Source organism: Lygodium microphyllum, chromosome 25 (genome assembly GCF_053477565.2).
Source record: "Lygodium microphyllum isolate KBCC chromosome 25, Lygodium_microphyllum_v1.1.10, whole genome shotgun sequence".
NCBI lineage: Eukaryota > Viridiplantae > Streptophyta > Polypodiopsida > Schizaeales > Lygodiaceae > Lygodium > Lygodium microphyllum.
In genome coordinates this window covers 134,388,246-134,460,334 of record NC_141159.1, presented here as the reverse complement: position 1 = coordinate 134,460,334, position 72,089 = coordinate 134,388,246, and the positions used below count along the sequence as shown (strand labels likewise).

The 72,089-nt window shown below is 39.9% G+C and overlaps 1 protein-coding gene across 1 annotated transcript; it reads right to left on the bottom strand.

Moving 5' to 3' along the window:
- Positions 1-26,889: 26,889 nt before the first annotated feature.
- On the bottom strand, positions 26,890-28,498 carry LOC148014774 (multiprotein-bridging factor 1c-like). Its single transcript, XM_087666692.1, has one exon. The coding sequence runs from the start codon at positions 28,331-28,333 to the stop codon at positions 27,875-27,877; it is 459 nt and encodes a 152-aa protein (XP_087522818.1). The 5' UTR covers positions 28,334-28,498; the 3' UTR covers positions 26,890-27,874.
- Between the last annotated feature and the right edge of the window lie 43,591 nt (positions 28,499-72,089).

Here is a 72,089-nt window from a genome sequence, read left to right as displayed (position 1 = left end):
TTGGATATCCATCGTGGCATTGTGCTAGCTCTCCATTGATGCCTTCGCCTATAAGGCTTGGGCTTCTTTCATGGTCTTCTACGATATTTTTGAGTCCAAACCCTATCCTTGGCCTTGTCTCCTAATCTTTTTGTCTCAAGTATGGCCTCACTCACTGGTTCTCTCCATTCAACCTGCGCTTGTATCAACTCTTTCAACAACTCCTTGCTCTCATTACTAGGCTTGCTTGGTATGTCAGAATGTTCCTTCCCCTTCCTTCGAGGTTTGGTGAGGTCACCCTTGCTAAACGTTGTGATTATCCTCACACCTGGTAGCGTTAGGTGTATCCTCTGTGCTATATAGTCGGCTTCACACTTCGTTGCCTTTTTGAAGGGCCTTCCTAGGAGGATTTCCTTTCCACAATTCTTGCTATTTGGAGGAACATAGAACAGGACTGGCAAGCTTTCTGTTTCAATAGTTACAAGGATTCTGCACTTCCCTAGAAGTGCTTGTGGGTGTTCCCCGTAAGAGTTAAGAGTTGCATCAGTCGGTTTGAGCTCTGGTTGACCTAGTAGAGTCCATGCTTCGTAAGTCAAGATATTGAAATCTGCTCCTTCATCAATGAGAGCATCAACACTATGCTCTCTTTCTGCGGTGAGTTTGACCCTAAGATAAGCAGGTGGTACTATGTCTTCATCTTCTGGGTCCTGGCTTGTAAATTTAAGCCTTCGGACAGATGCCCTTGAGTTCTCGACTGCACGACCAAATGGACAGGGTGGTCCGATTTTGACCGATTCGATTCTGACTGGTCCGAGTCTGGGACTCGAACGGCCTGGTCCGATTGTGAGTGGTCCGATTATGGACTCGTTCGAGTGTCCGAGTCGGACGGGTTAGCCCGAGTGTCCGATTCTCAAAATCGGACGGGTTGGTCCGAGTGCCACGTGGCACGTCCGATCGGGCTGGTCCGATTCTGGGAATTGGACGGTCTGACTCCCGAACTCGGGTGGTCCGATTCTGGGAATCGGACCACAGCGAGTTGGTCCGAGTGCGTCGGCGGCGGATGCGATTCCCGCGCGTTTGTCCCCTCCTCACTGCCTGGTGCACAAAATCACCACAGACTTTCTAAATCTGATCAGGGCACTTGTTGGAAAACATCAGACTCACCTGGAGCAGCACGAATCACCGGCGCCTAGAAATCGGAGCAGCGCTTCCTCGCCCTATGAACCACAAGTTCTCTTTCTCTCTCTCTCTCACACAAGGCAAACCAAGGAACTGAGGTCTGTCCTGGCCTCCCAGGCCTCTTAAGGTCCTTTCCCAGCACTGCAGAACCTCACAGCTAGTTCCCTGTCCCTGCCTCACCCAGAACTTGAATCTGGTCCCCTGTTTCCCTGTTTTGGCCTGTTATGCAGCAACAGACATGGCCGGTCGTAGCCTAGGCCCTTTTTCCCATTGTCCTTCTATCTTCCTTTCTTCCTTTCCACCGCCCGTCTACCTTTACAAATTGCACGGGTGAGCCCGGCGCTCTTTTACAAGATTTCAGGGTGCGCCTTTTTATTTTAAAATGCGTCTTTCCCCTTTTGCCTTTGCCTTGGACTTTTAAGGTTGCCCTTGCGCTTTTGGCCTTTTCTCCTTTTCTTTCTTTAGTCGGGCTACCTTTTTTCCGCCTTTGCCCTGCGTCTTTTCCACTTCTTTTTTATTTCTTCATGTTGGGGTTAACACTCAACATCTGTTTATCCAACATAGTAGCATTGGATCTATCCAAAATATAAAATTTCTACATATAAAGGAGTGTTTCCATTAGTAAATCCATCATTGGGTAATCTTTCGATTATCCTAGTCAAAGTTCTATGGATAATATCATCCGTAGCAATTGGTGCGCAGATCGGTCGCAGTATGCTCACGTAGTGAATCCCGGAAGGTCCCCAAGAACAATGAACTCTACCTTTTTGCACAAAAAACAATGTAAAATCATGAACGACAAGAAGCAAGAGACCAATTGGGTTCAATCTCCCCCCATGCCTTGTGTGAGCGCTTCACAAAGCATGTATTTTATGTATATTTCCATCTTCATGCTCAATAATAGCCCAATTTACAAAAATATGACAAGCTTTTAGCTTTTGAGTTTGCCTTTTACAAAAATAGGAAATAAAGCTAATGGACGGTGCCCATAGAGTCTGGCACGCCCAATCTCAATGTCCAAATAGAAATAACATATCCATGCGCATAGGCGCATACAAAATAATAATAAATAATCGATGCCTCAATAGACATAACAAAATATAGGCGTTGCGCCTATCAAAATATAATCCATAAGTCAAATACTCGCTAGACTCCAATGCTTTCCTCCGCCACCCATTGCTGCTATCTCTACACATCAACTGAAGCATTCACAATCGTTAGTAAAATAATACAATTAAACCGACAAAAGTGAATACCTAGCAGTCTTCAGCTACATAAATAAATCAACTGGTTAGAAATAAATCCTAACCTTAATTTATTACGAGTGCGCACTCTAAACTCATAAACGTTTATTAATTTAATATGCATTTTGCGGAATCACCCGCTATGGAATCACCCATGTACACACTAAATTAATAAAACGCCCAAAAAGGACAGGCGTCCCCATCAACTTCTCGCACAAAGAATCCTCTTTGTGTATGAGCCCCGGTCATCTAAGTTTACGGAATCCACCGTAAAACCTCACGGAGTCCACCATGGAATATGCCTCCTGGCATCATACCCCCGGGGTGGGATAGCAATTGACCTCAATTACTATTAGCTCAATGTGGAGCTAACAGAGTGAGGAAAGCATTTAAGTCTCTAGCGTGCATCCATTGTGCTTCCTCTACAGGATGGTTCTTAAATTTTACTAGATATCTAGAATACCTTCGGCCAGTTCTAGTGGTCATGTAGTCAGTGTCTATGATAGCTTCTGGTTCAAGTATTTCAGTCTCTTCCTCTAATAAAGGTGGGTTTTCATAAACAGGGTGGATAGGTAATTGGCCTCTAAATGGTCTCAATAAACTAATGTGAAATGTATTGTGAATTTTCCAATGAGATGGTAATTCTAATTTGAATGCATTATGATTAATCTTATGAATGATTCTAAATGGTCCATAGAATCTAGGAACTAATTTGACAACTGGATGTCTATCTACACTTTGCAGTCTACGTTTTTCTATTCTCAGCCAAACATAATCATCAACTTTGAAATTCATGGCTTGTCTTTTCTTGTTAGCTTGTTTGGTATATGATTGTTGGGCTTTAGCAATCATATCCTTAACCTCATCAAAAATACTATTATGCATACTAGCAATATCATCAGCACTCTGAATTCTATTAGACAAAGATGCAACAGGTGTAGATAATCTATATCCATAAATGACTTCAAAAGGTGCTTTCTTTGTAGATGTGTGCGGTGTATTGTTGTATGCAAACTGTAATAAATGCAAATGAGTGTCCCATGTCTGAGGTTTAAAAATAGTATATACACGTAAAAGATCTAGAATGGTGCTGTTTGTAGCTTCTGTTTGTCCATTTGTTTCTGGATGAAATTGATGCCAGGAGGCATATTCCACGGTGGATTCCGTGCCACGGTGGATTCCGTGAGGTTTTACGGTGGATTCCGTAAACTTTGATGACCGGGGCTCATACACAAAGTGGATTCTTTGTGCGAGAAGTTGATGGGGACGCCTGTCCTTTTCGGGCGTTTCATTAATTTAGTGTGTACATGGGTGATTCCATAGCGGGTGATTCCGCAAAATGCATATTAAATTAATAAACGTTTATGAGTTTAGAGTGCGCACTCGTAATAAATTAAGGTTAGGATTTATTTCTAACCAGTTGATTTATTTATGTAGCTGAAGACTGCTAGGTATTCACTTTTGTCGGTTTAATTGTATTATTTTACTAACGACTGTGAATGCTTCAGTTGATGTGTAGAGATAGCAGCAGTGGCGGAGGAAAGCATTGGAGTCTAGCGAGTATTCGACCTTTGGACTATATTTTGATAGGCGCCACGCCTATATTTTGTTATGTCTATTGAGACATTGATTATTGATTATTATTTTGTATGCGCTTATGCGCCCGGATATGTTATTTCTAATTGGACATTGAGATTGGGCGTGCCAGACTCTATGGGCACCGTCCATTAGCTTTATTTTTCTATTTTTGTAGAAAGCAAACTCAAAAGCTAAAAAGCTTGTCATATTTTTGTAATTGGGCTATTATTGAGCATGAAGATTGGAAATATACATTAAATACATGCTTTGTGAAGTGCTCACACAAGGCATGGGGAAGATTGAACCCAATTTGTCTCTTGCCTCTTGTCGTGCATGCTTTTATATTGTTTTTTGTGCAAAAAGGTAGAGTTCATTGTTCTTGGGGACCTTCAGGGATTCACTACGTGAGCATACAGCGACCGATCTGCGCACCAGTGGTATCAGAGCGGAGCAGAGATCAAGAGCTTCCAATCGCTATCAATCTCGGGCGAAGGCGGAGCTCCAGGAACAAACGGGCTCTACAGTCAATCTCATCGCGAACCGTCGATACAGGCAGACTTCTGGCGATCAAGAACCCCTGTTTCCACTGTCAGATCGCGAAGGACCAGGCTCTGCAGGCGGAGGACCACGCATACATCTCCTTCATCAAGTCGTTGAAAACAGTGAGAAAAAATTCTTAATCTTCTTAACCAAAAGCTTAATCTTAAGCTTCTAAGCCTTAAAGAAGCTTAAGAAGCTTCATAATTCAAAATCGTGGCCTCAGGAGATCTTTCCAAAAATTCCGCGTGATCAAACACGCCCCCCCCCACGAAAATTCACGCCGCCTGCTAAGTCCTCCATTAAGCTATTAAAGCTTAAGCTTAATCACTAAAGCTTAAGGCTTTCTGCAAGTTACACAGGGCAGACAAGTTCAGTAACTCCAGGTCTCGCACTTCTGAAGTCAAGTTCAGCAAGTCAATTGACATCAAGTTCTGTAAGTTCTGCAAGTCGGCCTAAGTTCAGCAAGTCAACAACTCTGCAAGTCTGCTAAGTCTGCAACTCTGCAAGTCAGACTAAATCAGAACTGACTAATGCTTAAAACTCATAGAAGACTTGTTCGTATGCAAAAACTCTGAACTGGAAAGTTGTTCGCAGCAAGTTGTTCTACCTATCTACAAGTTCGTTGAAGTACTTTCAGCAAACGGATACAGAAATATTACAGATTTTCTGAAAATATACAAAGAAATACCCAAAAATACATAGCCTTGTAACCCCGAATTTGAGCTACGCTCATCCCGCTAACCTGATTTTGAGTGAGAAAGGTTTGTTGAGTTTTACAGGATGACTACCCCACATATGGATGATCCTATGGCTGAAGACGACTTACCTGAGCCTACCATGGAACAAAAGCTGGATCTAATCATGCTACAATTGGAAGAAGAGCGAAGGGCTAGGTAAGCATTGCAAGCGCAATTGACAAAACTACAAAGAGCGTCCACCGACAAAGAAGAACCTCAAGCTGAAGATTTGATTCGACGTACCATCGACGCCACTCTTGAAGCACAAACCATTCGCAAGGAATCCAAGATAAGTAAACGAAGTTTCAAGTTTCGCACTTTCAATGGTATACGAGAAGAAAAGACTATTTTATCATTCATTAGCCAGTTTGATGACTATTTCCATGAGGAAACTTATCCCGAAAAAGATAAAATCAAGTGTGTTACTAATCATCTGATAGACAGAGCATCACTTTGGTGGACTGTAGTCCGCAAGAGCATAGAATGTCCTGCTACTTGGGAAGATTTCAAGAAGAAGTTCATGCAAAATTTCCTTCCACCGCAATTTCATGAGAAGGCTATCAAGCAATGGGATTTACTTCAACAACGGGATCGTGAGCCTATTCCACAGTATACAGAGCGTTTTTGGAATGCACTCCTACAGCTACGCATGCTTGAAGACGTACCAGAGACGACACATAAGCGGAAGTATATGTCTGGACTTCTTGGACATTACTACGCTGAAGTGAACATGTTCAAGCCTGCTACCCTTGAAGACGCCATCTCCTTAGCTCACGACACTGAAGATAAGTTACGCGGAAGAGATAGACGACCACAGCAATTCCAAGCCAACGGTAATTATGGATCTAAACAATTCAATTCCAATTTTAGAAGGTTTAATCCAGGTCGTTTCTCATCACCATCTTTCCGCAAGAATTGGCCTAAACCACCTGCATTACCATCCACTATCAATCCAAATCCTAAACCTATTCCACAAGCAAATCCAAATGTACCCAGACTTCCAGCCATTGCAAATAATGTAACAAAAGCCAAGCCAATAGTATGCTACAAGTGTCACCAGCCAGGGCATCTCGCAGCAAATTGTCATTCAAAGAAGCCACCAACACATATCAACTACCTTGGAGCTATGGACGAAGACAAGCATGAGGATATGCCGGATTTCACTGAAGAAGAGGATGATACTACTACTACTCCCGACACTTTACCAGGTATGCCTACTTCACATTCATTATTGACTATGAAATGTATGGTGCATGGAAAAGAAAGAACTATATTGCATGATGATGGTAGTACCCATGACTTTATTTCAGCAAAATTGGTAAAGGAATTGAAATTGCATACTGTACCTACGCATTATCGCATAAAATCTGCATTTTTAGGCACTAGGTACAATGGCACACAAGAAGTACAAGATTTAGAAATTCAAATTGGTCCATATATTGAAAGAAGAAATTTCTTAGTTGTCCCATTACAGTCAAGCGACATTATTCTAGGAATGCCATGGAGACACCAGCATAATCCAAAGATAGATTATTCCACACACACAATGAATATTAATTTTCAAGGAAAATCTATTACATTATATGGTATGCATGCATCTCATATTTTTCCACTGCTTTCGCATACTCAAGCAAAACGTGCACTACGCAAGAATACTAAATCATATCTCATTTGGGTGAATGAATTGCACGCAAAGGAAAATCATATGCACCCTAGGCATAAGGAATTTCTTGCATATTTTAAGGACTGTTTTGCAGAAGACCTACCACCAGGTTTACCTCCTTCACGTCCAGAAGACCATAAGATTGATCTAATACCTGGCACACAACCACCTTGCAAAGCACCATATAGGCACAATCAAATAGAGCAAAAAGAAATCCAGAATCAAGTTGAAGAATTACTAAATAGAGGCTTAATTCGACCTAGCAGTTCTCCATTCGGTGCACCTGTGCTCTTAGTCAAGAAAAAGAATAATACTTATCGGATGTGTATTGACTACCGAGCACTAAACAAGATCACTGTAAAGAATAGGTATCCTATACCTAGAGTTGATGACCTTATGGACAAACTGCAAGGATCTTCTATGTTTAGTAAAATTGACCTTAAGTCTGGATATCATCAGGTGAGGCTAGATAGATCCGACATATTTAAGACTGCATTCAGGACACAGTTTGGCCATTACGAATTTTTAGTCATGCCATTCGGATTAACTAATGCACCTGCTACTTTCAGTAGAATGATGAATCGTATTTTTCTAAAATATCAATATTGTGTGATTATTTTCTTTGATGATATTTTAGTGTTCAGTCAAAGTGAAAAAGAGCATTATGAGCATTTATCATTAGTTTTTCAATTACTGAAAGAAAATCAATTGTTTGCAAATCCTGACAAGAGTGAATTCTTTAAGACAGAAATAGAATATCTAGGTCATATTGTATCAAAAGAAGGAATTAAAGTTGATCCTAAGAAAATTGATGCAATATTGCATTGGCCTGTTCCTAAAAATGTACATGAATTACGCTCATTCCTTGGTCTTGCTAGTTTCTATAGGAAGTTTGTACGTAATTTTTCATTACTTGCTTTACCATTAACAAAACTTCTTAAGAAAGGAATTGTTTATCAATGGACTGAAACTCAGCAGAAATCCTTTGATTTACTTAAACGTGCATTAACCAATGCCCCTGTTCTACAATTGCCTGACTTTAATAGACCATTCTTTCTAGTTGTGACCGATGCTAGCAGATCAGGAATAGGAGCCGTATTAATGCAAGACAACCATCCAATAGCATATTCTAGTTCAAAGCTGAAACCCTCTGAGCTCAAATATTCCACTTATGACAAAGAACTATTAGCAGTTGTACAAGCATTAAAACAATGGAAGCATTATTTAATGGGTTCAGAATTCATGATAAAGACCGACCAACAAAGCATTAGACATCTACTTAGCCAACCCCAAATTTCTGACCGTCATATCAAATGGGCTTCCTTCATTCAAAGCTTTCATCCTATCATTCAATACCAACCTGGAAAAGAAAATGTAGTTGCTGATGCATTGAGTAGAAGACCTGCAATTCATAATATTTCCATCATATCTTTTGATTCTTTGATTGCTATGAAAGACACATATCACCAGGATATTACTTTTCATTCTGATTGGAATAAATTAGTTCAAAATAATTTCATTCCTGTTGATTCATTGTCATATAATGATGGATTTATGTTTTTTGAAAAGAGACTGTGTGTTACTATTCCATTCCGATCTTTTGTTTTGAATGAAATTCATTGTCCCCCATATCAAGGTCATAGAGGTATCATATCTACATTACGCATGTTAACTGAAGATTTTTATTGGCCGCATATGGATGCAGATGTATCTAATTTCGTTTCTGAATGTTTGATTTGTCAAAGAATAAAGAGACATCATGGTAAACAGTATGGATTATTAATGCCTTTGTCTATTCCATCTAAACCTTGGGAACATATATCTATGGATTTCATTACTGGTTTACCAAATACTAAATCTAACCATGACATGATTTGGACAATTGTAGATAGATTTAGTAAGCAAGCATATTTCATTGCATGTAAGAAAACTTTAACAGCATCACAAGCAGCACAGTTATTTTTGAAAACTGTTTTTACTAACCATGGATTGCCAAAAGTGATTATTTCAGATCGTGATTCTAGATTTTGTAATAATTTTTGGATTACACTGTTTGCAAATCTAGGCACAAAGATTGATTTCTCATCTGCATTTCATCCAGAAACAAATGGACAAACAGAAGCCACAAATAGTACCATTTTAGATCTTTTATGTGCATATACTATCTCTAAACCTCAGACATGGGATACTCATTTGCATTTATTACAGTTTGCATATAACAATACACCGCACACATCTACAAAGAAAGCACCTTTTGAAGTCATTTATGGATATAGATTATCTACACCTGTTGCATCTTTGTCTAATAGAATTCAGAGTACTGATGATATTGCTACTATGCATAATAGTATTTTTGATGAGGTTAAGGATATGATTGCTAAAGCCCAACAATCATATACCAAACAAGCCAACAAGAAAAGACAAGCCATGAATTTCAAAATTGATGATTATGTTTGTCTTAGAATAGAAAAACGTAGACTCCAAAGTGTAGATAGACATCCAGTTGTCAAATTAGCTCCTAGATTCTATGGACCATTTAGAATTATTCATAAGATTAATGATAATGCTTTCAAGTTAGAACTGCCATCTCATTGGAAAATTCATAATACATTTCATATTAGTTTATTGAGACCATTTAGAGGCCAATTACCTATCCACCCTGTTTATGAAAACCCACCTTTACTAGAAGAAGAGACTGAAATACTTGAACCAGAAGCCTAGACACTGACTACATGACCACTAGAACTGGCCGAAGGTATTCTAGATATCTAGTAAAATTTAAGAACCATCCTGTAGAGGAAGCACAATGGATGCACGCTAGAGACTTAAATGCTTTCCCCACTCTGTTAGCTCCACATTGAGCTAATAGCAATTGAGGTCAATTGCTATCCCACCCCGGGGGTATGATGCCAGGAGGCATATTCCACAGTGGATTCCGTGCCACGGTGGATTCCGTGAGGTTTTACGGTGGATTCCGTAAACTTTGATGACCGGGGCTCATACACAAAGTGGATTCTTTGTGCGAGAAGTTGATGGGGACGCCTGTCCTTTTCGGGCGTTTCATTAATTTAGTGTGTACATGGGTGATTCCATAGCGGGTGATTCCGCAAAATGCATATTAAATTAATAAACGTTTATGAGTTTAGAGTGCGGACTCGTAATAAATTAAGGTTAGGATTTATTTCTAACCAGTTGATTTATTTATGTAGCTGAAGACTGCTAGGTATTCACTTTTGTCGGTTTAATTGTATTATTTTACTAACGACTGTGAATGCTTCAGTTGATGTGTAGAGATAGCAGCAGTGGCGGAGGAAAGCATTGGAGTCTAGCGAGTATTCGACCTTTAGACTATATTTTGATAGGCGCCACGCCTATATTTTGTTATGTCTATTGAGACATTGATTATTGATTATTATTTTGTATGCGCTTATGCGCCCGGATATGTTATATGAGATTGGGCATGCCAGACTCTATGGGCACCGTCCATTAGCTTTATTTTTCTATTTTTGTAGAAAGCAAACTCAAAAGCTAAAAAGCTTGTCATATTTTTGTAATTGGGCTATTATTGAGCATGAAGATTGGAAATATACATTAAATACATGCTTTGTGAAGCGCTCACACAAGGCATGGGGGAGATTGAACCCAATTTGTCTCTTGCCTCTTGTCGTGCATGCTTTTACATTGTTTTTTGTGCAAAAAGGTAGAGTTCATTGTTCTTGGGGACCTTCAGGGATTCACTACGCGAGCATACATCGACCGATCTGCGCACCAAAAATGCAGATGAGAAATCAATCTTTGTGCCTAGATTCGCAAACAGTGTAATCCAAAAATTGTTACAAAATCTAGAGTCACTATCTGAAATGATAACTTTTGGCAATCCATGGTTAGTAAAAACAGTTTTAAAAAATAACTGTACTGCTTGTGATGCTGTTAAAGTTTTCTTACATGGAATGAAATATGCTTGCTTACTAAATCTATCTACAACAGTCCAAATCATATCATGGTTAGATTTAGTATTTGGCAAACCAGTAATGAAATCCATAGAAATTTGTTCCCAAGGTTTAGATGGAATAGACAAAGGCATTAGTAATCCATACTGTTTACCATGATGTCTCTTTATTCTTTGACAAATCAAACATTCAGAAACAAAATTAGATACATCTGCATCCATATGCGGCCAATAAAAATCTTCAGTTAACATACGTAATGTAGATATGATACCTCTATGACCTTGATATGGGGGACAATGAATTTCATTCAAAACAAAAGATCGGAATGGAATAGTAACACACAGTCTCTTTTCATAAAACATAAATCCATCATTATATGATAATGAATCAACAGAAATGAAATTATTTTGAACTAATTTATTCCAATCAGAATGAAAAGTAATATCCTGGTGATATGTATCTTTCATAGCAATGAAAGAATCAAAAGATATGAGAGAAATATTATGAATTGCAGGTCTTCTACTCAATGCATCAGCAACTACATTTTCTTTTCCAGGTTGGTATTGAATGATAGGATGAAAACTTTGAATGAAGGAAGCCCATTTGATATGACGGTCAGAAATTTGGGGTTGGCTAAGTAAATATCTAATGCTTTGCTGATCAGTCTTTATCATGAATTCTGAACCCATTAAGTAGTGTTTCCACTGTCTTAATGCTTGTACTACTGCTAATAGTTCTTTGTCATAAGTGGAATATTTTAGCTCAGAGGGTTTCAGCTTAGTACTAGAATATGCTATTGGATGATTGTCTTGCATTAGTACGGCTCCTATTCCTGATCCGCTAGCATCGGTCACAACTAGAAAGAATGGTCTATTAAAGTCAGGCAATTGTAAAACAGGGGCATTGGTTAATGCACGTTTCAGTAAGTCAAAGGATTTCTGCTGATTTTCAGTCCATTGATAAACAATGCCTTTCTTAAGAAGTTTTGTTAATGGTAAAGCAATTAATGAAAAATTGCGTACAAACTTCCTATAGAAACTAGCAAGACCAATGAATGAACGTAACTCATGCACGTTTTTAGGAACAGGTCAATGCAATATTGCATCAATTTTCTTAGGATCAACTTTAATTCCTTCAGATGATACAATATGACCTAAATATTCTATTTCTGTCTTAAAGAATTCACTCTTTTCAAGATTTGCAAACAATTGATTTTCTTTCAATAATTGAAAAACTAATGACAAATGCTCATAATGTTCTTTCTCATTTTGACTAAACACCAAAATATCATCAAAGAAAACAATCACGCAGTACTGATATTTCAAAAAGATACGGTTCATCATTCTATTGAAGGTGGCAGGTGCATTAGTCAATCCGAATGGCATGACTAAGAATTCGTAATGGCCAAACTGTGTTCTGAATGCAGTCTTAAATATGTCAGATTTATCTAGCCTCACCTGATGATATCCAGACTTAAGGTCAATTTTACTAAATATAGAAAATCCTTGCAGTTTATCCATAAGGTCATCAACTCTAGGTATAGGATACCTATTCTTTACAGTGATCTTATTTAAAGCTCGGTAGTCAATACACATACGATAGGTATTATTCTTTTTCTTGACTAAAAGTACAGGTGCACCGAATGGAGAACTGCTAGGTCAAATTAAACCTCTATTTAGTAATTCTTCAACTTGACTCTGGATTTCTTTTTGCTCTATTTGATTGTGCCTATATGGTGCTTTACAAGGTGGTTGTGTTCCAGGTATCAAATCAATCTTATGGTCTTCTGGACGTGAAGGAGGTAAACCTGGTGGTAGGTCTTCTGCAAAACAGTCCTTAAAATATGCAAGAAATTTCTTATGCCTAGAGTACATATGATTTTCCTTTGCTTGCAATTCATTCACCCAAATGAGATATGATTTAGTACTCTTGCGTAATGCACGTTTTGCTTGAGTATGCGAAAGTAGTGGAAAAATATTAGATGCATGCATACCATATAATGTAATAGATTTTCCTTGAAAATTAATATTCATTGTGTGTGTGGAATAATCTATATTTGGATTATGCTGGTGTCGCCAAGGCATTCCTAAAATAATGTCACTTGACTGTAATGGAACAACTAAGAAATTTCTTCTTTCAGTGTATGAACCAATTTGAATCTCTAAATCTTGAACTTCTTGTGTGCCATTATACCTAGTGCCTAAAAGTGTAGCTTTTATGCGATAATGCGTAGGTACAGTCTGTAATTTTAATTCCTTTACCAATTTTGCTGAAATAAAGTCGTGAGTACTACCATCATCATGCAAGATAGTTCTTTCCTTTCCATGCACCAAACATTTCATAGTCAATAATGAATATGGAGTAGGCATACCTGGTAAAGTATCGGAAGTAGTAGTAGTATCATCCTCATCTTCAATGAAATCGGGCATATCCTCATGCTCGTCTTCGTCCATGGCTCCAAGATAGTTGATATGTGCTGGTGGCTTCTTTGAATGATAATTTGTTGCGAGATGCCCAGGCTGGTAACACTTATAGCATACTATTGGCTTGGCTTTGGTTACATTATTTGCAATGGCTGGAAGTCTGGGTACATTTGGATTTGCTTGTGGAATAGGCTTAGGATTTGGATTGACATTGGATGGTAATGCAGGTGGTTTAGCCCAATTCTTGCGGAAAGATGGTGAAGAGAAACGACCTGGATTAAATCTTCTAAAATTGGAATTGAATTGTTTAGATCCATAATTACCATTGGCTTGGAATTGCTGTGGTTGTCTGTCTCTACCGCGTAACTTATCTTCAGTGTCGTGAGCTAGTGAGATAGCGTCTTCAAGGGTAGCAAGCTTGAACATGTTTACTTTAGCGTAGTAATGTCCAAGAAGTCCAGACATATACTTTCGCTTATGTGTCGTCTCTGGTACGTCTTCAAGCATGCGTAGCTGTAGGAGTGCATTCCAAAAACGCTCTATATACTGTGGAATAGGCTCACGATCCCGTTGTTGAAGTAAATCCCATTGCTTGATAGCCTTCTCATGAAATTGCGGTGGAAGGAAATTCTGCATGAACTTCTTCTTGAAATCTTCCCAAGTAGCAGGGCATTCTATGCTCTTGCGTACTACAGTCCACCAAAGTGATGCTCTGTCTACCAAATGATTAGTAACACACTTGATTTTATCTTTTTCTGGATAGGTTTCCTCATGGAAATAGTCATCAAACTGACTAATGAATGATAAAACAGTCTTTCCTTCTCGTATGCCATTGAAAGTGCGAAATTTGAAACTTCGTTTACTTATCTTTGATTCCTTGCGAATGGTTTGAGCTTCAAGAGTGGCGTCGATGGTACGTCGAATCAAATCTTCAGCTTGAGGTTCTTCTTTGTCGGTAGACGCTCTTTGTAATTTTGCCAATTGCGCTTGCAATGCTTGCCTAGCCCTTCGTTCTTCTTCCAATTGCAGCATGATTAGATCCAGCTTTTGTTCCATGGTAGGCTCAGGTAGGTCGTCTTCAGCCATAGGATCATCCATATGTGGGGTCGTCATCCTGTAAAACTCAATAAACCTTTCTCACTCAAAATCAGGTTAGCGGGATGAGCGTAGCTTAAATTCGGGATTACAAGGCTATGTGTTTTTGGGTATTTCTTTCTCAATTTTCAGAAAATCTGCAATATTTCGTTCTTCGTATGCTGAAAATACTTCAGCGGACTTGTGGATGGGTAGAATACTTTGCCACGAACAACTTTGCAGTTCAGAGTTTCTGCGCAGGAATAGCCCTTCTAGGAGTTTTGAGCACTAGTCAGTTCTGACTCCAGTTGACTAGTCTGACTTGCAGAGTTGTAGACTTAACCGACTTGTAGAGTTACAGACTTGCAGAACTTAGGCCGACTTGATGAACTTGCAAGACTTGATTCCAGTCGACTTGCAAGACTTGACTTCGGAGGTGCAGGACCTGAAGTTTATGAACTTGCTTGCCTTGTCCAACTTGATGAAAGCTTAGTGATTTAAGCTTAATAGCTTAAGCTTAATGGGAAAAATTAATCGTGAAAAAACGATGCAGGTGATGAAGACGTGGGCAGCCGTTTTATGCCGTCGCGAAAATCTCGGGCATCCTCAGATACCTCGATGTCAAGTTTTGAAGCAATTAAGCTTCTTCTAAGCTTAAGTCAAGCTTAAACTTAAGAGAGATAAGAGATATGAAATTTTTTTTCTCACAGTATGTCCACGACTTGATGAAGGAGATGAATGCATGGTCCTCCACCTGTACAGCCTGGTCCTTCGCGATCTGAGAGTAGGAACAGGGGTTCTTGATCGCCAGAAGTCTGCCCGTATCGACGGTTCGCGACGAGATTGACTGTAGAACCCGATCATTCCAGGAGCTCCGCCTTCGCCCAAGATGGGCAGCGATTGGAAGCTCTTGATCTCAGCTCTGCTCTGATACCACTGGTGCGCAGATCGGTCGCAGTATGCTCACGTAGTGAATCCCGGAAGGTCCCCAAGAACAATGAACTCTACCTTTTTGCACAAAAAACAATGTAAAAGCATGAATGACAAGAAGCAAGAGACCAATTGGGTTCAATCTCCCCCCATGCCTTGTGTGAGCGCTTCACAAAGCATGTATTTTATGTATATTTCTATCTTCATGCTCAATAATAGCCCAATTTACAAAAATATGACAAGCTTTTAGCTTTTGAGTTTGCCTTTTACAAAAATAGGAAATAAAGCTAATGGACGGTGCCCATAGAGTCTGGCATGCCCAATCTCAATGTCCAAATAGAAATAACATATCCGTGCGCATAGACGCATACAAAATAATAATAAATAATCGATGCCTCAATAGACATAACAAAATATAGGCGTGGCGCCTATCAAAATATAATCCATAAGTCGAATACTCGCTAGACTCCAATGCTTTCCTCCGCCACCCACTGCTGCTATCTCTACACATCAACTGAAGCATTCACAATCGTTAGTAAAATAATACAATTAAACCGACAAAAGTGAATACCTAGCAGTCTTCAGCTACATAAATAAATCAACTGGTTAGAAATAAATCCTAACCTTAATTTATTACGAGTGCGCACTCTAAACTCGTAAACGTTTATTAATTTAATATGCATTTTGCGGAATCACCCGCTATGGAATCACCCATGTACACACTAAATTAATAAAACGCCCAAAAAGGACAGGCGTCCCCATCAACTTCTCGCACAAAGAATCCTCTTTGTGTATGAGCCCCGGTCATCTAAGTTTACGGAATCCACCGTAAAACCTCACGGAGTCCACCGTGGAATATGCCTCCTGGCATCAGCAATAGTTCGCAATGCTTCTTGAAGTCTCATTTGATAAGAAGAGGCACGATAATATTCGAACACTGTTTGGGCCATCTATTAATAAAATTTAAAAAACATAAAAATTAGTAATATTGATTAAATTTTTAAAAAGAAAAAAATAACTTTACAATATTGAAATTAGAAGACCAATTTAAAAGAGAAAAAGAGTTTGTAATGCATATTGTATAAAAGAACTTTATACATGATAATTTGTCAAAACTTACTTTTGTATAAATGCAAACAAAATTTTATAGAAAATAAGTCAAATATGGTTTTATTCAAGGAATATAATATTTCAAAAGAGCATGAGAGATTAAGACATTTCATTTTTTGTTTTAAAAAAAAGTTAAACTTACTTTTCTTTGAAGACCTTAATACTTAAAAAGAACAGGAGACAATAAAATAGTTCATTTCTTGAAAATATCTGATAAAAAAAGAATAAATAAACTTTGATAATATTGCACCAAAAATATTATGCAAATATAATATGAGAAAAAAAAACATTACACTTATGAAGTAGAAATAATTTAAACACTATATTCTCATATAGTACAACAAACATATGTTTAACTCTACATAAAATCATGAATATCTATCCATACATGAGAGATATGATTAAAACATTAAAATATTAAATCAAAGAAAATAAGTCAAACTTTCTTTTCATCGATGAAGAACTTAATACTAAAAACGAGCATAAGAAAGTACAACACTACATTTTATAGATATGTGAACAAAGAAGAAAAAATACTTTGATTGTATTGAAATAAAAATATTATGCAAATATAATACGAGAGAACAAAGATTACACTTTTGAAAAAATAGAGGTTACAATACTTTCTGTAAAAAAATTTTATATATAATATTGATGGTACCATTTACCATGTCCTCTTTCTCATCAATCAAGACTTTCAATCTGTCCGGAGACTTTACTCTTGAGAAAGCAACATAGAGTTGACCATGAGTAAAGATTGGGGTTTTTAGATATATCCCCAAACATGATAACGTTTGGCCTTGAGATTTGTTGATTGTCATTGCAAACGCCAAACGGACTGGGAATTGCAAGCGTTTCATTGAGAAAGGAAGTTCCAGTATAGTTGGGATGAAAGTTATCCTCGAGAAAAAAACTATGTCACCAATATTGGTCCCTGTAATTATCTCTGCATCAGTGACCTTGTTATTGAAAGCGTTGCATACCAGCCTGGTACCATTGCATAAAGCTTTATAAGGATTCAAGTTCCTGAGCAATAATATTGAAGCATTTACTTTGAGCAGCAAGATATGAGGAGGGATAAACCGAGGTGAAGGGAATTTAGATATTCCACAGAATAGAGGAATGAGTTCTCCTCAGTTCTATCCATAGAATCAGCACTGTAGTATTGTTTAACCTCTCCCGGCATCAACTACAATGCATGATTGTTTATCATTTCCACATCATTGTTTCGAGGTGTAAGAATGGCACATTCACTAAAGAACATTTTGTAATCAATTACACAATTCATTTCACGATAGAAAAAATTAATCAAGTCTTGCATCGATCCTCCCTTTAACAACAATGCAGGTGGAATTTGCAATATATTATTAGTATGTATCAAATATTTTCCATCTCCAATGTCTTGCAACCATGCAACAAACTGATCCTGATCCGATGCAACCCACATATTCTGTGTAAGTTTCAAAACATTGAAATATTGCCACAAATTGGAACAACATATAGCAGCACCGACAATATCTTCATGCATACCTTTTGGTACAATAGGTAATATTTGCCTAAAATCTCCACCTAGTAGAATAACTTTACCACCAAATGGCATATCACACTGCATTATATCCTTTAAAGTTCTGTCCAGTGCCTCAAAGGTATTACGATGCAACATAGGAGCTTCATCCCACAAAATAAGACTTGCCTCTTTTAACAGTGCTACAAGGTGACTTTGAACATGTATATTGCATGTAGAATTATTATATGCTTGCAATGGAATTTTGAACTTTGAATGGGTAGTACGACCATGTGGCAAAAGCAATGCAGCAATACCAGAGGATGTTGTAGCTATGGCAATGCAACCTTGACTGCGAAGCTTTGCAAGCAAACATTTGTATAGGAATGTTTTTCCAGAACTGCCTGGGCCATCTAAGAAAAATGGTTTACCCAAACCACTATCAATAGCATTCATTATTGCCATAAAACAATTTCTTTGTCCATCACTCAACATAGCTTGCATTGTTAAGAAGGTATTCTCTTGTTCTATCTTATCATATAGTTGTTCATCAAGGATCAAAGGATTTGTGTACTCTTGCATTGTCACCTCAGGCAATCCATGATACTCTGCCAAATTGCGTCCATGTTGATCTAAAAGTTTTTGAATATGCATCAACGCATGATTATTGGTCTCATCTTGCATATCAATATTTCGCCTATTTTGCAAGGAGAGTCGATGTTTTATATCCTCTATCAGCGGAACTAAGAACTCTTCCCATAGAGCCCCAGGTCGCGCAGGCAAACAAAATACTAAGATGGACGCAAACAAATTTCTTAATTGAGCACTAGTTTGCATCAATGCAGCTTCACGCAAATACATTTGCTATTCATCATATGTTTCCAACATTTCTTTTGCAATGCAAGCCTCCTTAAAAGTTGAATATACCACATTATCAACCGTACGCAATGCCTCAAAGGATGTGCACCCCTTGCATACAGTGAGTAGTAGGCGCAAATAGTATTTTTCTCCACATGTAGGTGAAACAAAGTATATTCAACCACATGTGTTTCCTTGCTTTCTCTTTGTCCACTTTTTTTTTTTGTGCATTCCAAACCCAAAACATTGGAAAGTCTTGATAGAGAACTGTGTTAGCGTCAGGGTGCAAACAATTGCATGTAAACCATTCTGTGAGAGTTGTTTTTTGAGCATTTTCATTTTGCACCGCATCACAAATGTTATCAGAGTCACGAAAGGAAACATTATTCTCTCTAGGTAAATGTATTTGTAATCGTTGAATATCGGGTTTCTCATCATGAAGTTTGAATTCAAATATTTGCCAACATGCCTCAGAAGCTGAAATATATCGTGCATCTAAGTACCTCTCAATCTCACCAATATTTTGTGCATCAATATTTTCTGTGTCAATATCATTGGATCTGAAACCACACTTACTTGTAAATCGAATGGTTGCTCGATCATGGCCCTTATATACATATTTATACAAATATTTGACAGCTGCAATTGTCGAGCAAACCTCAACATTTATGTGAGCACTATACTTGGAACTCAAATAAGGATTGCAAGGCACTATCCATCGGTTATCCAAGAGGTTACCATTAGCATTATGAGTCCTTCCATCCTCTCGATGTCTATATAAAGATTAACCAGTTTTATCAACTGTAGTTGTATGTATAAACTTTTTGGGATAATCCTTTATACACTTTCCGTCCACCATGCAAGCACTTTTTGGATTGAACTCACCACACGGACCATGTATGTTACATTTAGTAATAATTCGATACAAATCCGAAAACCTTTCCTTATCAGGTAGCTCAGTGCACACCAGTCTATCATAATGACGTACTTCTAGTGGCTTAAAGCATGGTTCTAATATCAAGAGCGTATGTGAATGAGGCAAGCCTCTCTTTTGGAATTCTATGACGGTCACATATCCAGCAACTTTACCAAACAAATCCTTTTTCACTATCGATTGAATCATGTCCTTGTGTTTCAAATGAAAAAATCTAGCAGTTAAATCTGGTTGATCATGTGCAGTTTGCCGAGGCAACAAAGAATCTGTAATTTTAGACCACTTAGGATTACATGTCATGGTGATAAACAAATCAGGTTTCCCTTTGCTATGCACAATTGCCATAGCATCTTGATATAATTGGTACATGAATCCCAGCGATATTAGTATCAACTGCATCTGAACCATTGACCATATCAACTCGCAATGTTGCTTGATTACGACGACACCAAGCCAATCTACATTGTTCAATGCTACAATAAGCATCAACAATGTATTGTTGTAGCAAGCAACCACCACACAAAAGACATGCATTAGTATCATCTCGAATCTGAAGTCGAAAAGCGTAATACTGCATTTGAGTGACACAATCTTTATTTGCAAGATTATTGGCATTAATATGAGCATTCATAAATGCATATGGAACTTTAGTATGCCATCCATCCTCTCCATTGGGAAAAGGAAGAACATATAATAGTGGCATATATGCCTTATGTAATTTAGAAATATAAATCAAATGGCCTTGTCATGTGCAAACTTGAATGCTACGATGATCAAGTGTATCATCATCACTTTATCCAAGCATGATCGCAGCAATCTCACTTGCAGTGGGAACTGAATATTGTCTAGAGGTGGATCGATTTTGAAAAATGGACATTCTTATTTCTACTGATGAATTGCGTTGCAGGCTTGCACCAATTGCTATAAAGGCCTGTGCGTAAGCATTGTGATCATGCATCATTTGTTGAAGCTTTTGTAGTAAGTTTGGCAAAAGCCCAGGTAAAACCCCCATGTGATTCAATAACTCATGGTCAGTGTCATAAATATAAAGTTGTGTAAACTTTGGTATCTGTTGTCCATCCTCACTTGGCAACAGGAACCTATTCAGTGATATATTGATCCATGAACTCGAAAAGTATAACCATTTCCATTTTGAGGCAAAAGCTCATCAATTTTTGCACCCATTGAAACAAAAGCCAATGTGCTATTATAAGCACGTATATTTGTTTTGAACTCTCTACTTTATGGATGTGTGCCATCAAGAAAATTACATAGAGGTTGTGGTGGCTGTTGTAGAGGTGGTAAAATTACTTTCCCTTCTCTACAGCAATGCTTTCCAATCGAAGTTGTACGCATTGTTTTAGTTTCACCGTGCCACAACTTAGCCATGCAATGGTGACAAACCTTGCAAAGGGTACCAATTGCATGCAAATTTGGTTTTTGGAAGAGCAAAATTGTTGCTGATGGATGAATATCCAAATTAGGTGGCATGTCATGGAGAATTGAACAAAATCCACCATTTTGAGGTAGAAATATAGGACCTTGAATCCTATACTGGTCATGTACCATCTCAGTACTTGCACCTGCATTATGGATAGTTTCATTCTCTTCTTGAATAACGCGAGGCAATTGAACATCTAAGGACAGTAATGATGCACCAGGCATTTGAGCACTCATATCAATTGTATTTGTTGTAGTGTGATGCAATTGTTGTAATTGCGTTCTTGCTCTTGCCTTGTGTCTACGTTCAGCTGTAGTAGCATCAAGCATTTGCCTACAATTTCTTAATCCACCATCTGGATTATTTGTGTTTCCATTTCTTTGTCGACTTGTGCTACATACCCCCACTCCGAAGGGTAGCGATTCATGGTTATCCAATATCTCAACATCTATATTGTGGATAGTTGCATTGTCTTCTTGACGAATAGGAGGTGGTTGAACTTCCAACGGTAACAATGGTGCAACTGGCATTTGGACACTTGTAGCTTGGATGCCATTGTATCTATCTCTATCTATGGTAACATGATGTAGTTGTTGTAATTATATTCTAACTCTTGCCATGTGCCTACGTTTAGCTCTTGTAACATTAAGCATTTGCCTGCGCATACTCAAGCCACCATTAGGATTGTATTGTCGAGTTGTGGTAGACATCTGGACGTGAAAGGATACCAAATCATGAGCAACAGAGCAAGATGCAATACGAAATTGATTGGTTTGATATAGCTGATTTGGGATTTGAACATCCATATTGTTTCCATTTGCATGATGTTGTTCATACATATCTCTTGCATGGTCACGAACACGTAATTCAGTCCTAACTCTTGCAATGTGCCTACGTTTATGTCTAGTAAGTTGTAATTCTGTCCTAACTCTTGCCATGTGCCTATGTTCAGCTCTTGTAACATTAAGCATTTGCCTACGCACACTCAAGCCACCATTAGGATTGTATTGTCGAGTTGTGGTAGACATCTGAACGTGAAAGGATACCAAATCATGAGTAGCAGAGCAAGATGCAATGCAAAATTGATTGGTTTGATATAGTTGATTTGGGATTTGAACATCCATATTGTTTCCATTTGTATGATGTTGTTCATGCATATCTCTTGCATGGTCACAAACATGTAATTCAGTCCTAACTCTTGCAACGTGCCTACATTTATGTCTAGTAATTTTGAGCATTTCCCTACGTGCACGTAATACACAATCTCTAGGCACACAATGTGTTGGAAGTACCATTGTCGAGAAAAGCCTGAGATAAAAAGAAAAATGTACTTTGATATTAGTATTTACAAATGCGAAGTTTTTTGAAACGTTATTATAGTCTATACTATGATAAAGATTATAATTTCACATAGGGAACAATGTAATCTCACATAGGCAATAATATAAATTGAAATAGCATATTACGTCATTGTCGTGAGGGATACATAAGTCCAAATCACATGAAATTTCTCAAACCCAACAATAGAATGACATATCTATTGGAGGATTTGTCCAAAAAGTCTTGAAGGAATTAGATATGTTAAGAGAACTATGCATTGGATGATGAACTCGTATGACGATTCACACCAAAGTTCTGGCAGAAGGAGATTGAAGCTCTTTGAAGTTTGATTAAACTCTTCATTTGCTTCTTAATTGTATCCAACCGATGCATGAGCTTGAGGGATACAACACAATTGTTGTATCATTTGACATGTTTGAGGGCACATCAAACTTACTTCGTCCTTGGTATGTCTTAGATTTTACGGACATTCATCCGTGCGTTGAGAACGCACGAAACGATGTCTCGTACAAGAACATTGTTTCTTGCATTAGATGTTTCAGCACACTCCATATGGTCATCGTTATACAACGTATTTTGAGAGAGAGAGAGAGAGAGAGAGAGAGAGAGAGAGAGAGAGAGAGAGAGAGAGAGAGAGAGAGAGAGAACATTTTTAAAAAGTAATTGCATACTTTTATGACCTAGGCGTACTAAAATTTCTTCATATCTCTTAGGGAAGACTTTGGCAAAGATATACCTCAAGATAAATTTGTTCTAAACACTATTTCAATATATAATTTAAAGATTATAACATCACATAAGCAACAATATAATCTTACATATGCAAGAATATAAATTGAAAGAGCATATTATGTCATTATCATGGGGGATACAAAAGTCCAAATCACATAAAAATTCTCAAACCCAACAATAGAATGACATATCTATCAGAGGATCTGACAAAAAGTTATTGAAATCCTTAGATATGCTAAGAGAACTATGCATTGGATGATGAACTCATGCGACAATTCAATAGGTTCAACATTGCAGAGAACCTATTGAGGCAAACTTTTAGAGATGTGACATGCACATCGAGGCAAATGCTCTCAAGTGCAAGCACGCTTGCATTCTTTTGAGCCAGCAATTCACACACTCCATCCTCTATACGATCATTGCTCTTAACAAGGTCTCGCAGCTTTTCTGCATGGTCTTTCAAAGCACACCGTGGCCAGTGCTTGTGAACCAACTCATAGATTTCTCCTATATAGCCCTTTATTTCATCTATCTCAACTTGCAAAATTATCTCATCAGCCAAGCCTCCTTCATATTTTTCTGCCAAGATTTTTTCAATCCTTTGAAGGCGATCACCAAAGTTTTGACAGAAGGAGTTCGAAGCTCTTTGACGTTTGTTTAAACTCTTGATTTGCTTCTCAATTGCATCCAGCCGATGCATGAGCTTTAGGGATACGACGGAAGTGTTGTGTCCTTTGACATGTTTAAGGGCACGCCGTACTGACTTCCTCCTAGCCATGTCTTTGACTTTGCGCACATTCATTCGTGCATTGGGAGTACACAAAACAATGTCTAGTACATGGACATTGTTTCTTGCATCAGATGTTTCAGCATGCTCCATACTGCCATGGTTACACAAAGTATTAAGAGATCACAAAGAGAGAGAGAGAGAGAGAGAGAGAGAGAGAGAGAGAGAGAACATTTTTAAAAAGTAATTGAATACTTTCATGACCTAGGCACACCAAAGTATTACAATATTTATGCATACATAAGAGAGACACAATGAGACTGTAAAGAAAATATTTGACATATCTTTTTCTCCACATCAAAGCATGAATATCCATACACACATGAGGGACATCATAAAAGCATTAAACTATTAAAGTATTCAAGCATTAATTAAAACTTAAATGAACAAAATATTAAGTTTTTTAAGTTTTAATAAACAATCTAATTACTTTATTCATCAATATTAACACATCTTTAACTCTATATTAAACCATGAATATCCACAAGTATTGGAGAAAAAGAAAGTGTGTATCGATAAAGAAAAACATTTTACATGCAATAAATTACAATATTTAAATTTCAACTTTGTAACTTTTAGACAACACATAATACACATTAATTAATAGCACACATACACATATCAATACATAACATTAACACAAACATAACAATATTATCACACATTCTCTCTATAACACACTTAACACACATTCATATTAAATGCATAATACACATTAATTAATAGCACATATATACATATGAATATATACTATTAACACAAACATAATTATCACACATTTATACTAAAACACATACACACATTAATTAATAACACACTTAAATCGCATAATACACCTTAACAATGTAATGACACACATAACACATTAATTAATAACACGCATAAACACATTAAGAAATAATATTAACACACTTTTATATCAAAAGACATAACATGCATACATTAATAACATGCATAATACACATTATTTAATCACACATTCATATTTAAATACATAATACACATTAATTATTAGCACATATATACATATGAATACATACTATTAACATAAACATAATAATGTTATCACACATAACACACACTGATTAATAACACGCATAAACACATTAAGAAATCATATTAACACACTTTCATATCAAGACATGACATACATACATTAAAAAATTAAACATGCAATAAATTAAAATATTTAAATGTTAACTTTTATAACTTTTAGAGAGAGAGAGCGAGATGCCTACATGAATACTTTAATGATCATTGTGCATATATGAGACACATGATCAAAGTGCTACAATTTCAACTTTCTAATTAACTTTGTGTGTGTGTGTGTGTGTGTGTGTGTGTGTGTGTGTGTGTGTGAGAGAGAGAGAGAGAGAGAGAGAGAGAGAGAGAGAGAGAGAGAGAGAGAGATACACCTGAGAAGTATTGATGATGACGAAAGAGTAGAGTTGATGACGAAAGCAAAAATACAAAAACTGCATGGAAAAATAGAAATGATGTTAGAGAGTACCGTCAAATATATTTAAGTGCATCACACATTGGCAATGTAATAATGCACATTAATTATTAACATGTGCACACAAATTAATACATAATATTAAAACACACTAATATTAAAACACATAATATACAAACATTAACACGCATACTCTATACATTATCTAATAACACACTTAACATACATTCATATTAATATATATAAAATACATAAATCAATAACACACATTCATATTAAAAACATAATACACATTAAATAATACCACACACACATATTAATACATAATATCAACACAAACATAATAATATTATCACATCCTTACTAAGACACATAATACACATTAATAAATAACACACTTAAAACACATAATACAGTTTAACAATGTAATAAAACACTAAACACATTAATTAATCACATAACACACATTCAAAACACACACACATAAAGAGAGAGAAACATTTAAAAAAACAACAAAAAATCTTTTAAGAAATATCATTCTATTATATTGGAAAAAAGCAATGATGAGAGAGAGAGAGAGAGTGTGTGTGTGTGTGTGTGTATGTGTGTGTGTGACACTCTCAGAGAGAGTGATAGCATCCTGGTACTCCAGAAGAAGAAGAAGAAGAACGTACCTTCCTTTCTCGTTGGCCATGCATGCAAAGGAAGACCGTCCCTATATAGATCTTTAACGGGCCAGAGAGTCCGCACATTGGAGCGACAATGCGTAGTTCGAAGGCGGGGTGACGAGGTTGAAGGCGAAGGCACACCCATCGGGACGTCCACAAGGCGGCGCACTTATCATGCATTTCCAAATGCAAGCGAGGGTGTAAAGATCACGGGCGACAATCATGTGAAGATTTGCGAGTGGCGAACGCAGGTCGCGAACACGAGCACGGCGCGTTTTTTGCGGGTGGCACGTGTGCGATCTTTGTGGGCGAGGGTGGGTGGTGGACGCGTGACACCCACTCCCTCGCTTTTTTTTTAATTGTGGGGAGGTGGGGGCTGCCACATGGCACCCGCCCCCACCTCCCCTTTAACTAATAGTAAAGATAAAGATGTAGTAGCGCGTAGGAGTGGATTTTCAAGATTAAATGACGACTTTGGAGCATAGAAGATTAAAACCCAATCAAAATCCTTCTTTGGGTAAAGTTAGGAGCTAATTTTCTTGGACAATGTTCTTTGCAACAATTGCTAGACTTTTATTGAAAGAATTTTGGAAATTTAAAAAATTTTAGACGACCCAATCATTTGACTCACATTTGCCTCATCTACAATTAAGAAAAGTCCTATACCATCATCATTGTATTAAATTACGAAAACCACCACCTTTTTTTTAAAATGGAAAAGTTCAGAGTGAGAGCAGATCTTTTGAAATCTGTCAAACGGGGCAGGATGATTTATTAGGTGGGAATTTTTGCTCAATATGTTTGGATGGTCGTTGGAAGGGAGGAACGCGGTATGCATTTCCTCGAACAATCCCCCTTGGAGGCGATGGTCGTTGGAAGGGAGGAACGCATCACGGATTTTTTCAAACCTTCTCCCCTCCAAGATGTTGCTCGTCGGCGTTGCGTTTACGATTTTTGAGAGATTTTTCATCTAAGCTCTCGGCCAGACAATTGGCTCATCTCAAGTTATGGCAATTGCGTCTCTGTGGGCTGGAATGCTAAGATCTGTGTTGTGGAAGGTGTAAAATGTTAAAATTAGACAGCCCCAATCGGCGCAATTACATATCAATATAGGAGTCTGTATCGATTAAGTATGTGATTTGGACAAAGATTAAAGGCTCTGTTCGACTCTCTCCCGCTCTGGGAAGTTCTGCCCTACATAAGTACATTCTGCAGTAAAAAGAAGTTTGGCACTCTGTCAAAGCTTGGGAAAAGAGGGTTGACAGTGTAGTATATGTCCGGGAGGTGCATTCGATGGGTTTTAGGCAGAACACGTGTAACCGAGGCAATGCACTGGAAACGGAGGCAACATCAATGTTGACAGCCGTGAATAATTTTATCGACTTTTCGTAGAAAGTTAAGTCAATAGTATATATCTATGAATGTTGTCAAGGGAGCTAATAGCTATGTCAAAATATTTGGGAATGGTGGAAACCAACAGAACATTGGAAATTTTGAAAGGTGCAATGCACACAAGGACGTTATTCTTTAAAACTTGTCGAAATGGTGAAACAGACGACTCTTTTGGAGTGTGGAAAACGAGTGATGAAAGGAAAACAACAGCGGTTTGAACTAACTGCAGAGCTTCAGACGTACACGGAAAATGAGTATCAACCGAATTGATTCGAGCTCTCCAAGCAGGTAATGGTGGAAACAGGAACAGCTTCCTTGTAGATGGCATATTACACAATGGAAGATAGAGAAGGACTACTTGGAATTATGCGTTTTCAAGCCTCGCAGTTTGACTCCGAGGACCTTCTCCATTTTGGAGAGCACCTGCTGGTTAGGGATGGCCTTGCCAGCCTCATATTCCTGCACGACCTGGGGCCGCTCGCTGATGGCCTGGGCGAGCTGCGCCTGGGTGAGCTTCTTATCGATTCGGGCCTTCTGGATGGCGTGGCGGACCTCGGGGGAGACCCTGTTGAAGGAGGCGGGTTCAGTCTCGAGGTCGAGTTTGCGGGCGTTGACGGGAGGGGCGGAGGCCAAATGGCTGCTCTTCTTGTTGGAGGCGGCGTCGTGCTTCTTCACCACCTGCACCTGCGCGCCGCTGCGGATGGCGGCAGCCACGGCCTTGGGGTCGCGTGAGTCGGCGGCCTTGGGAGCCCGTGTGCGCAGCACGATGGGATCCCAATCCTGGGAGAACGGCCCGGCAGTTCTAACTGGCATTCCCTCTCCCCCTCTCTCTCTTTGCGCTCTGGAAGACAGATTAGGGATACAGCTTTAGCACACGCTCTCTCTCTCTCTCTCTCTCTCGCGCTGTGATGGATACGGCGAAGGAAGAACCAACACAAGTATAATTTGCATTTGGTCGGAGAGGCGTTTATATGAGGCGTCCTGGAAGCTTCCAGAGAAAGCCAGAGACCTTTCCTTTCTCATCAAATCGTGGGCTCGAAACTGTGGTGCGCTCCTAGAACTTTAGGCCTGGTAGGCAAGTGGAAACCGACATAGGGTAAAAGGCCCAGTTGTTAAGTTTGCTCGATGGATCGATCTCCCGTATTAGTTTAAAATCTGCAGGTCTACCATCACCAGATTGCGGACCCAAAATAGCACGATCTGCAAAATAAATATAAAGATGTGTGATTGGGCAAAAAATCCCTTCGTAAAAAAAGAGCCTTATGAGACAACACACATTAGAGCCTCTGAAAAATACATGAAATGGCAACCGTTGAACAACCTTGAATGTTGATTTACTATATCCCAAATTCTTCCACGCAACCACTTCTCCACATGAGTGCTTCTGAAAACATTCCAAATTGTTTTATTATTAGCCCCCGCTAGTATATTCAAATTATATCATCATTGGCAACCGTTTTCCACTTGGCCCCTTTATCCTACATTTATCCATAGGCTTATGGCTTTTTAAACCATGTTCAAAAAGCCTTTCTCATCGAAGTTTGGCTGTTTAGACCAATTCAAGACCAAGGATCAATTCTTGTGCGCATCCTTTTCACAAAAATCAACAACACATTGATTGGCGATTGATGCCAGACATTATTTTGGACGAGGGGCCAAATGAAACTTGAGTCTATGGTGGGGTTAGACATTTTGCTACAATCCACGTCCAATATCGATCGTATGATAGCCATCCTAAGAAGTGTGAAGAAGGCCATGAGGGCCATTTATATACATCACATAGCACTCAACTAAAATTTAAAAATTGTGTCATTTTGAGATTTTTATTAAGTGATATTTGCTATTTTTATATGTTTTCCAAAGTATATGTTTTTTTAATTTTCAAGTGAGTTATATAAAACTTGTTAGCGTTGTCAAGCATTTTCATGTAAATTGAAACCCCCAAGAGTTATGTCTTGTAGGTAGGACTTTTTATGCTTGATTATTTGTGTGAGTACTAGTTGTCTTGTTGTTTTCTAGATGATTTTTTTAATGTTTATCTAGAGTAGGAATTATTTGTGTCATTTTTTTGGATTTGATGTGCTTGAGAACTTAATAGTCTTGGTTGAGATTGGTATTTTCCTGGATAGGTTGGAGCTAGATTTTGATTATAGTTGTTAGATATCCTGAATTGGGCATGTTTTTTTGCCAATATCTTTACACATCACAGGCATTATGGATTTACGAGCACTTTTCATTGCACTTATCGAATAATGCATTGCACTCGGGGATTGTCTCCTAATTTTTTTCATTTACTTACATGCCATGGGTAGGGTAATGCACACTTACACCATCATTGTGCATTAGCACAGCATGATGCCTACTGCAACTATATGTCGTAAACCTTAGATGCATGCGCACTTGAGAGAGCACCTTTTATTGTTCACTCATTGTTCTTTGCACGCACGAGAGTTGACATATGTATCACTAAATTAGGAACCTCAAGCATGAGTGGAAAAGGTGATTGGGTGAGTTTGAGGGTCGTGAAGGGCGCCTTCAATTGTGAGATGGGTTGTTTACTTAGTCAACATCTTGAGAACCATGATTTTGTGATTGCATGGCATAGGTTTTGGATTTGCACTTTGAAAGGGAGAGAAGGATCGAAGCTTGGACTCGAGAGCTATGGCGCGAGAGCAAGAGTAAGAAAGAGAGAGACAAGAAATGGGAACTCCAATGGTCACAATGTGTGACCAGGCCTTCCTTTATTCAAACTGTCACTAAAAGAATAAAGAATAAAGTAACAGTGACAGGCACCCGGCACCTACAGTGTGCAGTGGCGGTGACTGTCAGTGTAGTAATACAGGAGCGGCTAGGCAAAGGCGCCTTTACCCCTAACAACCTCCAACTTAAAGGCGAATCTGCCCTAGTGAGGAGTGAAAAGAAAAAAAGGAAAAGACAGTACAACATGTACACATGTACAACAGGATGAGGAAAGACATCATCTCATCCCACTCCCATCAACCTCCTGAGGAAGGCAAAGCACTCTGTAGAGAGGCTTTTCGTGAGCAAATCTGCAGGATTCTGGTCAGTCGAGATCTTGACAAGATCAACAAACTTCTCCCCAACGACCCCACGTATGAAATGATACCTCACCTCAATGTGTTTCGTATTCGCATGGAAGACTGGATTCTTGGCTAACTGAATAACACTCATAGAATCCGAATGCAATGTAGGGATAGCATCAATACCAAGGTCAGCAACTAAACGACCCAACCAAATGGCCTCCTTGTAAGCCTCAGTGGGCTGCAATATACTCGGCCTTTGTAGTAGAAAGGGCCGTGCATTTCTGCACTCTGGACATCCAAGAAACAGCACCTCCAGCATAGGTGAATACATAGCCAAAAGTGGACTTCCTACTATCTGCATGTCCTGCATAATCAGAGTCAGTGTACCTCACGACTCCTGTATCCTGGCTGCCATAGCATATGCACATATCTGCAGTGCCCTTCAGGTACCTCATGATACCCTTCATGGCATCCCAATGCTTCTTGCCAGGTGTAGCCATATAGCGTGCCACAACACCAATTGCAAAGGCAATATCTAGACGAGTGGCTATCATGGCATACATAAGACTGCCCACTGCGGATGCATAGGGAATCTTGGCCATCTCGGCCCTCTGCTCATCTGTCTACAAACAATCAGCATGTGATACCTTCACATAAGAAGGCAATGGATAGCCAATAGGCTTTACGTCCTGCATGAGGAAGCGCTCAAGGACTTTATGAATGTATTCCCTCTGTGACAAGTAGAGGAGTCTGTGATGCCTGTCGCGTCTAATGCGCATACCAAGTATGTGAGCGGCTTATCCCAGATCTTTCATCTCAAAGCTCTTCTTGAGCTGAGCCTTAAGAGCATCTAGCTCATCATGAGCTTTCCCTGTTATCAGCATATCATCCACATAGAGTATCAAAATCAATAAAGAACCATCACGGGCTTTCTTTGTGTAAAGGCACGGATCCATAGCACTCCGACTGTAGCCCTGTGACTGCATAAAGGCATCAAACTTATGATACCACTCCCTAGGTGCCTGTTTTAAGCCATAAAGACTTTTCTTCAATTTGCACACTAGGTGCTGCCTGCTAGGTTCTGTAAAGCCCTTAGGCTGCTCCATATAAATCTCATCATGCAAGTCCCCATGTAAGAAAGCCGTCTTGACATCCATCTGGTATAAATCCAAGTCAAGCTGAGCAACCAAAGCCAAGACTAAGCGCAGGGTGGTCGTCTTAACCACAGGAGAAAAGACCTCGTCAAAGTCCACACCATGCTCCTACTTAAAACCCTTTGCTACCAATCTAGCCTTGTATGCCAGCTTTGGGTGTCCAGGGGTACTTTTTAGCTTGTACACCCACTTGCATGGCAAAGCCTTCTTGCCTGTACGCAAGGAAACCAAATCCCAAGTGTCATTCTTATGCAGGGAGTCTATCTCAGACTGCATAGCCCTCTCCCAGGAGTGACTGTCACCCCTACGCATAGTTTGTCTCTAGTAGTCCGTCTCACGGCAGGCTTTGCTGCCTGCCCAACTACCTGTCCAACACCCTGACCATGAGCATCTGCTGCAGTTGTAGGCTGTCCAACTGGCTGTGCGAGAGCTCTCGACTCCTGCTGAAATATGACCCTGCGGATCTCAACAACTCTCTCAGGCTGCCTATGCATTTTTTCTTCATGGAAGACTACATCATGACTGCTGATGACTTTCCACGCCTGCAAATCCCAGAGACGGTAACCCATCTCGCCTGCATCCCCATAACCAAGGAAAATGCATTTGACACTCTTGGGATCCAGCTTACTTCTCTTGTCCCTGGGCACATGGCAAAATGCCTCACATCCAAAGACACGGAGATGCGCTTAAGAGGGAGGTTTTCCAGTCCATACCTCCTCTACAACCTGGAAATCCAAACCACTAGAGGGTGATCTGTTTATGACATGCACAGCTGTACTAACTGCCTTAGCCCAAAAGCTCTGTGGTAGGTATGCATGGCTAAGCATACTGTATACACACTCATGGATGGTTCTATTCATCCGCTCAGCCAAACCATTCTGGGGGGGTGTAGGGGGCGGTCAACTAACACTTAATACCCCTCTCATCACATAATTGCTCAAAAGCATGTGAGACATACTCACCCCCATTATCTGTTCTTAGGCATTTTAGCCTGTACCCAGACTGTTCTCAACCAATGCAAGCCATCTCTGAAACACAACCAAGACATCGGATTTCAGCTTAATGGGATAAGCCCAAACTTTCTGTGAAAAATCATCTATGAACGTAACAAAATACTTTGCACCACCCATAGACTGACAAGGCATGGGCCCACAGACATCCGAATGTACCAATGCCAAGGGCTCACTCATGCGTGGCCTACCAAAATTCTTATGCGTAGACCTAGTCTGCCTGCCATAAAGACAATGCTCACATGAATCAAAACATGCATAATCAAGGGGCGGTAAGTACTGCAAACCAAAAAGAATTTTCATTCCCTTCAAAGACATATGGCCCAAACGGGCATTGCCAAAGAGATATATGTGGGATAGAACCCACAGACAAAACATGATCAAGGGAAGAAGCTGATACAATCAAGGGGTAGAGACTGCCAGTCTTGGCACCTCTCGCAATCACAAGTCTGCCATTAGTGATCTTCCATGCAGAGTCTCCAAAACATACATGATATCCTGCATCATCAAGCTGTCCAGCTAACATGAGACTACGTGTCAAAATAGGTACATGACGTACATCTTGCATGACAAAACTGCTGCCAGAAAGAAACTGCAGCCTAACATCACCAATGCTCACAATATCAAGAGAGCTGTCATCACCCAAGTGCACAGAACCCGAAACAGTACGGTATGAATGAAACCACTCTCGGCAAGGTGTCACATGAAAGGATGCACCTGAGTCCAAGAGCCAACAATGTGCATACATAGAGTGTATCTCTATCATCTGCGAAGCACTAGAAGAAGCTGCTAGGATATAATCATCATCATCAACATTCTCAGGTTGCATAACATTGATCTCTTCAATTTAACACTGGACTTTGCAGGTACTATGCTGCGATCAGAAGACTTATCCTACACTTTGTCTTTCCCCTTATCTTTGCGCCTTTCATTGCGCAATTTATGGCATTGTGGCCTAATATGGCCCTTTTTCCCACAATGGTGACAAGTAACATCTACATTCCTACCACGGGATTTGCTACATGACTTCTCACGAGACTTGGACGGAGATTTCTGAGAATCCTGTCCACGGCCACTACCACTACCATGCTTTCCATATCCATCATTCCTGCCTCTAACTAACATAGCATGAGACACACGAGAGGCATCCAAATTCTTACGGTTAACCTCTTCCTGCAGATGAGCACTCTCAACATCAGATAATTTCAAGGTAGTAGTAGAGGTACATAAATGCAGTGCGGAATACATCCCATGACTCATTAAGAGTACCAAGCAAGAAAAGAGGAGTGACATCCTCTGCAAAAGTGATGTCCTGCAAAGTCAAGTTCTTGAGTATAGCATGGAACTCGCTCAACTGAGTAGACATAGTCACATTCTCCTTCATGCGCAGATCCATAAGCTGCTTCAGCCAATACATCTGACTCGCTGGACTTTTCTTGTCATAGAGATTTTTTATCTTTTCCCACAACTGCCATGCACTCTGTTCTTCCTCAAAGACATTATAGTGAACCTGTTCTGTGAGAGACAATACAATAGTGGACTTGCATAACTCATCAAGCTCAAGCCATTCCTCATCTGGCATAGTTGCAGGCGGATGTCCGCTTAACCTCAAAGGTTTGATCTGTGATTTCTGCACCAACACCTGCCAAATCTGGCTCTTCCAATAAGAGTAATTTGTACCATCAAGCTTAGTGATGTTGAAAATACCATGATCAGTGGACGAACTCGCCATAATACAGGCTGGAAGACTGTAGACAGTTCAAACTGCTTGCTATTTACTATAGAAAATGACCAAAAAATCACCAAAATCGAGGAAAAATGGCGAGAAAAGTGGAATCAAAGCTGCTGTCCACCAAGTACTAGTGAAAGTACATCATTTCAGAATGTTTCAGCATGAAAAATCCATGTCAGTCCATACATATATGCTTACTGTAATAAATTACAGATTTCAGTAAAAGAGAGCTAACAGTGCCAAAATCGGATCCCAAGGCAATCAGATACCGCCAAGACCAAAGCTGGCATCATGCGGGCATAGCATAAGCATATGACGGTCGATAAGCATGAATCCAACACCCAAGTATGTCATACAAACATCTGCTAGTGAGTAGGCACACCCCCCAGTCAACGGGGCAAAGTGTTCCTGCCACTACCAAAACTTGACACAAGTAGGTGTTAGTTCACAAAGATATGGATCCAAAACTGAGACTCAGCTCATAAGCATACAATGAACCAAGACATATAATGTATCATCCCAAAGGGTAAGAAATCCCAAAGTCTCAAGTGTCTGTTAACTGCTCAACGGCATGTAACTGCTCAATGCATAAAAGTATTGCCTGCTCAATGTCTGATAAGCATTCAAGAATGCTCCCACTGGCACAAAAGCCATATGTACGAGCTCAAGAGCTCAAGCCAAGGCAAGACACAGTGCCAATGACATAAGTCCAAGACAAGATATCAATAGTACATCTCGAACATGTAGGCGGTAGAGCATCCGTATGTAGCATCCATAAGCATGTAAGACATCAAATACATCCCAAGATACAACTCTGGCAAGCCAATAAATAGCTCAAGTAAGCTTCGAGAATCCAAGGTCAAGCCAAGACTGAGCTCTAGTAGCAATAGGCTCCAAACAATGTAACTAGCATGTAGTAATGGCATAGGCTAAGCATGTCAAGACCAGTCAGACATAAGCAACATACATCCCATAAGTACATCCAAGATGGAGCATCCAAATGCTTTGCAAAGCGAGCTCAAGCTCAACCAACGATCCCAAATAAAAACCAAGATCTATGTTGAGCCCCAAGTGTCAATACATCACCATATATGCTCGAAACATAGCCCGAAAAGCATAGGCATAAGCCCACATGAGTAAAATGACTTCAACCCAACTGTGTGCAGCAGTGATTTACTTTTCAAAGCTGATAATTTTAACACCAAAATCAGCTCCAAATGGTTGCCAAACAATAGGCATACATTCCCCTAACATTCGGGCATCAAACGGGACCAACCGGGCATCAAATGACAATGCCAAACAAGCTGTAGCATCAAATGTCAGTGTAACACTGTCATAAACTGCTTGTGGACTATTATGATAGTCCCAAAATAGTGTTAAATCAGTTCAAATGCTATGCCAACACATCAACCATCAAAACCAAGCATCAAAGCACGTTCATATGCCCGAAATGGAGCCTTTCCAAGTGCCAATGGAGGGGGAGAGCTGCTGTTGTGACTATCAATGCTGAAGATACATATGGGAGGGCTGCGTGATTCTGCCAACTGTAAATGCTGGTCCTAGGGCTGCAAAAAATGGTGGCCAAGCTTCGGAGGGGTCCGGTTAAAGCCAAGGAAGGCCTCAAATAAGCTCCAGTAAGGGGAGAGCAACCCACATATGAAATGAGATCTAGGAGTGTAATGGCTACCCTATTTCAAGAGGGCTGAAAACTGAGGTAAACCCTATAAAGAGTGAAGCAATACCTTTGTGTGAATGCCTTGAGGGTGCCCAAAGGGGCTGGGAAGGTGCTCGGGAAGCCGGGGAGTGACGGGAGATCGAAGGAGTCGGATATGGCTGCTGCCGGGAAGGAGACCCAATGCGAGTAGGGAGTCGATGGGAAGCTGAGAATGCCACGAACCAAGCTCAAGAGTCGGGAAGCCAAGCTTTGATACTAGTTGAAAGGGAGAGAAGGATCGAAGCTTGGACTCGAGAGCTATGGTGGGAGAGCAAGAGCAAGAAAGAGAGAGACAAGAAATGGGAACTCCAACGGTCACAATGTGTGACTGGGCCTTCCTTTATTCAAACTGTCACTAAAAAAATAAAGAATAAAGTGATGGTGACGGGTGCTCGCCACCTGCAGTGTGTAGTGGCGGTGACTATCAGTGTAGTAGTACACGGGCGGCTAGGCAGACACGCCTTTACCCCCAACACACTTCTTTTCAAATCATGTGTGACTAAGCATGGAGCTCAATTTCAAAGCATGTCTTCACCTAGGATACATTGCATGGTATCAAAGCAAGTACAACTAAAAAATAATCCTCTTTTGAAGACATGAAGGAGATTAGGAAGTTACTATTCTTCGTAAATAGAGCATCATTGAGGAAAAGAAGGCATGCAACTTAGGAGGGGAATGGATCGACTTGTTGGGTAGTCTACAAAACATGACTTCATCAATTCTTGTACTAGGTCTCTCAACATATTAGAGTCGGAACTCATAAGTTCATGAAGTTAGAGCTGGGCCATTATTGACTGAAGAGTCATGGCTATCATCAAAATGATCAAAGCTTACCACAACTAGATTTAGAAATTGTGTAAACATTGATTGTCCTATCAGTCATCATCATAGTGAGCAAACCAACAATTAGCAAAGTCCATTCCATGAAGCTTTCATGGCACAATCATTATTTTCAAGATTCATGGAAGTGCAATTAAAGGCAGCGCTAGTTTTGATATCATGGTGAATATATTTGAAAACTATTTACTTAGAGATCATATGTTTTTTATACAGAGCTTTTATCTCTTGTGTAGATGAAAAAGGAAAGTCAAGATTTTGTAGAATTGAGAGTTATAGTTGATTGCTAATCAACACACTTTACGAAGACATATCGCAGTAACAGTATGGTAAGTGAGAATTTTATGAAACAAGTGATAGAGGTGGTCAACTTTTGAACCAAAAGCATAAAATAGAAAAGTTTTGAGTTTTTTTGTATACTAATGTTGAGAGATGAAAAATACTATATAAGGGGATATAACTAATAAGAGGGGCCCCGTCTCTTATGATCTAGAAATTTTTCCTTGTAAGGAGAGGAGGGTCACACGAAGGTTAACCGGATGAAATAGCTGAAGACTTTCATATAGAGCCTTGGATTATTCGTGTTTCAAGGTGGATTTGACATGTTTGTGGCTTCAAGAAACTTTGACAATTTGAGGTATAATCTTTATTGTTTTGTATGGTTGTGTTTTGCAGCTATATGAGGCATAAGTGTTGTTGATTTACTCATGTTTGAAAAAGTAGTCTTGTTGAGTTCAGTTCTTTAACAAAGTCATTCAATTTACCAATACTTCTTTTTCTCGTAAGTTTTCGAGTTGTGATTGGGGTTTGTCTCGATCACTAATCGTGAAACAATGTTGCCCCTTAGGGCATATGGTACTACAATGGTGTAGTGGCAAGGTGGTGCCTACCCCAAAAAAATTACCCACTAATCATGTTGAGCTAAGTGGCCCCTTTTGTAAAAACAAAACTAAAGTTTATTTTATCTTAGGCATGCACAAATTATTGGGAAAAGAAACAAACTTAATTACAATGTTGTTCCTAGGAAGAAAAGCAAAGAGATCATATGAAAAATGGCTTCTTTAGGGAACCAAGAGTATTTTTTAATGCATAACTTCTATTTTCTATATTTTTCTCTCTTCTGAATGAAATCTCTATGTCTCTCTTGAGAGGAAGAGACACCATTCCTTTCTCTTGCCATTTTCTCTTTGGAGCACCCCCCTCAAAGTTTCACTTGTTGTATGCATCCCTATTGTAGGGCCTTGGGTCCTTTCTCAATTGCACTCCTCCTTGAACATGACTAGGGATGAATTGCTACTATCAAAAGCCCAGGTCTACTATGTTTGATTGCCACCTCTATTATTATAGGGGGAAGGTGGATAGGTTTTGGTATTCGGTATCATAGGGTTGAGATGTCAAGGGTTGATTACTGCCTTCATAGGGCTAGGCAAAATTATGAAGGTTTTGGTATGCTTCGAATGAGGTTGTGACCTATTGATTAAGTGATAGCAACAATGAAGATGATTTATCACCCTTGAGTTCTCGTTCTAACTTGCATTCTTAATAAGAGTGGAAGACTCAAAAGAATATAAGGAGCACTAAGCCTACAAAAACCTCAAGTGGGAAGTGTTATTGAATTATTTTTATCATGGTATTTCACAAGAATTTATTATGATGGATTGTGTTTATTTATTGCATGATCTGTGACTTATCACATAAGGTGCATGTGTGATATTGGTCACATTATTCTTGGCAGATAGATGAAAGGATATTAATGTATTTTGTGTTGTGGTGAGCATACAATTGGACAGAGTTAAGAATATTTATTATTTTTGGAGTGTGCAATTTAATGTATGGAATGTATGCACTTTATAGTGTAAAAAACTTATTAAAAGTATTATATTTTGTATGTGTCTATTAGCACAAAAACTTTGCATGCGTGTATATGCAATATATTTATTTTGATGTACTTAATAGAGAAGACAAAATATTATTTTCTTATAGCTATTAGAATAGAGCATATTTTGATTTATTTGCACAAAAGTGAGTCATGCAAAGTGAGGAAAAGCAAGAAACACAAAAAAGGTGCTTTCAATGTATTTTGGGCACAAAAGTTTGTTCTAATATTATAAATACATGCATGGAGGAGGTACTCACCCAAGCACAAGGAGAGATTGTACCTAAATTTATGTCATGCATGCTTTCTTTATTTCTTCCCTCTTTTGTCTCTACTCTATTTCTTGTTCAATTTGTTCGCTTTTATTTTTTTATTAATGATTGTGGTGCACAAATCGGATGCTGTATGTACGCGTAGTGAATGTTGGAAGGTCCCCAAGAACAAAGAACTCTACAAAGCATTCATAAAAGCAAAAGAGGATTTGCACGACATGAGACCAATAAGACAAATTGGGTGCAATCTCCCCCTATGCCTTGTGTGAACGCTTCACAAGGCATGTATTTATAGATTTATTTATCTTTTAGCTCAAAAATAGTTCACTTTACAAATAGCATGCTTTTGGCTTTTGTGTTTGCTTTTGCCCAATTATAGAGTAAGGCGTTTGGGCATCCAAAAGTCAAGCTGTGCCCAAATACAAATATCAGATAATGAAATATTTAATCGAGTGCCTATGCGCATACAAGATAATAAATATTTTGTCAAACACTTTAGTAAATAAGCGAGCTTAAATAAATATTACCGCCACGCCTTTAGTGGTAAGACGCGTGCCCATCAAAAATAGTAATTCTTCTAGGCATTTTGAATTCAAGCCATCGCCCCGGTGCTACACACAATGCCTCCGCTATCTGCTCTACACATCAACTAAAGCATTCACAATTGTTAAAAAATAATAAGATAAAACCCAACAAAAGTGAATACCTAGTAGTCTTCAACTACAAATAATTAAATAGGTTGGAACTCTGTCATGTTCTTAATTTAATTCGAGTGCGCACTCGAAACTCATAAACATCCATTAATTTGATATGTATTTTGTGGAATCACCCACTGTGGAATCACCCACGTGCACATTAAATTAATCTAACGTCTGAAAAGGATAGGTATCCCCGTCAACTTCTCGCATAAGGAATTGACCTTGTGTACGAGTCCCGGCAAATAAATAGTTTTACGGAATCCATCGAAAAACCTCACGGAATCCACCGTAGAATATGCCTCCCGGCATCATACCCTTGGGGTGGGATAGCAATTGTCCTCAATTGCTATTAGCTCAATGTGGAGCGAGTAGTGAGGGGTAAGTACTTAGGTTCTAGGCATGCATCCATTGGGCCTCTTCAACAGGATGATTTTTAAACTTAACCAAATATCTAGAATATCTACGGCCAGTTCTAGTGATCATAAAGTCAGTGTCTAGAATAGTTTTATGTTCAAGGATTTTAGTTTCTTCTTTTAACAAAGGAGGGTTTTCATAAACAAGGTGGATAGGTAATTGGCCTCTAAAATGTTGTAGCAAACTGATATGAAAAGTATTATGGATCTTCCAATGTTTGGGTAGTTCTAATTTAAATACATTGTCATTGATCTTGTGAATTATTTTGAAAGGTCCATAAAACCTAGGTGCTAATTTAACAACAGGGTGTTTCTCAACACTTTGCAATCTTCTCTTTTCAATGTGTAACCATAGATAATCATCAACATTAAAACTCATGGCTTTCCTTTTCTTATTAGCTTGTTTAGTGTATGATTCTTGGGCTTTCGCAATAATATCTTTAACTTGAGCAAAAATAGTAGCATGCGTATTGGCAATATCATCATTAGCTTTAACTTTATTTGACAATGATGTAACATGTGTAGGCAATCTATGTCCATAAATGATTTCAAAAGGTGCTTTATGAGTAGTTGGGTGTGGTATATTATTGTATGCAAATTGAAGTAGATGCAAATGTGTATCCCATGTTTGTGGTTTTGAAATTGTGTATACACGTAAAAGATCTAGAATTGTACTATTAGTAGCTTTTGTTTGCCCATTGGTTTCAAGATAGAATGCAAATGAGAAATCAATCTTAGTACCCAAATTAGCAAACAAAGTAGTCCAAAAATTATTACAAAATCTAGAATCGTGATTAGAAATAATAACTTTTGGCAAACCATGATTAGTGAAAACAGTCTTAAAAAACAATTGTGCAACTTGAGATGCAGTTAATGTTTTCTTGCATGGTAGAAAATATGCTTGTTTGCTAAATCGGTCTACTATAGTCCAAATCATATCATGGTTGGCTTGTGTATTTGTAATATTCCCACCCGTGAATATTGACTTCCCACACACCGCGCAAACCTCGTGCAAAGGTTATCCTTCTTGTTGGAATTACCGGCAGTGTGATCTGTGACCTACACGCAAGAAATCGGGACCTCCGCATTGGCAAGGAAAACCCAAGAGTTCAAACCCGCACATCACACGTAAACACCCTCTTGGGAGGGGCAAAGTGAATATTATCAAGGCAAATTTTTTTATTTTTATACCTTTTTCTCCAGCCAATGCACGGCTGGAGAAGAGGGAGTGTGGGGGGATGGGACATGGAAGAGTCGTGGGCTGCATGGGAGGGGGGGAACCCATGCAAGGGGCCACGTGGTGGAGCCCTTCTCTCCCCCCCCATGTCTATATAAACACCCACTTACGTGCAGAGAAGCAGGGCGGATACTAGTCGTGCTGAGGGGAGGAGGCTCTGATACTCGTCGCTGAGGGGAGAGGCTCTGATATTCGCCGCCTACTCAAGCCAGCAGTCACCGTGCTAACGGCCAGAGGAGACAAGAGGGGAAGGAGGGGCCCTAGTTGGAGGATTGAGGGGAAGGGACGCTGCCGAACGCCACCGCTTGCAGCGCTGCTGTTGCTGCCATTGCAGCGTGCTGGCGGCGCTGTGGCTCCACGTCGCCACAGAAGGACAACCACCCCCGCCCTAAGCGACGTCATCATTCGCCACGTTACCACCCCTCCCTCTTCCACGTGGTTTCTGGTCATAGCCAGGAGTTTTTTTTTTAAAGAAGCTCTAAGGGGGCATTCATAAGCCCATTCACACAAGCCATCTATAAGTCCCTTCCCACTAGCCACCACGGGTTTTCAGGGGAACCCATTTTTTTTTGGAGAAATTCTTGCGCACGAGGGGAAGGAGTCCCAGCTTCCTTAAGACCTATTTTCGTGTGGCCACCACGGGAATTTTAGAAGTAGAAGAAGCTTAGAAAGCCTCCATTCCCATAGCTCTCTCGTAAAAGGGCCATCTCCACAATCAAAGCTCCAACCCCACAAGGCCGCCAATAAGCCTTGAAAACCGCAAGCTGGTACTCTCAAGGATCCGTGCTTTGGAAGGAATCTCCGGCGTACGATGGAAAAAGGGCAAAGATCTTGAAGGGACTCGCAACGGTTGGAGAAGACTCATCGGTCGCGCAAGGGTAAAGGCAAAACCGGAAATCCGTAAGCACGCTATCGATGGCTCCCAAGAAGTCGCAAGGCGCGCCTGCGGGAGGTTCCTCTCCTAGCATTCAAGTGGACATATCCCCGAGCCCACAAACCCAAGTTTTATTTTTTTCTATTAAAGTAATGCATTAAGCATGACAACTCCAAGGATTAGGAAGTACCCGTGCATGTTTAAATTCACCTAACCTAGTTAAATACAATAGGGAGAAATTGGTAGTTTCAACATAAACGCAAATTGTCCATCCATCTTACGACCTTAATTACCTCGTCGTGCATTTTCAAAGGAAAGCCACATATTGCCTAGGTTTAATTAGGAAATTGTTAGATTCTTTTGCACGGCATGATAAAGAACCCCGATCTTATAAGTTGCATGGAAAAAGATGCTTGCTATTAGATTAAATCGACACTTGCCTTAGTATTGCATGAATTTCATTCACGATGTTGTTGTATCTAAGGGTCGCACATTTACTTTCGCAAACTTCATTTCATCATGTAACATGTAGGAATGATTGCATGGCTTATAAAAGCATGAAATGCAAATACTTAGACACAAGGTTGTAGGTGTTATCCCTTGACCTAGATCCTAGTAAGCCCTATGTAGATTACTCTTCAAATTATCTTGCCTTTTGACTTTAACTAAAAGGAAGGGATAGGGCTATTGCGGATCTTATGGCATGTGAAAGTAATGAATTACGGGTTTACATGTATTGTAACATTTTGCAACTATTTTCCTACTTTAGATAAAGTATATCATCTCTAGGAAAGAATTGTCCTTGTCAAAGACAAGTAGGTCAATTTACCCAAGTCATTTGTAGTATCACGACTGCTAGGGTTTCGTATAGGCATAGCTAGCCGATTCAATAAAAACCTCAAGTACTAGCTAGGGCTTGGCACGTTAGAGATGTGGCCAAGTAACGTAATTGGACACCAAGTCGAAGTCCTCAAACCCAAAGGTCCTACCCACCTTCCCGGAAAAGTTGAGCCAATGGGACACGCACGCAAATAATGATCTAGGGTTTCTACCCTAAGGATCATTCGACCTAGTGCTAGAACTTGGTTTGAGTTGGAATCCCTAGGACCGAACGTTGTCGGTCTAGTGCAATTAGGATTGGGGTGAGTGAGAAGACGCCCTAAACCCTACTTCGAGTCTAATCATAATTCTTGACCAGAAAACACCACTCAAAAGTGAAATGATCTCTTGGAATGGAGGCGACACTTGTGCAACAAGTTGCAACGTCGCATAGCCTTGTGGTTTGATCACAAGAAAGTTTTGCCATTCCTTGGAATGAGGTTGGCAGGTTCTTGCGCAGGTTTAACTTGCAAGGGGATGGGTAGCCATCCTGTTACATCGCCCTCATTAGGGAAAATTTGCCAAGTTAAGGGAAGTTAGGTATTTGCTCGGACGCAAATGATTAATCAATAAATTAAAGCGACATGGCCGCCGGGATTTACTATTAATAAAACCTAAGGTATTGGTTAAGTTGGGTTAACAGGGTATGACCCTAACCCAAGGACGATAGGAATCTTGCCAAGTTGCAATTGATTCCGGATCGAATGCTGGATGCATTCGGAGAGAAGGATTCACTCCTTAACAGTTTGCCAAATAAACAACCACTGGAATTATTGTGCTTGTAACAGTTTAGTAAGCACTGTTTGCATTGTTTGCTCAAGGAACTAAAGGATGAAAAGATATATAAATGCTTCAGGTTGAAGGCCTGAAGGGAGAGGCAGCTTCAGTTACCCCCGACTGCCTGCCTGACCCTAACCAAGGGGGTTGTTGTCCGTGCCGGGAACGTGGACCGAACCCGCCGCGAGAGGTCTTTCCGTTGAGCTCTACTTGGAGCAGGAGGACGCTTGGGTGCCAGGGGGGGCTCTGGCCGTAAATCCCTCGCCTTCCGGGTCCTGCACAAGAGGCTAACGTGACTCGGGATTGGATCTCGAGGCCCGCATACTAGTCTACGGGCAGAAGCTTGGAATAGTGATCCCTAGCGGATTACTGGATAGCCTTCGGGCGGATTATGGACAAGCCTATGGGCGGAACTCCTTGTATTTCAAAGTTAAATGATGATATGATAATAAAGAAGTTGTTTGATATTATTTTTCTATGTCACGTGATAAGATTACGTGAAGGAACCAGTCTTAACGGGATTAATCAAGGGAGCTGTTTGTTATATGTCAAATTAATGTGTTAGGTAATTACATAACTAAAACAAACCGAGGAAAGTGCGGAGGATGGACCATGGGTCCGTCCTATGGATGGGTGGTCCCGGTTAGCCGGGAACTTTTCTCAAAAATCTTGAAGAACAATAGGATGATCATCATCATCAAAACGAATAACGAGAACGATGACCTAGAGGCACATCTTACCCGATTTACGCTGTTTTAGGGGAACGGAATGGGACTAGGCCTTATGGCAGAGAGGTTGAGCCTTGCATCCCTCTCGCTTCCCATTCTCCTTGAACCAAGTGCAGCGTGAATCCGCTTCGGACCTGGCGTTTCTGCGTAAAGTAGTTCGCTCGGGTCTGACGCTAGTTGCTGTTAGCTAATGACCAAATAGGAAAACCCTAATTCCAGTCGATCCTAAGTGGGAAACGGCCAGGATACTTCCGCTACGTGGTAGACGCGGGAAGACCTAGATTGCAAAACCCGTAACATTCCATGGGAGTGCCGGGTGGAGTTTTCTAAACATTCTTCCCGATGGACTGCTAAGACGTGTCCTAGATGACTCTAGTGGACACGTTACAGTTGGTATCAGAGCCGACCAACAATGGAATTGTTTTCGTGAGATCTCAAATAAAAATGAAGTAAAGAAATTGTTACTGTCCAAACATTTCCTCATCTTCAATACTGTCTTGCAGAACTATGAAGCGTGGAACAAGTTTTTGGTGTTCCGGATCATGTTTATGACTGCAATGCATTCTCCGCATTATAGGCAGAGAGTTGAAATGATGAACATCCTGGAACAGATTTATAATCCATCACCTTTATATATAGAACGAAGATGGACTGGGTCTTCAGGAATCTACTACATAGCTGCCCACCGGTTTGCTTATCTACAAACCAACCTAAAGAGGATCAAGTGGTTGGAAGATTTGAAAGTCGTGAAGCTGTTCATTTTTGTGGAAGCTCACGTAAATTCGACTTTGCATATTCAAGGTCGGAGGGTTGAATTGAACTCATATGTATATGAGGAAGTAACCCGTGTAATCCCAGCTGACAGAATTAAGGTGTTGGGCCGCCATGGGAAGTATGGATTCCAGCGGAAAGGATATCCTGAACTTCCGATGAATTATCGATTCCTAAAGATCCATGACCCAAAACCCTGCTATTACACAGTTCCTGTAGACAAATCCAATACAACGTTGTTCTCCCCAAACTGAATGTAATGGTTGGATTATCATCACACGAGATGTTGTATAAGGCTACGCCCATGTAAATATAAATAAGGACTTCTTTTATTTATATCCGATTGTGCATCAGGGTTGTTACGAAAAGCTAAGTAGCTTTATGATTTACGAGATAGCTGAACTAAAGATAAGCTAATGTCAACTATCATATAATAACATTAAGAAAACTTTTACCCAGGCACAACCCCAGGTACAGGTTCCAAATTCGCCCCCTACATCAAGTACTGCTGTGATCCAGGAGAAGAAGTTCCTCCTCAAGCAGATAAAGCCACCCGAGTTTGACGGGAAAGGCAGATTCGTCCAGTCTGATGCTGAAATTTGGATTGAATCTATGGAGGATTACTTTGAAGCAGCTGGTACTGCTCCTACCAATCAGGCCATGCTCGCCAAATTAAAACTCACCGGTGAAGCTAGACTATGGTGGAAACAATGGTGCAGGGATCAAGGGACTTCAGAGGGGTCCGTTACCTGGGAGAAGTTAAAGCAAGCCGTGCAGGGGAGATATTTGCCACCTGCATATCGTACACAGAAAATGAATGAGTTCTATGAGCTAAAACAGTTAGGACTCACCCTTGACGCATACTACTCTAAATTTGTCTCACTTTTAAAGTATGCGCCACAAATGGACACGACGCAGCAGGTGTCCAAATTTTGCGCGGGCTTAAATCCACCTGTAAATACTCGTCTCGAATCTATGCGACCATCAGATCTTCAGGATGCACTCATTCGAGCGGCACCTATAATTCAGGAAGTGCAAGCTAAACCAAGGGGTATTAAGAATTGGTCTTATAGCGACCCGAACAGAGGAGCATTCAGACCCCAAGTTAAGAGAGTTCAAGGCCACAATCAGGGACAAAGGAAGAAAGCAAGGACAAATAACGTCAATAACTTTGTTCCTACTCACAGTAATGGCCGAAACCTCCGATGTTTCCACTGCAACGAACTCGGTCACTTCAAAAGGCAATGTCCCAAGCTCAGCGAGGGACACCGTCAAGGTGCAGGCCGCGGTCAAGGAGCCGCCACCCGTGGAAGAGGAAGAACTGCCTGCATTACCAATAGGCAAAGATGTGAAGCAGAAGAAGAGGAAGATCCAACTATGGAAGCGGAATTCGAAAGAGCGACAGTCCATGCCGCTTTACACAAGAAGGGGCCGAATCGCCAGTTCTCGGTGATTCAAACACCGTCGGACTATCAAGGTAAAGGTTTCAAAACCTTGATTGATTGTGGCAGTACACATTCCTTTATCTCACCAGCGTGTGCTAAAAGATTAGGAATAGCCACAGTAGAAGCTCCTACCCTACTTGTGGAATTGGCAAACGGTCATGAGGTAACTTGTACCAGGCAAACTGCTAAGGAGGAGTTCTATCTGGGAGGAAAGAAAACCTCAGTCAAATTCAGAGTCATGAATTTAGGTATCCATGAGTGTCTACTCGGGATGGATTGGCTTAAGCCTAATGACGCTCACATCCACTGTGGAAAGGGTCAAGTTTCCTTTCGAAACTCTGAAAGAGAGTTTGTTACAACTCAAGGTGAGGCAGGAGTGCCAAGAATCCAGTTAGCCAAAGTATCGCGGATCATAAAAGGGGTTAGGAAAGGATTACCTGTTTACCTGATCAAACTCAACAAATTAGATCAAAGGCAAGAGTCTCATGAGGGACCCTCTTGGATAAAGACGTATTCCCTGAGGAATTAACTGAACTTCCACCTCCAAGAGAAGTTGATCATGAAATAAGGCTAATGCCTGGAGCTGCGCCAATTGCAAAGAGACCTTATAGAATGTCCATACCAGAAGCTATTGAGTTGAAGGAACAACTCAAGCAACTGTTAGATCAGGGTTACATCCGGCCTAGCAACTCACCATGGGGAGCTCCAGTACTATTCCAGAAAAAGAAAGATGGGACACTTCGACTATGTATTGATTACCGTGGGCTGAATCAATCAACAGTCAAGAATAAGTATCCTATTCCTAGAATAGATGAGCTTCTTGATCGCCTTCAAGGTGCAAAGATCTTCTCCAAAATTGATCTCAGGTCAGGTTACTATCAAATCAGGATCAAGGATGAAGATATTCCAAAAACGGCCTTCAATACAAGATATGGGCACTTCGAATTCTTGGTTATGTCATTCGGGCTTACAAATGCACCTGCCACCTTCAATAGATTAATGCAGGATATTTTTAGACCATATCTTGATGATTTCGTGCTTGTCTTCTTCGATGACACTTTAGTTTATTCTAAACAGGAAGAAGATCATGAACCTCAACTTCGGATTGTCCTTGAAACAATGAGGTCTCATAAGCTGTATGCAAAAATGAAGAAGTGTGCATTCTTCAAACGTCAGATTGAATATCTGGGATTCATAGTATCATCAGAAGGAATATCAGTAGACCCAGCCAAAGTCAGTGATGTGCTTGAATGGCCAATACCAGTATCCGTCAAAGAAATACGTAGTTTTCTTGGCTTGACAGGATGGTATAGGGTTTTTATCAAAAACTATGCTTTGATTGCAGCACCTCTTACCGACTTACTAAAGAAGCAGACTTCTATTACATGGTCAACTCCCGAACAAAATAGCTTCGACCAATTGAAGCAATGTTTGGTATCAGCACCTATTCTAAAACTTCCTGACCTCAATAAGGAGTTCGAGGTAGTAACTGATGCCAGCATTCTTGCCTTGGGGTGTGTACTTATGCAGGAAGGTCATCCAGTAGCATATTCTTCAAGGAAATTGAAGAGTCATGAAAAGAATTATGCCACGCATGATCTGGAATTATTAGCTGTCATCCATGCTCTAAAGCTTTGGAGACACTACCTGTTGGGTAACAAGTTTACTCTAGTAACCGATCATAAGAGTCTCAAATGGATTTTTACCCAGAACGAGCTCAACATGAGGCAACGTCGATGGATTGAAGTATTGGAGGAGTATGATTTTGAAATCAAGTATCGACCAGGGAAAGAGAATGTAGTTGCCGATGCACTCAGTCGCAAGGCATTCCTAAATTCCCTAATCTTGCAGAATCCATCAACGGCCAGATCTCTGGCTACAAAGGTTTCTATGCCAAGCAACCCTATACTCGAACTAGCTAGAGAGGAAGCATGCCATGATTTGGCCTACCAAACCATGATAAAAGAAATATCTACCAAGGAGCAGAATCTGAAGTCACAAGCTAAGTATCGGGAATTTTTCATTGATAATGGACTTGTCTACTACAGAACAAGGCTATGTATACCAACAAGCCAGTCACTTAAGCAGAAGATATTATGGGAAGCTCATGATTCCCCTTTCGCAGGACATCCTGGCTACGCAAAAACTCTTAATGCAGTTAGGAAGAGCTACCATTGGGAGAGGCTCAAAGGTGACATTCTCAAATATGTCACTGAATGTTTGTCTTGCCAACGTATCAAGGCTGAACATGTCATGATGCCAGGAAAATTGCAACCACTTGACATTCCCCAAATGAAATGGGAATTCATCAGTATGGATTTTGTGGTGGGCTTACCCCAAGTCCAAGGGGGATATAACTCCATTATGGTTGTAGTTGACATGCTTACTAAGGTTGCACACCTGATTCCAGTAAAGACAAACTATAAAGCCTCCGACATTGCAAGAGTGTTTATCAAGGAGATATTCAGGCTACATGGGTTACCTAGAAGGATCATTAGCGATCGAGACTCTCTCTTCACTTCACACTTCTGGAAAGCTATCTTTGAAGCTATTGGAACTCAACTCTGTTTTAGCACCGCCTACCATCCCCAAACGGATGGACAAACAGAGCGAGTGAATCAAATTATTGAGGATATGCTTAGGGCTTACTGCTGTCGAGAGCCGAAGAGGTGGATTCAATACTTGCCGTTAGTAGAATTTGCCTACAATGCTTCTTACCAGCAGAGCATTCAAATGACCCCTTTCCAGGCATTGTATGGTCATGATTGTCGAAGTCCCCTAAACTTTTCTGATCCAACCCTAAGAGTGGAAGCTTCAAGACAAATGTTGGAGGACATGGATGACCAAATAAGGTCAATAAGACAAGACATACAAGCAGCCAAAGATAGACAAAAGGCATATGCGGATTTGAAACGCCAAGAGAGGGTCTTCGGAGAAGGAGACATGGTCTTCATTCGTGTACGCCCAAAAAGGAGTTCTCTATCTCTAGGAGAATGCAAGAAGCTAAGTCCAAGGTATTGTGGGCCGTATAAAATCCTCAAATGCCTGGGACCCAATGCTTATAAATTGCAACTTCCGGATAACCTAAAAGTTCACAATGTATTCCGTATTAGTCTCTTAAAAAAATATGTGCCCAACCCTAACCATGTACTTGATGACCAACAAATTGTAATGCCTAGTCAAGGAGTCCTTGAACTAAGACCGGAAAAGATTTTAGATGTTAGGGAGAGACAGTTGAGATCTAGAACCTTGAAAGAATGCCTCGTCCAGTGGAAAGATTATCCCGAAGAGGATGCTACCTGGATGGATGAAAATTCTCTCAATCTTCAATATCCCCAGTTTATCTCGAGATGAGGACATCTCGATTCTTCTAAGGGGGAGAGAATGTAATATTCCCACCCGTGAATATTGACTTCCCACACACCGCGTAAACCTCGTGCAAAGGTTATCCTTCTTGTTGGAATTACCGGCAGTGTGATCTGTGACCTACACGCAAGAAATCGGGACCTCCGCATTGGCAAGGAAAACCCAAGAGTTCAAACCCGCACATCACACGTAAACACCCTCTTGGGAGGGGCAAAGTGAATATTATCAAGGCAAATTTTTTTATTTTTATCCCTTTTTCTCCAGCCAATGCACGGCTGGAGAAGAGGGAGTGTGGGGGGATGGGACATGGAAGAGTCGTGGGCTGCATGGGAGGGGGGGAACCCATGCAAGGGGCCACGTGGTGGAGCCCTTCTCTCCCCCCCCATGCCTATATAAACACCCGCTTACGTGCAGAGAAGCAGGGCAGATACTAGTCGTGCTGAGGGGAGGAGGCTCTGATACTCGTCGCTGAGGGGAGAGGCTCTGATATTCGCCGCCTACTCAAGCCAGCAGTCACCGTGCTAACGGCCAGAGGAGACAAGAGGGGAAGGAGGGGCCCTAGTTGGAGGATTGAGGGGAAGGGACGCTGCCGAACGCCACCGCTTGCAGCGCTGCTGTTGCTGCCATTGCAGCGTGCTGGCGGCGCTGTGGCTCCACGTCGCCACAGAAGGACAACCACCCCCGCCCTAAGCGACGTCATCATTCGCCACGCTACCACCCCTCCCTCTTCCACGTGGATTCTGGTCATAGCCAGGAGTTTTTTTTTTTAAGAAGCTCTAAGGGGGCATTCATAAGCCCATTCACACAAGCCATCTATAAGTCCCTTCCCACTAGCCACCACGGGTTTTCAGGGGAACCCATTTTTTTTTGGAGAAATTCTTGCGCACGAGGGGAAGGAGTCCCAGCTTCCTTAAGACCTATTTTCGCATGGCCACCACGGGAATTTTAGAAGTAGAAGAAGCTTAGAAAGCCTCCATTCCCATAGCTCTCTCGTAAAAGGGCCATCTCCACAATCAAAGCTCCAACCCCACAAGGCCGCCAATAAGCCTTGAAAACCGCAAGCCGGTACTCTCAAGGATCCGCGCTTTGGAAGGAATCTCCGGCGTACGAGGGAAAAAGGGCAAAGATCTTGAAGGGACTCGCAATGGTTGGACAAGACTCATCGGTCGCGCAAGGGTAAAGGCAAAACCGGAAATCCGTAAGCACGCTATCGATGGCTCCCAAGAAGTCGCAAGGCGCGCCTGCGGGAGGTTCCTCTCCTAGCATTCAAGTGGACATATCCCCGAGCCCACAAACCCAGGTTTTATTTTTTTCTATTAAAGTAATGCATTAAGCATGACAACTCCAAGGATTAGGAAGTACCCATGCATGTTTAAATTCACCTAACCTAGTTAAATACAATAGGGAGAAATTGGTAGTTTCAACATAAACGCAAATTGTCCATCCATCTTACGACCTTAATTACCTCGTCGTGCATTTTCAAAGGAAAGCCACATATTGCCTAGGTTTAATTAGGAAATTGTTAGATTCTTTTGCACGGCATGATAAAGAACCCCGATCTTATAAGTTGCATGGAAAAAGATGCTTGCTATTAGATTAAATCGACACTTGCCTTAGTATTGCATGAATTTCATTCACGATGTTGTTGTATCTAAGGGTCGCACATTTACTTTCGCAAACTTCATTTCATCATGTAACATGTAGGAATGATTGCATGGCTTATAAAAGCATGAAATGCAAATACTTAGACACAAGGTTGTAGGTGTTATCCCTTGACCTAGATCCTAGTAAGCCCTATGTAGATTACTCTTCAAATTATCTTGCCTTTTGACTTTAACTAAAAGGAAGGGATAGGGCTATTGCGGATCTTATGGCATGTGAAAGTAATGAATTACGGGTTTACATGTATTGTAACATTTTGCAACTATTTTCCTACTTTAGATAAAGTATATCATCTCTAGGAAAGAATTGTCCTTGTCAAAGACAAGTAGGTCAATTTACCCAAGTCATTTGTAGTATCACGACTGCTAGGGTTTCGTATAGGCATAGCTAGCCGATTCAATAAAAACCTCAAGTACTAGCTAGGGCTTGGCACGTTAGAGATGTGGCCAAGTAACGTAATTGGACACCAAGTCGAAGTCCTCAAACCCAAAGGTCCTACCCACCTTCCCGGAAAAGTTGAGCCAATGGGACACGCACGCAAATAATGATCTAGGGTTTCTACCCTAAGGATCATTCGACCTAGTGCTAGAACTTGGTTTGAGTTGGAATCCCTAGGACCGAACGTTGTCGGTCTAGTGCAATTAGGATTGGGGTGAGTGAGAAGACGCCCTAAACCCTACTTCGAGTCTAATCATAATTCTTGACCAGAAAACACCACTCAAAAGTGAAATGATCTCTTGGAATGGAGGCGACACTTGTGCAACAAGTTGCAACGTCGCATAGCCTTGTGGTTTGATCACAAGAAAGTTTTGCCATTCCTTGGAATGAGGTTGGCAGGTTCTTGCGCAGGTTTAACTTGCAAGGGGATGGGTAGCCATCCTGTTACATCGCCCTCATTAGGGAAAATTTGCCAAGTTAAGGGAAGTTAGGTATTTGCTCGGACGCAAATGATTAATCAATAAATTAAAGCGACATGGCCGCCGGGATTTACTATTAATAAAACCTAAGGTATTGGTTAAGTTGGGTTAACAGGGTATGACCCTAACCCAAGGACGATAGGAATCTTGCCAAGTTGCAATTGATTCCGGATCGAATGCTGGATGCATTCGGAGAGAAGGATTCACTCCTTAACAGTTTGCCAAATAAACAACCACTGGAATTATTGTGCTTGTAACAGTTTAGTAAGCACTGTTTGCATTGTTTGCTCAAGGAACTAAAGGATGAAAAGATATATAAATGCTTCAGGTTGAAGGCCTGAAGGGAGAGGCAGCTTCAGTTACCCCCGACTGCCTGCCTGACCCTAACCAAGGGGGTTGTTGTCCGTGCCGGGAACGTGGACCGAACCCGCCGCGAGAGGTCTTTCCGTTGAGCTCTACTTGGAGCAGGAGGACGCTTGGGTGCCAGGGGGGGCTCTGGCCGTAAATCCCTCGCCTTCCGGGTCCTGCACAAGAGGCTAACGTGACTCGGGATTGGATCTCGAGGCCCGCATACTAGTCTACGGGCAGAAGCTTGGAATAGTGATCCCTAGCGGATTACTGGATAGCCTTCGGGCGGATTATGGACAAGCCTATGGGCGGAACTCCTTGTATTTCAAAGTTAAATGATGATATGATAATAAAGAAGTTGTTTGATATTATTTTTCTATGTCACGTGATAAGATTACGTGAAGGAACCAGTCTTAACGGGATTAATCAAGGGAGCTGTTTGTTATATGTCAAATTAATGTGTTAGGTAATTACATAACTAAAACAAACCGAGGAAAGTGCGGAGGATGGACCATGGGTCCGTCCTATGGATGGGTGGTCCCGGTTAGCCGGGAACTTTTCTCAAAAATCTTGAAGAACAATAGGATGATCATCATCATCAAAACGAATAACGAGAACGATGACCTAGAGGCACATCTTACCCGATTTACGCTGTTTTAGGGGAACGGAATGGGACTAGGCCTTATGGCAGAGAGGTTGAGCCTTGCATCCCTCTCGCTTCCCATTCTCCTTGAACCAAGTGCAGCGTGAATCCGCTTCGGACCTGGCGTTTCTGCGTAAAGTAGTTCGCTCGGGTCTGACGCTAGTTGCTGTTAGCTAATGACCAAATAGGAAAACCCTAATTCCAGTCGATCCTAAGTGGGAAACGGCCAGGATACTTCCGCTACGTGGTAGACGCGGGAAGACCTAGATTGCAAAACCCGTAACATTCCATGGGAGTGCCAGGTGGAGTTTTCTAAACATTCTTTCCGATGGACTGCTAAGACGTGTCCTAGATGACTCTAGTGGACACGTTACAGTATTAGGCAAACCAATTATAAAATCCATTGAAATATATTTCCATGGATGGTCAGGAATTGGTAAAGGCATTAACAAACCATACTGCTTACCATGGTGTCGCTTGACTCTTTGGCAAATTAAACACTCAGAAACAAAGTTAGAAACATCAGATTCCATTTGCAGCCAGTAAAAATCTTCAACCAATGTTCTTAAAGTGAAAATAATACCTTTATGTCCTTGATATGGAGGACAATGAATTTCGTGCAACACAAATGATATAATTTGAACAATAATACACAATCTTTTCTCATAAAACATAAATCCATCAGAGTAAGACAAAGAATCAATTAGAATCCACTTATTAGCAATTAATTTGTTTCAATTAGCTTGAAAACTAGGATCATGGTCATAGGTATTCTTCATAGGAGTAAGGGAATTAAAAGATAGAATGGAAATATTATGGATACTTGGTCTTCTACTCAATGCATCGGCAACACCATTTTCTCTTCCTGGGTGATATTGGATAAGTGGATAAAAACTTTGAATGAAAGCAGTCCATTTAATATGACGGTCAGAAATTTGTGACTAACTAAGGAGATGTTTGATACTTTTCTAGTCAGTTTTAATCATAAATTCGGATCCCATCAGATAATGTTTCTATTGATGTAAGGCTTGAACTACAGCTAACAATTCTTTATAATATGTGGAATACTTCAATTCAGAGGGTTTAAGTTTGCAACTAGAATAGGCTACGGGATGTGAATCTTGCATGAGGACAACTCCTATTCTTGATTTGCTAGCATCATTGAATACTAAAAAGAATGGTTGATTAAAATCAAGTAATTGCAAGACAGGTGCATGTATTAAAGCATGTTTCAATAAATCAAGTAATTGTAAGACCAATGTACACATCACCTTTCTTTAACAATTTCATCAAAGGCAATGCAAGCAATGAAAATTTTCTCACAAATTTTCTATAAAAGCTTGCAAGACCTAAGAAAGAACGTAACTCATGCACATTTTTAGGGATTGTCAAATTCAAAATTACCTCTATCTTTTTAGGATCAACGCGAATACCATCAAAAGAAACAATGTGACCTAAGTATTCAATTTGAGTTTGGAAAAATTCACTTTTATCAGGGTTAGCATATAATTGATTCTCTTTCAACAATTTGAAAACCAAAGATAGATATTCACAATGCTCATTCTCATTCTTACTATAAACCAATATATCATCAAAGAAAACAATCACACAATTTTGATACTTCAAAAATATATGATTCATCATACGACTGAATGTAGCTGGTGTGTTGGTCAAATTGAAAGGTATAACAAGAAATTTATACTGACCAAACAGAGTTCTAAATGTAATCTTAAAAATGTCAGGTATATCCAATCGTACTTGATTATATCCAGATTTGAGATCTATCTTGCTAAAAACAGTGGCCCCTTGTAGTTTATCCATGAGGTCTACCCTAGGGATCGTATATCTATTCTTAATAGTGATTTTGTTTAGGGCACAATAGTCAATGCACATCATTATTTTTCTTCTTAACTAATAGGACAGGTGCACCAAAAGGAGAACTACTGGGCCCAACAAGTCCTCATTTCAACATTTCTTCAACTTTTGTTTGGATTTCTTTTTGTTCAATCTGATTGTGTCTATAAGGTGCTTTACATGGTGGTTGAGAACCTGGGATTAAATCTATTTTATGGTCTTCAATTTGTGTAGGTGGTAAACTAGGTGGTAGATCAACAACAAAACAATCTTTAAATTGTGAAAGAAATTGTGCATGCCTAGGATGCATCTGATTTTCCTTAGCTTCAATTTTATTCACCCATACTAAATATGATTTACTTCCTTTTCTTAATGCACGTTTAGCCTATGTGTGACTAAGCAATGGAAAATTATCAAAGGTATGCAATCCATGTAATGTGATTTGGTTTCCGTTAAAATGAATTTTCATGGAATGTGTGGAATAATCTATGTCATGATTATATTTGCGATGCCAAGGCATTCCTAAAATAATATCACTAGCTTGCAAAGGTACAACCAAGAAATTTTTTCGCTCAACATAATCATGATTTTAATCTCTAAATCATGCACTTCTTGTATACCATTGTATCTAGTGCCTAAGAATGCAACCTTTATGCGATAATGAGTTGAAACAATAGATAAATTCAATTATTTTACCAACTTTACGGAAATAAAGTCATGCATGCTTCCATCATCATGCAAAATAATCTTTTTTTGACCATGCAAAAAACATTTCATTGTTAATAATGAATGAGGATTTGGCATGCCTCGTAAAGTATCTAAAGCATCGCCGATATCATCATCATCTTCAGTGAAGTCTGGCATATCTTCATGGTCCTTGTCATCAGTTGCTCCCAAGTGATTAATTTGAACAACTTGCTTCTTGGACTGGCAGTTCCTTGCTAAGTGTCCAGGTTGATGACACTTGCGGCAAACCATAGGCTTTGCTTTAGAGACATTATTGGTAAGGGCTGGAAGTTTGGGTATATTGGCATTTGGCTGGAGAGAAGGCTTAGGGTTTGAACTTGTATTTGATGGTAAAGTAGGAGGTCGATTCCACGTTTTACGGAAAGAAGAAGGAACAAAGTGATTTTGATTGAATCTTCGGAAGTTAGAATTGAATCGCTTTGTATCGAAGTTACCATTAATTGAAAATTATTGTAGTCGCTTTTCTTGTCCATGAATTTTATCATCCACATCATGCGCTAAAGAAATTGCATCTTCCAAAGTCTTTGGCTCGAACATATTCATTTTCCCATAGAAGTGACCAAGAAAACATGACCTATATTTGCACTTGTGGGTCGCCTCAAGAACATCTTCACGCATTCGAAGTTGAAGTAAGGTACTCCAGAAACGCTCAGTGTATTGTGGGATGGATTCACGATCTCTTTATTGCAAGAGATCCTACTGTTTGATAGCTTTCTCATGGAATTGAGGTGGAAGGAGTTTCTGTAAAAATTTCTTTTGAAAGGCTTCCCAAGTAGAGGGACAATCAACACTCTTGCGGACAACAGGTGCACACTGCTGCCGCAATTTGTTGAATTTTAGAGAGCTTAGGCTTCTTTTAAGCTTATTAAGCTTATAAACTCAAACTTAATGAACTTCTTCTTTGCTTCTTTGTTTAAAAAAAAGACTTGCACTTCAGAAGTGGTCCTCCACTTCCTGGGAGAGATTCTTCACGATCAGAGGGTACATCAGGGGGTTCTTCACCACAAGTAACATGTCTGTATTGTTAGTTCATGGCGAGATAGCTTGTAGAGCCCGTTCATTTTAGGAGCTTCGTCTTCACGTGAGATGGCAAGAGATTGGAAGCTCTTGATCTCAGCTTTGCTCTGATACCACTGATGCGTAGATCGGATGATGTATGAGTGCATAGTGAATGCTAGAAGGTCCCTAAAACAAAGAACTTTACAAAACCTTCGTAAAAACAAAATAGGATTTACACGACATGAGACCAAAAAGAAAAATTGGGTGCAATCTCCCCCCATGCCTTGTGTGAGCGCTTCACAAGGTATGTATTTATAGATTTATTTATCATTTAGCTAAAAAATAGTTCACTTTACAAATAACATGCTTTTGGCTTTTGTATTTGCTTTTGCCCAATTATAGAGTAAAGTGTTTGGGCATTCAAAAGTCTGGCTGTGCCCAAATACATTTCAGATAATGAAATATTTAACCGAGTGCCTATGTGTATACAAGATAATAAATATTTTATCAAACACTTTAATAAATAAGCACGCTTAAATAAATATTGGCACCACGCCTCTAGTGATAAGGCACGCGCCCATCAAAAATAGTAATTCTTCTAGGCATTTTGAATTCAAGCCATTGCCCCGGTGGTACCCAACGCCTCCGTTGTCTGCTCTACACATCAACTGAAGCATTTACAATTGTTAGAAAATAATAAGATAAAACCCAACAAAAGTGAATACTTAGCAGTCTTCAGCTACAAATAATTAAATAGGTTGGAACTCTGTCATGACCTTTATTTAATTTGAGTGCGCACTCTAAACTCATAAACGTCCATTAATTTGATATGTATTTTGTAGAATCACCCGATGTGGAATCACCCACATGTACATTAAATTAATCTGACCCCCTAAAAAGGACAAACGCTAAACATTATTTCTTTTATTCTTTAAAGGCTTATTTCTTTCAAACTTGTGATTATGGAAAAACCATCCTTCTTGGTGGTGGTTTTGTTATCCAAGCTGGTTTTGTGGAAGAGGAAGAGCCCGAGGAGGTCAGTCATAAATATATATATGTATCACGTGGGTTTAGTATAAGGGATTTTTTAAATACCATTTTTACATATAAAAGGGTTCCATATAAAGGGGTTACTTACAGATTTAATAGAAAAGGTTTATGTTTTATTAAGGGACAGTTCACAAATAACGATATTTATAAATAGGTATTGAACGCATGTGATATAGAGGATATACATAGAGTGGATTACCCGGGAGGAAGAGTCACTCAAATTGAGCAACCATAGATCTTATTTTGCTACCATCCTCGCCTTAAAAAAACTACCCTTCATTAGATGGATTCTACCATTCTTTGTCATGATAGTGGTTCGTGGTTGCTGTCTCCATTCAATTTTAAAGCTTTAAAGCTTTAGCTTCTAAAGATAAAGCTTAAGATTATATATTAAATTTATTTTATTTTGTTAGCGACCAATTGACAAGTGCAAGTTAACCATTATCAGACCCCTTTCTTTGAGTCAATGGTTAACAAGCTATCGTCACCAATTTGACTAAATCCACCATCATGGATGGGTGGTTCCTGTTTCACATCCTATTTCTGTCCTAGTTCTTTTTTTAAATTTATTTTTAAAAAAAGAAAACGGACATTGCCCAGCCAACTAGTGAGCCCAACATACTTAGCCACCACCACTGCATGATGATCCTCCACATGTCTAGCAAACTACCTACCCCCATGATGCCTTGTCAAGCTCCTTTGCCTGACCAGTAACTACCTACCCCTATGACACTTTTTCTATTAGATAAGGCAACCTACTTGGGTGGCAATTTGACTATGACAACCTTAGCATTTATTGTGGTAACCCTGACATTTTTAACAAGTCAGCACTGTCATTGTTATTATTTTAACAAGCTGGCACTATGCTTGTTGTCATTGCTTAGCCTGATTCCTCATGGCAAGGTCAGAAAGATCAGAATACATCCATTAAGGACTTCTTCAAATTGCACAATACAATGGAGATCTATTGACACTGTGACCTCAATGAGTCCATTTAAATTAAAAAAAATCAAGGATGGCTCATGAGAATGCATGGATGCATTTGGAATCTTTACCTTTGACTAATGGAGCACACAAGTAAAGTCAAGGTTTGAGATTACTATATGATTTTAGCCTTTAAAAAAAAAGATATTATTTAGGAATGGTATCTTATGAGTGACTTCTTAAGGATTTCTTTTAAATATTTGAATGATATTATTGATTTTATTTTGACATATCTATATTATAATATTTTTGAATTTAATACAACACGTTCACATTCATCTTTATCATGCTAACCCTAGTTATTTTGTATATACCTCTATTTTATGCATCTTATTTACATACTTATATATTTATATCCTTAGACATTTGAATCCAAAATTTACTAACTTTTGTGATACCTCTCAATATAATAGTAGATTTATATACTTGCATTACTTACCTATGATTTATTTTAGGTTATATTCTACCATTAGTGTCTAGTGAAGAATCTTATTTGAAAATAGTCCAATGAAATTTACCTTGCTTTGACTTAAGAATACATTAGTATTATTCTAAAATTTATCCTTAATACCCTCCAATAAAATTTTAAGCTTATATATCTATATTGGATATACATTCATTACTTCATGTCTTATGCCCTCTTGGACTACTAAGTTAGTTCCAATCAAATTATTTAGATTACATGGTTTTATGGAGCCAAGATCATTTGTCTTAAGCCTTAGAATGCATTATCCCAAGAAAAGAAACCATATAGAGTTCTCTTAGAAAGAGGATTTTCATGTAAGGTAAGTTTTGCATCTCTCCAAAGTGTGTTTTGAGCATTGTGATTGGGATTGAGTGTTTTAGTCTCAAGGGTATATTCTTTGGTTTATTCATTTATTGTGTCCAAAAATTGTATTGCATTGTTTGCATACCATGGCTATGTTTTTGCATGTTTGTGTTATCTTGGGAAATATAAGTATTTCTAAAGTGTACACGGTTTATCTTTGTCCAAAGGTTTGTGTGTTTTTTTTTTTCAAATTATGTTTGTTCGCTATTAGGAGGGTAATCCTTACACTCAATCTAAATTTATAGTTTATTAAATGTTTATGTTATTGAGCATCTAAGTAGATAGCTATCACTATCTATACATATCCAAGTGCTAGCAAAGCACTCCTTGGAGAAAGTCTATGGTAAGAAATCTCCAAGTCATTGTTTGTTCCAATAATTGACGCTCTAACCACTATCTATGCCAAATTTTAGTAGCGATCATTGTCAAAACCGAAAATCTCAATTGACTTTGGTATCTAACAATACATTTAGACTATAATATTCCTATTGAAGTAATGCAATCATAATTTGACATATTCTATTCCTAGATTAACGTATGAAGATAGCCATAATATGATTCTTGATTGAAAAGAGGAGATTAAAAACATTGAAAGTCATCCAAAGTTCAATTTAGCTTCAAAAACTCACATTCAGATTGGAAATCCCTCTAGTACAAGGAAATGAAAGATAACGACGATGATGTTCAACAAGATTTACCTATGCTGCTAAAAACGTTGCTATCAACATCACTATAAGCATAGCAAAACAGTGACACTTATTGTAATGCTTTGCAATGCAAATAGTGATGGCATATTGTGGGAAAAAAAGGACCAAAATGTAAGCATGGCATTTTTGGGTTACAGTGAGCATGAAGAGCGAAAGAGAGATGGAGAGAGCTCAAATAGAGAGAGAGAGAGAGAGAGAGAGAGAGAGAGAGAGAGAGAGAGAGAGAGAGAGAGAGAGAGAGAGAGAGAGAGAGAGAGAGAGAGAGAGAGAGAGAGAGAGAGAGAGAGAGAGAGAGAGAGAGAGAGAGAGAGAGAGAGAGAGAGAGAGAGAGAGAGAGAGAGAGAGAGAGAGATTAACAACTACAAAAGGCCAATGTGGCCTATGAGAAAATACCAAAGTACATCTCTCTCCAATTTCATCTCATCACAAAAGTGAAAGAAAAATACATCCTACTATTAGGCTAACATCTAAAGATCTCTATGTCTAAAGAATTGAATGTATAAAATGTCCAGATATAGGAGCTCCTCTCTAAATGTCAGGATCAACACATGATCCCAACCATGATATGATCCAAGGTTGCCATCCTACTAATGTATCGAGGCCTGAGTCTCTTGTGTCTCATAAATGATGGCTTTGATTTGACTATAGTATGGTCCTCTCAATCGCTAGCTCTGTGTGCTTAAGGTCACCATGCTCGACAAAGTGCAATGGCCCTCTCAGTTGAGTTGCTGCTGTGGTCAAAGTTGCCCTGCTTGACAAAGTACAATGCCCTATCTAGTGTGACTTTGTGGCATGGAGTAGGGGTAGTCTAGAAGATGGATTTGTATCTCTTGAACCAGTAGTGCATGTGGGATCTTATCTATGAAATAAATTCATCACTGCTCTCAGTCTGGGCCTCTTTGGGTGAGCTGGTCTCATGTCTTGTAGTAGTGCTATGCGGCACCTTTAGAGCTCCAAGAGGAAAATCCCTAGACATCTATCATCCTCATACTCCATGACATAACAAGCATGTCCAAAGCCCTTATGAAAATGATAGTGATACCTTCCCTATATGTCATAGTACACTGTACATTTGCATGTGAAGTGTTTCTTCATCTCAAGCTCTCAGTCATAGAGTTGGCATATCCTATCCTCTATTGAAATATCTATCCATCTATCTGTCTATATCCTCAACAACTTATGGGAGGAGGCATGCATTAGTCCAATAATAGGCCACATACTCTAGGAGAGGTGTGTGTCCATATATTATGGTCAGACAATAAATCCATCCTCAGAGAGTTGTAGGAAGTGTCTACAATAAAACTCCATCCTTGGTCCTAGAGGGAGTGGCTGGGATCCAAGTTGTCCCTGTCTCAACTCTCAAGACATCGGCCCTAATGACGAAATTTACCTTAGATTGATTGAGAAGGAGTGTAGCATCATCGAAGCTATAGTCAAAGGGCAAGTGTTGGAGCTCATGTAAGCTCATCCAAGTGGTCATCTGTGAGAGTACCAACAATCCCTCACTTGGCTCTAATATAGCTATTTGGAGAAAATCAATGCCAATCTAGGAAATTTGTGCCATGGGAGCTTCCATATCATGTGTAAGAAAGTCACTGCTCTAAAGAGTGCCTCCACAACCATAAGTGCTACCCCTAACTCTAATGTGATGATAAGGAGTGGGCTGGAGGGCTAACTCTTGATCATGTGTCATATCATCATCACCAATGGTCTCTCTACGCCATCCCAACCACCATAATTGTCTCTCTCTAGGCTAGTGTGGTCAACGAGTGGGCTCAGTCGTTTGTGATATAGGCTATAACCCCATATTTTTCTCCATACAAAAGAGTACATGTGACTAGTGTGTCAAACAACCATAGTTTGGTGCAAGGTTCCTAAAACTATATATGGGCGCATTGGCTCTCAAGGGCCTCTGGTGCTACATAGCCTCGTGCCAATCAAGCCTCAGCTATCCCCCTTTGGGGCTAGAGAAAATGACTCCCAAGTATACATATTCTCTCACATGCTCCACTACATTTCCCCCAAATGTGAACTGATACATAGATCGAGTCACCAATGTTGTGGAGGTGTTGAATACCATGATTTTAGTTTTTCCAAGATTCATTGTGAGATCTCTATCTTTGAAAAGGTATATAGTGCATCCAAGTGACACTATGAACCCTTTAGGGAGTCTAAAATGAGTACAATATCATTGGCAAATAATAGTATCAGTGTTAACCCTGTAGCTAGGCTAGCTCCAGTTCCACCTCCTCTATCAATGTAGTGAGATGCCTCATCTATGTATAGTCCAAATAGTGTGGTTGAAAGTGGGAATCCTTGTTTTACTCCTATGGTGCTAAAAATCCTCCTAGACATCCCCCTAGATGTGCACATATGGCCTTCTCATACAATGTATAAATGCCCTACTACATACCTTATGGGACTCCAATCTCTTTCAATCTCTACATGAAACGTGTTGGAGGTATTGTGTTGAATGCCTTGCAAAAATCCATAAAGCAACAATAAAGCCTCTTGTCTCAAGCTCCCTCCTCAATGATTACCCTGAGTGTGAGAATACGATCCAATGTGGTGTATCCATGCCTAAAATTAGCTTGCCCCTATGCTCTCCTACCTTGCATCTTAGCCCATGCACTATGCTCATGTTCCAGTATCAATCCATGTATCTTAGCCATTGTGGCCAATCATGATGGTCCTATAGTTACTGGGAATCAAAGGGTCTCAACTTTTAAAGAGTGGGAGTATAGTATGCTTTAGCCATATTTTTGGGGATCCCTCATATATTGCTTTCTTGAAGATTCCTACCAATATGGGTGCTAGTGTGTCATGCATGTGAGAAGTGCTCTACCACTAGACCATCCTCATCTTATGCCCTCCGATTTATAGTCTATCGATCACCTCTCTAATCATCTTACTATTGAAGAAGGACCAGTGTGTTACTTTGTGATGAGTGTGTGGAGGCTATATGGGTATCCATCCTAGCACATAATATAACTCCCTCCCATAATGGAACCAATCATCAAGTGATGTAACATATATAGGGGGTTGTCTTTCATGAAACATTCTCCATGCTCTCTTGTTGACCCATCCCAAAAATAGCTGGTATATCTCTATCTCAATTTTTGCTAAGTAGTCTTGCTTCTTCTTCCACACTAGGCATTTGAAGAGCATCCTTGCTTGGCTATGTGTCTAAATGCCCAAAACAATCTCTCTATATAGGCATGTACAAATGTCCATGCACTCATCATCATACCATCCATTTTCAAGGGTCATAGAGTGTGGAGGTTTGCATGGGGACAAGGTGTGTGAGAATGCATACATAGCTAAAGTATGCAGGCCTTTGCCAAATCTCTTGTGCATTCTTCTAGTGATTTATTGAAATCTAGCATCTATAATCATACCACACACAGAGCCACCTCGTATATGTAAAGTTTCCTCTACAAAGTGATATTTGGGGTACTTGGGGAGATATGGTGTAGTGTCTCTCACGTGTCCGCAAGAGATTGCAAAGGTCAAGATGGCATGATCCATTGCTATTCCTGTCTGCCTCCCTAATATCTCAAAGTTCTTGATGTTTGGTATTAATGATGGTGATCCTATCAAGTAATTGTACTTGCCCCTCGCTTATGGTACCAACATGTTAAAGCACCTTATCCTAGCCAACATGATAGACCATTGAGATGGTTAATCTATGTGCACTTCCCAAAGCTAGGAAGTGTGTCTTGTACTCACTTTGTTGTCTTGGGCCATCTTGTGTAGACCCACCTCATCTACATCAATCTCTTTGAACATGGCATCCTCATGTATGTAAAAGTCACTTTGCATGGCCCCAATCCCATACACCAAAATCACTTTGCATGGCCCCAATCCCATGCATCAAAATCCCCTACCAAAAGTACATCTCCCAAACTAGCATATCTCATGATATCCTCATATAATGCATCAAAGGGTGACCCATCTCATGAATTATAGCTTTTGTGAGAGTAAAGTAGCATATAGTGATAAATATCATGTGACACCCCTATGTATCCACATGTATTGTGTGTATTCTTCTTTATGCATCACCTGCACAATATCTCAAAGAGCCTCTTAAAAAAGCAGGCCATGCCCTTAGATCCCCTAGTGCCACTAGGCTTTCTAACTTGTGGATGGAGTGCACTTTCTCATCTAAACCCTTCAACATATGTGGCAATCAACTTCCTTTTTCATCACATGTTTCGGACATAAGGAATGACAAGCTTAACACAATGGCATGCAAAAAATAGTTCCATAGATGGAATCCAATGAATACCAGCACACTCATAGGCATGGGGTCACATTGATATCACCTTTCCAAGCTTTGCACAAGAGGCAAGGAATCTGTGGCTCTTGACTAGAAACAAATGTTGTGGCAAGTCTAGTCACCTTAGGTTACCATGTATGTCCATTGTATGGACCAAAGTTGGGGACTCTCGAAGGTTGTAGATGTGATGAAGAAGATAGTTGGGTCACATTGATATCACCTTTCCAAGCTTTGCACAAGAGGCAAGGAATCTGTGCCTCTTGACTAGATACAAATGTTGTGGCAAGTCTAGTCACCTTAGGTTACCATGTATGTCCATTGTATGGGCCAAAGTTGGGGACTCTCGAAGGTTGTAGATGTGATGAAGAAGATAGTTTATCAAGGGTGTTGAGATTTAGGCAATCACACCTAGTATAGCCTCTTTGAGGAGCAATCTGGGTAAAGGATATGTAAGATATCCAGAATCCCATAAGCACAAAGTAGGAAAATACTACCTATCCTCAAGCTATAAAGCATTGTACTTGCCTCTCATTTTCAATGCAATATAATGGTACTCTTGTCCTTTTAGTCAAGTGTCTAAGTCCAACCACACAAGATTGTGTTTATGAGTCCAAGTCTCAATCTTGGAACCTAATTCACTTGTGTAACAATCTATCTTCTACTCTATGTCTTCATGAGTTCACTCTGTCTTCAAGCCACCATATCCATGCTCTAGATTTGTTCTTTTAACATGGTATCAAAGCTCAGTTGAGCATGGCTAAGCTCAACTCAGCTCCTCTCTCTACTCTCTCAATATCTCTCAACCTTAGTTAGTGTCAGCTCATGACTTCATTTTCCTTCCACCTTGTGGCAGCCATAGCCAACAAACTACATCAACCCACCTTGGAGCCTCTGGATCTCTTCAACTAGGCCGTCTTAGCTGAAGCTTTCTTTTGGAGATATCTTCATGACCTCAAGGCACTCCCTCTTAACACCTCAATCATAGAGATTGGTGGTCTACAGCTTAATCATTACAGAAATTAGAGCTCGTTGGCTGATTTGCGCTGCCTGTTGCTGTTCATACTGTTGGTGTGCTGCGTGCAGGTTGCGATCTTGACGACTACCATAGGGCAACTAAAGAATGACACCCAAGATCTCTCCCACTCAGAGGGTTTTCCAAATGGCCATCTTTGTAAGCTGCAGTAAGCAAAAAATCATACCCCTGTCCTGAAAACCCTAATCTGCCATAGCCAACTCTCTTCAAAGCCTTTTTCACTTCATCTTTCCCCACTGACTCCAACACTTTGAAGTTCTTGTCACTCAAATTTGAAGTCCCCAACATCAAATCAAGGAGGGGAATATCTTAAAGGAATTTGAAGATTTGGAAGACTTAAGGAAGAAGATACAAACACGATGTTTATTGACACTAATCTAGTGCTCTTACCACTTGTGTCTTTTGACAAAATCAAAATTTTTGATGCTCAAATTTGAGACTTCGATGCTAATTTGCGGCTGCTCCAACCATCCAACATGGGGAAAGATTCACCAACATGTCGATTCAAAGGAGTCGGGTTTCACACTTGGCAAACCCGCATCAAGCTCATCTTGATGAAGAAGGGCCTATGGGTCATTACCAATGGACAAGAAAAGAAGCCCCGGGATGCAACTTTTGCAACTACTTGGCAGAAGAATGATGACAAAGCATAGGCCATCATCAAATTGGAGTTGGATGATAGCTACATCCATCATGTGGATGCTTGTGACACATCCTATGACACTTGGGATAGATTAGATACTTTGTTTGGTGCATAGTCCAAGTCCTCAAAGTATGGTCTACTGATTGATTTTTTTTGACTTGATTTGAAGCTTGATATATCCCTGGCATCTCATCCGAACTACATGGAAAGTCTCCTAACCTAGCTTGCAAGAATAAATCTCAAAATGGATGAAGATATTTGTATTAGTGTTTTGATAAAAAGTTTGCCTTCTAATTAGCCAAATCCTAAATTGGTTGACATTAAGGCCTCTCTATTGGAAGAAGAAAAGAAGATAAAAAATAAAGAAGAATCAAGTACTCCTAAGGATGAACAAATGTTGTTTGTTAGTAATAGGAACAAAGGAAAAAAGGACCAACTATTTTGTGACTTTTGCAAAAGGATTGGACATACTAAGAAGTTTTCCATGCCAAAAAGAGGTCTCAAAAGGCCTATCTTGCAGCTGTAAAAGAAGAAGAAGATCATGGAGCAAAGGAAGAAGAAGAAGGCCATCATGAGCAGAATGACAAATCTAACCAGTCCTTCTATTTCCAAATTTTTTATAGAATTTTTTGAAGCCTTATATGACCTTGCCCCAATACTTCTATCTCATAAGCTTTGTAAACTCCTCATGTAACCTAGCATTACAGCCACTATACACTTTGTGAGGCCCCTATTATAGCTTCTAGATGTCCTTGGTACCCACACTTAGCCTTTTCTACAATAGCCTCCGGTGTTTTCCATGTTTGTGGTGTGCCCACACTTTACAGGTGGTAACTCACTAAAGCCTCTACACACTTTGTGCCTTTTTGGTTGTGATTGAGGAGGGGTGTTGAGATTTAGGCAATCATACCTAGTATAGCCTCTTTGAGGAGCAGTCTGGGTAAAGGATATGCAGGCTATTTAGAATCCCATAAGCACAAAGCACGAAAATACTACCTATCCTCAAGCTATAAAGCATTGTACTTGCCTCTCATTTTCAATGTAATATGATGGTACTCTTGTCCTTTTAGTCAAGTGTCCTAGTCATTGTCCAACCATAGAAGATTGTGTTTATGAGTCCAAGTCTCAATCTTGGAACCTAATTCACTTGTGTGACAATCTATCTTCTACTCTATGTCTTCAAGCCACCATAGCCATGCTCTAGATCTGTTCTTTTAACAAGGGGCACATCGCATTCTTATCAGAGAGGCATGATTTGAGAGAAGGATTCCTTGGATGATCCCCTGTATGAATAAATATGCAAAGCTAGTATAAGTGGAAGATGATCTACTATGAGGAGTCGCTTCCAAACAGAAGATGATCTACTACGAGGAGTCGCTTCCAAACGGAATGCAAAGGTTCACAATTTTCTATGAGCTGCCATATTGGACCCATTTACAGATTGATCTATTGGATCCCATGTATATTTTCAAGAATGTTGGTAGCTTGTGGAATCATATTATGAGAAAGAGAGACTTTCTAGGGGCACAAATGGATGGAAGGAGAAGGTAAGATGGAGGTGTATTGGCCATAGACAACTTCAATGGTTGTGTGTAAGTGAGTTACACTCCTTGGATCCTATCTAATAAAGAGGAGCACTTGGTGAAGAAAATTATTAGTTCTATCTACACACCAATCGATATGATGCATTCTCTTAGGTTTGCATTTTCTAAAGATAACCAACTGGCTGATAGGACTAAAATTCCATGATTGACATAAGATATGCAGCCTTGATAGTGCTCCACTTGAGAAGTACCACTAATATTTTTACTTTGTATCGATTTATAGTTCTTAGTGCATTAAATTTATGGTAATTCATACTATCGATCGTTATCACGGTTCGCCTTAGTCCAGAGATATGTTTGGGGACTCATAAGTTGTGGAACCTAGTACAATGGATCTTGCAAAAGGAGTAAGAACATCCTCCTTTAAATTTTAAAGGAAAAGAGCAATGGAGATAGCGTGCTCTTTGAGAAGTATTTACCCATAAGCATGCTCACAATACATATTCATCTCCTAGTATATCTTATGGATGAAGCAGAGATTGTAGGGCCAGTCCATACTTGATGGATGTTCTTCTTGGAGTACTTCATAAAAATCCTAAAATGTTTTTTGTGAAAACAGGCTTGTCTAGAGGGTAGCATGGCTGAAGGTTGTGATTAGTGTCAAAGGTATTGGTACATATTTCGAAGTGGCTATCGATAGTGGATTCAGATATAACAGGATGCTGTAGATATTGAAGGACATCTGACTAACATGAGATGTGGTTGTTGAAAATGGGTTAGAGAAGAGGACAATGGAGCCATGTAGGAGAAAGTGAATCATTTTTTTATATTGCACTATGCATTCATGGAGAAGTGACTGGGTAGGTACAAGCATTCCATAAGGAAATAGGAGGCAACATGATCAAAAGTTTGGCATAATACACATTAGCAGCCTATTTGATATCTCGAGGGTATGGAGGAGTTCCCATGGGTCATCCCTGTGAGGTGGTTTCATGATACCATGACAACATCTTCATGCCATGGGGAGGAAGTCTCTAAGGAGGAGTCGTTCTCAAGGGGATGTAGTCCAAAAGTAAATGTGTGTTTTTTTTGTTGTATCTAGCAACTATATATGGCAACTATCCTAGGTGTTTCAATGTAAAATACAAACTCTATAGTGCAATGTGGTCATGTGGTAGACATTTTTGAGTGGAGCGCATTGACAAATTGCACTCAATGATGGACTATGGTGTCATGGTGAAGCTTGAGCAAGAGAGTTAACTGTAGGCCATAGATCCGAACATTATAATGGATAAGATGGAGCATTTTGGCAACTTGCAAAGTGTTATTTCAATAGATCTTTATAGCTTTTCCATGGTCATATTTGATGTATGGTCGTTTAAACTAGTGTTGGAAGGAGCAGGGCAACTGTTGGATGAGGGCCGTCTAGATTCTTGGAGGTAGACTTTGAGAAAAGATGGTATGATTTATGTGACACTTTGTCTTGTTGACTGCGACCAAGTGCATGGCCTTTTTAAAAAAAATTACTATAACACAAAAAAGGTAGAAATGTTTTTTTTTCCCTTTCCTTCACACTCTTAATTAATTTCAAATAGTTAATCTTCTATTATAACCCACAACAACCTTCATTAGTGGTATATTGTGTCTAATACACCTTGAATGGCTCAAGTGTATAATGAAAGCAATGTCCCTAGCATGGACGTGGAGAGTATGTAGGTAGAGGAGTTGTTGTTATAGGGGAAGGAGGATGAGGAGGGCTTGCAGTATGTGGAGGAGATAAGCACGGGTAACCTCAAGGAAGAGATAGGACTATAAGAATTCTTTGGGAGTTGAAGTAGACTCTTTTTTCTATGGGGACCTATTCATAGACATTCTGGTGTATGCTAAGCTATGTGAAAATATTGTCATGAAGCCATAGTATTGATCATGTTTGCGCCAATCTTGTTGTTTTCAAATTCATTAACTTTTGCTTATGGTGGTACTTTATTATATGTTTTTAAACTCACATACTTATTTGTAGATATATGCTATTGTGCTTCACTTTTACCCTTATACTAAATGTGCTAACATCAATTTTTAGTTATGCAAGTCAATATAGATGGTCCAGAGAGCATCATGAGCCGATAGTACACAAATGAGGACGTGTAGGAGATCTTCACGCATATTTCTCTGGATTAGATGGCCCACTTCAGGGACATAGCAAACCAACAATTGTCTTGATCAGTATTTGGGTGTTCTATAGGTTCTACCTTGGCATGCTCTGATGCTTTGATCTCTAGCAGGTAGCGTCAATGCTCTAGGTTGGACCATGGAGAGAGATGGCTCAAGGACACCTCACTTGACCGATAAAAGTGGTGGTTATGGTGGATGCCTTGGTGAGCCATTGAATTCCTCTCCTCCCCATTCTAGGGATGGTTATGGGGGGGGGGGGGTGTTGCAAAGGTATATATATATTGATTACATGGCCGATTGCTGCTCCTTGCTTTGCTGTCAATTCTAGAGAGAGTGGCTTAGGTGCATGCTGTGGAGTCACCAATGCAGTGTTCCCCTCTCATTAGTTGAGTGGACACTTATCACCTCCTAGATTTACAACACCTATAGGCACTTCCATACTTGTGATGCTAGGTATTGCTTAGTTGTCTCTACGGGTGGCACTTCTATAGATACTAATCCAAGAGGTGCCACCCTATAGGTATGTTTGATATATGTGGGTCTCCTAGTTATTCCCAAGAGCATAGCTGTAGGTGGGAGAGGGAACACCTTAGATGTATACCACTAGGGTATGAGTACTTAGTGGATAAGAAAACTGGTGTCGTGCACTTGAATGATGAGGATGATTTCACACATGCATAAGTGGTACCAATAAACTTTTATATACAACTTTGTTATGGGAGCACTAGATTGTGATCAAGAGACTAGACTAGATGCAATATTTGTTACAATAATTCTGATTATTACAAAATAATCCCACATAGAGACACAAGGTACAATGATAACTTAATAAGATACAAAAAATCCCACAACTTGGGACTGTAGGTATAGACAACAGGACGACTCGATAGGATATGAAGGATTCCACAATGCGGGACCATAGGTATGGATACAATATATCCAAATTACAAGATCTCCCTTGAGACGGGGATAAACAAGATACAAGACAGTACTAGACAAGATCTTGTACTAATTGATTACAAGGTAACAAGACAATAGGAGTATAATGGAAGACAAGAGAAGACTAGATACCATGACTAGACAAGAACTAGAACTAGAACTCAGAGTTACTTATTTGGAGATTTAGCCTCCTTGAGCTCCCAAGACTGGCAATGGCAAGACTTAAGAGCTCTATGGTGAGCCCCTCCTTTTATAGATGTTGGTGGACGACTAAAGATCTTCTAGAATGTTCCATGATGACATCATTGATGATGTAGATGATGACATGGCAAGGATGGGTTTGCATGGTTGGCTCGAGGATGTCTTGTTAAGGGTGCATTCATATGGGGTGT

Bases quoted from the DNA above. Each gene is read 5' to 3' on its own strand.
- LOC148014774 (XM_087666692.1), bottom strand. From the start codon at position 28,333: ATGCCAGTTAGAACTGCCGGGCCGTTCTCCCAGGATTGGGATCCCATC.